The sequence below is a fragment of the Lactuca saligna genome, chromosome 9 (assembly GCF_052625555.1).
Source record: "Lactuca saligna cultivar CGN05327 chromosome 9, ASM5262555v1, whole genome shotgun sequence".
In the NCBI taxonomy this organism is placed as follows: Eukaryota; Viridiplantae; Streptophyta; class Magnoliopsida; order Asterales; family Asteraceae; genus Lactuca; species Lactuca saligna.
The window spans coordinates 32,429,144-32,495,408 of record NC_136425.1 but is presented as its reverse complement, the minus strand read 5'-3'; the positions used below and the strand labels follow the sequence as shown (position 1 = coordinate 32,495,408).

Here is a 66,265-nt window from a genome sequence, read left to right as displayed (position 1 = left end):
GTCCTCGATAAAGAGCTAAAGGAGATTAATGAAGAAACTGCTACTCCTGAGGAAATCGCCGAGTATAGGACACATGAGAAGGACACGACAAAGGTGTCATGTATCATACTTTCCACTAAGACTGCTGAACTCCAAAAGTCCTACGAGGACTACTATCCTTTTGAGATGCACCAAGACTTGATGGAAAGGTACCATCAAAGTGCTCGACAGGAAAGGTACGAGATCATTGCCTCCATGATAACAACAAAGATGAAGGATGGAGAGTCCATCACGGCCCACTTGCAAAAAGATGCAAAGGTTTGTGAACCGCTTGCTGAAGTTGAATGTCAACTTCGACGAAGAGTTGACTATTGAAATTATCCTACACTCTTTGCACCCTTGTTATGATCATTTCCAAATGACGTATCATATGAACAAGGAGGAAGTCACTCTAAGCAAGCTTCAAGGCCTACTAAGAACTGCTGAGAGTAGTTTAAAAGGAAAGTCTGTTGCACCCACTCCTACCGTTGTTGCCCCTATCTTGGAAATTGGACAAGGAAAGGAAAAAAGAGGAAGTCTCCTTCTAAGAGCCACAAGGGAAAGTCCCATGATGGATGTTATTCTAGTGGGACAAAAGGTGGTTCTGCTGCTCCTTCTTCAAATCCAAAGGATACAGAGTGCTTCCATTGTCACGATAAAGGGCATTGGAAATGAAGCTACCCTAAATACTTGTACGACATCAAGGATGGGAAGATAAATCCCGCCTGTGCAGGTATTTACAATATTCAATCTAACAACTCATCACATGCTATTTCTTGGGTTCTTGATACAGGATGTGGTTTTCACATTTGTTCTGATTTGCAGGGTCTAAGAAGAAGTATGGATGTGGAGCATGGAAAGATGAAATTAATCATGGGGAATAGGAAAATTTCGTCTGTCACCAATATTCGAGTTTATTCTTTATTGCTTAGTAGTGGGTTAGGGTTAGATTTGAATGATTTTTGCTACTCATCGGAAATGGCGAGAAACATTATTTCTTTTCATGGTTTGTACAAACAAGGTTTTAGATTTTCATTTAATAATGAAATTGTAACGACCCAAAATACGACCCAAATTTTTTTTTGTTTAATTAATACTAAGGTTATCAACGATTTATAATATATCATGAAATCGTGCGTCATGAATCCCAAAAAGTTATAATATATGTGTCATAACAAAAAAATTGTAACAACATAACATAGTATCTGAAATAAACTCCCAGGACAAAAGTTGAAGCTATGGTGTGTGCAATGTCATCATCCCGAGCTCTTCCGTTTGCTTGCGGAAGTACCTGAAACCAAAACTGAAAACTGTAACCACAAAGCTTAGTGAGCTCCCCCAGGCTACCACATACCATACAATAACATGTGACGTATATTGGGCCTCGCCCACTGCATCGGACTGAAGTCCGGAAACTGCATCGGACCGAAGTCCGGAACCAACCAGGGGCTTGCCCTGTACATCGGACCGAAGTCCAGGAGCTGCATCGGACCAAAGTTCGGGAGCTGCATCGGACCGAAGTCTAGGACTAACCAGGGCCTTGTCCTCTGCATCAGACCGAAGTTCGGAAACTACATCGGACCGAAGTCTGGAACTGACTGGGACCTTGTCCCCTGCATCGGACCGAAGTCCGGAACTAACTACATCGGACTCAAATTTGGAACTGACTGGGACTTGGTCCTCTGCATCATACCGAAGTCCGGAAACTGACTGAGCATAACATAACATAGCATAAACATATCAACCAGCATAAACACATATACTGCATACTGTATCGGACCAAAGTCCGGAACACATAACACAAAGGCATGCTTGAATCACAAAGACATCAAGCACACTAAACTACTACATCGGACCGAGGTCCGGAACTACTGCTAACTAAACGGGTCGGCATTGTGGCCGTAGACCCGTTCCTACTGGAAGGAAAACTCACCTCGTACTACTGGCTGCTGAGATGCTAACTCTAAGAGTGGCTGACTGCTACTCCGGAACTATACGGCTACAAATTCTAAAAAAACTAGATCAGTTACTTGGTAAATGCTCTCAGAGTAAAATGACTATTTTACCCCTAGTCAAAGTCAACTCCCTGGTTAAAGTCAACTTCCAGTTGACCGGACTCGCTGAGTTAGGGCGCAGACTCGTCGAGTCCCTTCATCACTAACTCTGACTTTAACTCACTGAGTCCTTTCCCCACTCACTGATTCACCCTGAACTCACAACTCAAAGAAAGACAGGGGACTCGCGACTTGACTCGTCGAGTCCGACGAACAACTCGCCAAGTCCTCACATGCAGATTTCATACAATCGATTTTAATCCATTCAAGAGCATCTAACTCGTAGATCTAAGCTCCTGGGACCATCTGAACACATAAAGTTGCTAACATTACGTGTAACTAAGAAGGAATGAAGCTATTTCACTCAAACACTACTTTCCTCGGGAAAACTCATCCAACTCACCGAGTTGTTCAAACAACTTGTCGAGTTTAAGTCAATCTTCATCGGACTCGCCGAGTTAACTTGTCGAGTCCATGGCTATCTTCATATGACTCGCCGAGTCAATCTTGCAACTCACCAAGTCCATTCAGTCCCTTTTCCATACAGACCTGATTTGAGCCATGCAGCGGCTCCAAATCACATATCCAAGCTTCTAGGGAATGCTTATCACATAAAGTTTCAAACTTTACGTGCATGCATGGCTTTAAAGGCTTCAAATGCCAAAACTAAGCTCTTAACGGGGGTTCTAAGCTCAAGAGGGACCTCAATGACGATTTTGACTGAAACTTTACACTTCTAGAAAACAATGAGTGTCCAGATATGAAGTTCCCATAAAAAGGGGAGTCCATATCTCAAGTTTGAATCGTAAGAGGCTGCAAAGAAGGCATAACAAGCATTTTAAATGGAGGAATGCACAAGGTCAAATCTTCATTACCTGAATGAGAAATAGATGGAAGCTAACTCCTCGACCTCCTTTCTCTTCTATGGACCTTCTTTCCTTCTTTCTCTTCCCAAGGCTTCGAAGCTAGTACAAACACACTCAAACTCAACAATAGGGCTAGGGTTTATAGGGGAAATGTTTTGAGAGTGATATAGGCAAGGTTGGGGCGTATAAGTGTGTTGAAATAGGGTGAAAACCCTTAAAATTAGGGCTTCATCAAGACAAGCGGACTCGCCGAGTCCCAACGTATGGACTCGTCGAGTAGCCAACTCAATTTGTGTGATCATCCTGTCTCTACTCGACGAGTCGGGCTACAAACTCGTCGAGTACCCCCTTAAGAATGAAATTACTTTATTTAAATCATATACCAGAAATGAGGCGTTACAGAAATTGGTTCTATAAACGCTTTCTATAATGGTACTTTCTATTTTGAGGCATTGCCTTGTAATGGAGTATATGAAACGGTGATGGTTGTAGATAATTTAAGAAATAATGTGTTGCATATCGATTCGTCCAATGGTTTGGGCAAAGCATGGTTGTGGCATTGTCGTCTTGGACATGTTAACAAGAAATGCATAGCTCAACTACAAAAGGATGGAGTGTTGGAGTCATTTGACGTTACGTCCGATGACACGTGCGAGACTTGTTTACTTGGGAAAGATGACTAAATTACCCTTCACTGGAACTTGTGAAAGGGGTGAGGGATTATTGGATCTCATACACACCAACGTGTGTGGGCCCTTTAGATCCACCATAAGGGATGCAAACTACTTCTATATGACTTTTACCAATGATTATAGCAGATATGGGTATATCTACTTAATCAAGCATAAGTCTAAAACTTTTGAAAAGTTCAAAGAGTTTAAGCAAGAAGTGGAGAATCTATTTGGTAGGAAGATAAAGATGCCCCGATTTGATCGAGGTGGTGAATATCTTAGTATCGAGTTCCATGACTATCTTAAGGAAATTGGAATTGTTTCACAATTGACACCACCTAGGATGCCACATCTTAATGGTGTGGCTGAGAGGCACAGTTGAACCTTGTTGGACATGGTTCATTCCATGATGAATCGAGCTTCATTACCTATCTCATTCTAGGGGTATGCCTTAGAGATTGCCGCCTATATCCTTGATATAGTCCCAACTAAGAAGGTTGCCAAAACACCTCACGAAATGTGGACAGGAAAGGTTCCCTCGTTAGCACATATCAAGGTTTGGGGTCATGAGGCTTTCGTAAGATGAGAGAATCATGACAAGCTCGAACCTCATAGTTAGCAACGTATTTTCATTGTCTACCCATACAAGTCCTTTGGATATCTCTTCTATAGACAGAGTGACAATGTTGTCTTCATTGAGAGGAGAGGAGTCTTTCGCGAGAGAGGGCTCATATGCCAAGAGAACAGTGGGAGGCAAATTAACCTTGAATAGCTTCAAGAGTTAAGCAATGAAGGAACCTCTAACACTAGCACCCAACCTGAGGGGGAAACTCATGTTGAACCAGTTGACGAGTCATTACCTCTTCGAAGTTCCTCTCGAGTTTGGATTGCACCGGAGTTGTATGGTTTTCATATTACTATGGAAGGTGATATGTTTATTAGTGATAGTACACTGGTAAATTTGGATGAGCCATCTAACTATAAGGAATCCATGGCGGACCCTAAGTCTGCTAAGTGTAAAGAGGCGATGGACAACGAGATTCAGTCCATGTCTGACACTCAAGTTTGGAACTTGGTTGAAAATGTACCATGTCATAAGACGGTCGGGTACAAATGGATCTTCAAGAAGAAGACCAACATGGATGGGAAAGTACACACATATAAGGCACGATTGGTTGTGAAGGGCTTTACTCAAACTCATGGAGTTGACTATGATGAGACCTTCTCACCAGTAGCGAAAATTAAGTCGATAAGGGTTATGCTATCCATAGCAGCATTTCATGATTATGAAATATGGCAGATGGATGTGAAAACTGTTTTCCTTAATGGAAAGTTGGATTAAGATGTTTACATGAGTCAACTATAGGGTTTTGTAGATACGAACTACCTTAATAGGGTGTGTAATCTTGAGAAATCCATTTATGGATTAAAGAAAGTATCTCGCAGATGGAATCTTTTTTTCGATGAGAAAGTCAAAGAGTTTGGTTTTCAAGAAGTGAGGATGAGTCCTGCATATATGTCAAAGTTACATGGAGTATAGTTAGCTTTCTCATATTGTATGTTGATGACATAGTGCTCATAGGAAATGACATTCCAACCTTGCAGGATGTTAAGTCCTAGCTTGGGAAGTGCTTCGCTATGAAGGACCTCGGAGAAGCTGCTTATATTCTAGGGATAAGGATAGTGAGAAATAGGAGTAAAAGACTAATAGGAATTAGTCAAAGTACCTACTTAGACAAGGTGTTGAAACGTTTCAACATAGAGAATTCCAAGAAATGAGAAGTGCCTATCCAGAGCAATACCAAACTGATTAAGACTTAGAGTCCGAGTATTGATGCCGAGATGACAGAGATGATTTGAGTACCATATGCTTCCACCGTTGGCTCGATCATATATGTTATGACATGTACTTGCCCTGATGTGGCTTTTGCTTTGAGCATGGTTAGTTGATATCAAAGGAATCTTGGTAGAGCACACCGGATTGAAGTAAAGAATGTTCTTAAGTAACTGCAAAGGACTAAGGATTAGGTCCTCACCTTCGGTGGGAGTGATGACTTGAGTGTGACAGGGTATAGTGACGCCAGTTTTCAGACCGATAGAGAAAATATCCACTCTCAGTCGGGCTGGGTATTTACCCTAAATGGAGGACCGGTAACATGGAAAAGTTCCAAATAGGATACTATAGATGATTCAACGTGCGAATCAGAGTACATGGAAGCAAGCGAAGTGTCAAAGGAGGCAATATAGCTAAAGAACTTCATCGGATACCTTGGAGTTGTACCATCCGTAAAGGAGCCAATGGAGATTTGTTGTGACAACGAGGATGTGGTCGCCTTAACCAAGGAACCAAGGGATCATGGTAGATACAGGCACATCGACAGAAAATATCACTTCATAAGACATCAAGTAGAAGAGGGACTCCTCATAGTGAAGGAACTGAGTAGGGTTAAGCATTTGCTACATGCTAAGAGCATTAGCCTAAGAGATGATATTAGTTTTAATGATTAGATAGGTTGATTCGAAACTTGTAATAGACAAAATGTAATTGACATTTTATGATTGAATAAAGGAGTTTTATTTATGAGTAAAGTTACTATCTTGTGTGAGTTGTTTACTATTGTTTCACTTTTGCATGTTTTGACTTCCAGAATAATATGATTATTCAAATTATCCACAGTCGATCATACTTTGGAAGTAAGCTATGAGGTTAGACTGTCATGAATGGGCTTGTAGATTGTCTAAAGTGTTTAGACATAGCAAAGGTTTACTACAACGTTCATGAGTGTTCCTGAAATAAGATTTGAGTATTCGATTAAACCCACGCTCACATGAATCACTTCACGGAATTTATCACGAGTGATTGTGAGACGATAATATCGTATAGTCTTCAAAACAAGATATATGAGTTGTTGATTACAAGTTGGTTGTGCATTGATAGCACCAAAACGCATCAGTAACTTAATGTTATAAAAGGTGTTGTTGTGTATAATTTAACAAGTAATTAGCACAAGCATATAAGTCGAATTTTATCTGTTCCTTTTATCCTAAGAGGATTAAAAGAGATATATTGGGACCCCTCGATGATTTTGTTATGACTTATGTGCCGGGCCCGGTCAAGACTCAATTTATGTGTTCAATTAAGTTCTATGTCAAACAAATCAGAAATCGAGAAACTAACTACTGCACAATAAGTATGACTATGTTCCATGTATTTGTCTGCATGATATCTTGAAGAACAGAGGATTATATGATCCCTTATATAAAGGACACGTTATTGATTTGATCAAAGTTTGACAGCGATTTTTGAGAGTTACGATTACTAATCGGATTTTGACGTCACATTGATAGTTATAGTTATTAGACTTATCCAAGTGGGAGACTTTTGAATTAGGTATCTAAGCCCATAACTATAATTGGTATGTACTTGACCCAATAGTAGCATGGTCCTTTTAGGTTGGCTTCACAGGAGCAATTTGATAGGATGGATATTTGAGAAAGAGGTTATTTATGATTTATTAATATATTATATGAGTAATATATTAATTGAGAAATCATATTATTTAATTGGTTTTGGAATTAATTTAGTGATCAAAAGTGACTGATTAAATTTATAGGGACTGATTAGGTAAATCAATAATACTTATAATTTGGGCTAAGGATCCATGTTGATTAGGGATGGGGTAAACCTATATGAAAGGCCATGAAGGTTTAGTCCAAAGGGCCTATGAAATTTGAAGAGCCACGGTGAATTAGGGTTTACATGTAAGAAACCCTAGGAATTCTACACTATAAAAGTAACCCCTAGCTTCCTAAAATCGACCACTCTATTCCATAGTGAAACCCTAGCTGATTTTGGTCTTCCTAACCTTACTCTCATAAGCCTCCTCTTGATTTTGGTGTTTGTAACTCATTTGAGGTATCACACTTGAGGTACTAAGCTCTTGAAAGGACAATGATTACAAGCTACAACAAAGAGGTATTCATCGAACTAGTTTGTATGTTCTATATCTCCTATTGCATGCTATATAGGGTATATGCTCTGGAAAAATGAAATTTCATGTATAAATTGAGAAACTTAGATCCAAAGCATCTAGGGTTGTATATGCACCATAGGATTGTTATAGTACTTAAAACCTATCACGTTGGACCATCGAACTGTGGCGCATTGGTTGCGATGGTCATCACTGGGTATGGTGAAGCGGTGGTGGTGATGTCTGGTTCTATCGACATCATGGATCTGATTGGGTTACCCGACGTTTTGTTGGCTTCACCGGTGCCTTCTGTCATCATCTTTAGAGTTGATGATGTATGGTTGCTGGTTGCTTTTGTCACATACTGGATGATGCCAATGATATGACCTAGTCCTCAGGTAACAGTCATGCGGCAGCTCTGATTGCAGCGAGACGGTGATGAATGCTCCAGGAAGACCTACAAGGTCACAATAGAAGGAAACCGTCAATCTTTCTCCAGGAGGAGCTCCCGGGAAAACGATTTGACGGCTAATTCATTGACTAAACTGAGAGTGTATGATGAGAGTTAGGGGGAACGACTTACCGTTTGAGGTAGCATAGGATTCCTTTTATACTGAGACATAATTGCCCGTCTGTACAGGGACAAGGTCGTTAGATCCTATAGGATCTAATGCCTTGATTGGCTAATCATGCCTTGATCTACTGCCAGAGCTAGCGCTTGGTTCAGGTAGTAACGCTCTGAGCACACTCCTTGTCACTGGGAACCATTCTATTTTTCGCGGAGTTGAAGGCACCCGTAGAGGGTCGAGCCTTTCACACGGTCACCCGACTCTATAGGGCGAGCGCGAGCGCGTGACTTCATCGAGGAGCCTGTACTAGGAGTATCTTGGCCCGGTGGCCTACCTTGGGGAATCTTTAGTGCGTATTGAGTGCAACTTGTAGCCCGGGCTAAGGGCACATTATCAGGTCTTGATGGATTAAGCCATCCATACGGGGTTTGGGTTACAAGACAATACGTTGAGTGTATTTGTATATACGTTGTGCGTACTGGGTTTGAACCTCGTCTTCTGACTGGTGCGCATATGTAGGGCGTACAAGTTAGTTACGATCAGTGAACTCCCAAATGTGGGCTAAATGGTTTTGGGGCCATTTTGGGCTTCAAGTACTTTCGGGCTTGGGCCATGTTTTTTGGGCCGATTAAAGAAAAGGGTAAAATGGCCCTTTTCCCTAAGAGTCGGGTTTTATGAATTAGCTACCCGGTTATGGTTTGTAACCTAATTGTTAATTAGGGTTTTATTATTTTTGATGTAGTGCAGGGATTCTTCGGTTGAAGAACACGATTCTTATTTGTCTATCAGCAGATCGAGGAGAGTCTCCTCACAGTGTTTGGCGGGTCAAAAGCACCAATGTCGGCCCACAGATTATTATTATTAGTATGCTAATTGTCTATGTAGCTCTTGCATGTGTTGTATGTATTTGTATGTATACTGGGCGGGACCTAATGAGTTGCCCATCACATGTTACTGACAGATTTGTACCAGGCTAGGCCCGATGGATGACAGGAAAGGCCTATTGTATGTATGCTACGAGGTATTTTGAGGAACTCACTAAGCTTTGTACTTACTGTTTTCAGATTATGTTTCAGGTACTTCCGGTTCGAAGGGGAAGGGCTCGAGATGATCACATCGCACACATTATGATTTTCCGCATTACTTGACTCAGATGTATTTCTGGATGATTGTTAACATACTTTGACTTCCTTTATGACTTTATAAACATGATGGTTGATGGTTTTATAAATACAAAAATGAAAATTTTGGTTGTAATTTTTGGGACGTTACATGTTTGGTCTAGGTTTTCTAACATATGATACATATTGGTATGGTAGGATTCACTGATTTTTAAACTTTATCCATCTATTTGGAGCTTGACCACCTTTTTAAACAACTGAAATCCATGTTCATCTATTTGGAGCTTGGCTACCTTTTTTAAACAAATGAAAATTGTAAATCTAAAAGGTACAATTTCTATCCATTTATTTGGAGCTTGACCACCTTTTTAAACAAGTGAAAATTGTAGATCCTAAATGGTATACTTTAATAAAATACACGACATAGTATTTAATTTCTAATAAGAAGAGACGTAGTGATATTAGACCATCCGTTATACCCATCATTAACCATTATAGTGGTGGGTGTCACTTCACCATCACTAACTATCACCAAACTATGAGATACACGTCACCATCACACAATTTTGCATCATTTTTTTAATTAAATTTAATTCAAAAATATATACAAAATCCAAATACAATAAAAACATATTTTTTAAATTAGTTTTTTATTCAAGTAAAAATCATTACATAATTTTAAAAAAAAAAAAAACAACTAAAATAAAATAGAAAAAATATTAAAATGCAAGTACAAAAACAACTTAAACTAGTTACTAAACCCCATTTTTCTTAATTATCCCACCTTGGGGTCTTTTTAAATTTTCCCCAAGCTTTGAGATGTTTAAATAGTCTATGATTTATTTCTTCATATTGATGCATGGACATAGCAACCAGATCGTCTTTGTGTGCGTTGTTTATAACATGATTATAAAATTCGTCGAACTCACGACATGTTATAATCTTAACGCGAAACTTAGAAAATGTTGCATCAAGATTACGACTCTGTCAACTCATTAAATCATGGAAAACGTTTCCAACTTTTTCCCAAAAATCTCTGGAAGTTCGACTATCTGGATCTTCCGAAACCGTCACTCATATCAGTACTAACTTCTCTTCATCCTCTTCTGACCAACTCTACATTTTAGGAACCATGGTTTTTGAAAGTGAATAAAGAGAATGGATTAAGTGTATACATTGTTAAATTGATGTGTTTATATATAGGTAATGTTTTTTGATTAAAAAAAATAAAATTAAATTTTTTATCATTGAACGGTCAAGAGAGGAAAACAAGATTTGATTGGGCGTTTGTGTTCATCGAGGACAACACGAGGGAACACAACAACACCCGGCCACAAATAGTCGGGATGGTGTGCACAAAATATTTTCGTAGCCACGTATAGACCACACACACTAGCCTATGTGCTAAGCATATCTAATGGTCTTATTAAAAATAGTTAATGTCATTGAAAAAACAACCAATAATAAGCGGTTTGTTTATTAGGTTATTTATATCGTAAATATATTTAATAAGTTATTAACTTATTAGTTTTTTTTAGATTCTAACTACATAATTAAAATAGACTATAGACTGTAACCGGGTAACTTAATATTATAAAATTTATTTATATAGGTTTAGTCGGTGTTAACAGTGCGTCCTGTGTGATATCTGACAAAATTATTTGTTTGAAATACATTAATGGTAGTCCAATCGTCACCATGTGGGGTTTAATTTATTAATTAGTAAAAGGTACCAAACATATTAATATCTATAACCTATGTTTATTTATCAGAAAACTTTTAGTTCTTTACTAACTGAATACTTTAAAATATGTGTCGTAATTTTAATGTATCAAGCAAACCAAAGGTTACAAATTGTATGATGCAAGATGGAAAGTTTTGTTAAGATACCAGGGAGAAACTCAAGAACATCACGTTGCTGACATTTAATTCATTTGTTTTGAAACTTGACTCAACGAATTACTACAACTTGAAAGAATTAACTTTTTGAGAAAATTAACCTTTTTTTTAATGGCGATTATATAGAAGTAAGATCTAAACTTCAAGAGATTTTTCTAAAGAAATTAGATATAGAAGTATACCTATATTTCAGTTTCGCTTATAATTGTACGGTGTCCATGTTGTCATGTCAGATTACCAAACAAACGTTATCTCTTTTCTCGATTCTTTGTTACCCACAAATTTTGTTAGGAACATGGCATATGTTTTTGTTGAAGTCTTGTGTACACGTTGTCATGACAAGAGAAACTGAACTATCAAATTAAACAGCTGAAAAGAGAGAATAGACACATTCTTCGAGTATTTAAAAAAAAAACATAATTTCATTTCTTTTGTTAATCACATTGTTAGCCTCACATAATACGAGTTAGACCATTAATTGTTGCTTAGTTTTATAAGCATGAGTAAGTTAAGATGTTAGTGTCTGATAACCTGTAATTATTTACTATTTGAATAATAAAGAGATGACATTTAAAGTTAAATAATTTCTTTCATTTAAATATTATCACTTCTTGATTAAAAGGACACGTAAGTACTTTATTTTCTTTAAAGCTTACATTATTCAAAACCTATTTTGTGTTGATTTATCGAGAACAAGAAAAAGAGAAAAAGTTAAAGGAGTAAACGATTGAATATTAATTTTGTAGTGAAGTCCAAGGTTTAATAAACGAGACACCGATCAATTGATTGTGAGAAATTAAAGGGGCCGGGGCCACGAGAGCGTGGTTATAGGGACGGGACTATTTTAGAGGCTAAAGCAATTCTACACGTAATTACTTGCATAACTCGATGAATATAATTATATTTTTATTCAATTGTTTATAAATAGAACAATAAGAAAAAGGCATATAGTATTCCATCATTATGGTAATTTTAATTATAAAACTAATACTAGTAACTAGTAAAAAAAAATTGTTGAATTCCTTATGAAGAGCTAGTTCTAGGCTTCTAGCTATATGTACGATAAGCAAGCTCGTTATAAATTATAACTAATAATGTCCATTTGCATATCAAAGCTCCTTTATGCAGCCCATAAGTCAACATCCCTTTTGATAGGTTTTGTAAACATTTAAGGTTTCTAAAAATATAAATGATGAAAGTTAAATGGTATATCATGGATTTATCTTCAAAAAGTTTCAAACATTTTATAGTTTATTCAAAATTTCACGTTTGGTCTCTAACTTTTTTTTTTTTTTTTTGTATTCGGATCGTCCTTATGGTTTGATTTCGTTGTGTCATCCTTATTGTGTGGTCAGAATTACACGTTTGGTCCCTAGTTTTATGTATGTAAGAGATGAAAAACGCAATAAAATCAAACAATATGGACGATCCGAGTGTAAAAGAAAAATTATGGATCAAACGTGAAATTTTGACCAAACTATAAGGGCGATTTCAATAATGTACTCTAAAATTTATATATTATTTTACAAATGAAAGGATTTATCTTCAAAAAGTTCAAAACATCTTTCGATAAAATTTATATATTATTTTACAAATGAAATGATACATAAATGTGAATAACTGAAGCAACAAAAGAGTCATGTAGCTTATGATAAATAGATAAATAAATAAATAAAGTGAATGATATGTGGGTGCATCCCATCCCATCCCATCCCATCCCATCGAGTCCCATTATTGTTGGATACGTGGAATTTGTTATTATGATATTATAGAAAAAAAAAAAAAAAAAAAAAAAAAAAAAAAAAACAATCTTTGAATATAAAAACAAACCCGATTCTGCAAATAAATGCAAATAAATGACAGAATCTTTGTGACAACTAGTTTACTTCTATAAACCTCATTCTAAATTTTAGTATTTTACAAATTATAAATATCACATCTTTTCCTATAATAAATAAAAGTTTTTTTGTCACATGTCTTCTTCTCATTCATTTGAACACATAACATTTTTTAGAATTTTTAAAATTTCTATTTTCCACTTGTCATTTTATTGTATTTTTTATTTTATTAAATTAAAATTCCACATTTAATGTGTAAGGTAATATATATGTAAAGTATTTATTAAAAAAAATTTATATATGTAATGTATTCAATACATTAAAGTCTCATTAATTTTAATAATTCAAATTTTTTTCATTTTTCTTATAAATTCAAACTTTTTAAATTGTTAAAATTTTATATTTGTTTTTTTTAATTAAATCCATGTAATACATGGATCTCACACCTAGTAAGTATAAAACTAAACTTTCTTAAACTTAAAGTATTCATTATAATATATACGTTTTGTTAAAATATATCAAATTAAAAAAATATACTTTGGTCTTAATTTTAAAAAAAAATAAATAAATAACTATGCATGTACATTGTTGATTTGTAATATATTATTAAAAGTTCATGTTTTTAATATTAAACCGTTTTAAATAATATAATTTACGATAAGTTTCATAAACGTGTAATATTGTATTTTGTGAAATTATAAAAGTAAATCATGGGTGTTGTTATCGTTTAAAAGAGGTTGCACGGTTGGCAATATGATAATAACCTTTGGTAAAATATTATATTCAAAAGTTGTGTAGTTTTAAGAATCTTTGTTGTATTTATATTTATTTAACCGTTAGCTAAGTTTGAGATTATAGAAATGAGAATTAAAATAGTAAAAAAAAATTACATTTTAGTCTTGAAATGTTGCCATGACAATTTAGAGTGCATGGCCAAAAGAATTGTCTGAAATGGAGTTTGTATGAGGAAGTTATAATTATTCAAATTTAAGAAGAAAATACATTGTTGAAATAGGAATATGGTGAGTGCGTAATGGCCCAAATCCTTAAGGACTCAACTTTACATTCTTAAGGTCCAAATCCTTTACGCAATCAACTTCTGACACACTATCCTAAAATAAGAAATGACGGGAAATAGGATGTTACAAGGCCCATGAAAATGTGGATGTCATATTAGATAAGTTGAACATGTACGATTTGGTCCTGGCAAAAGAGCTATCATCACCTAACGGTATGATTTTGAGTTTAAAAATCTTCATATTCCATAATCTTATAATGAAATTTATGGGGACAACTGTTATATGTGATATTTTCACAACCTTATTTTATCTAGAATCTTGAACTTGTACTAACATCTTTGAATCGCCTAAGATCTCGACTTGCCCACGATCTTGAACAATTGAATATATTGGGATTGCGATCGTGTTTTTTGTTGTATCATGTATACGACTTGAAGACTTGATCAAAAATAGATGGACCAGGTCAAAAGTCATGTAGTCAACAAGAATAAACACAGAGTCTCCCTGAAATACATGGTGAAGCTAGAATGCAGGAAGATCCTGAATTTTAAGGGGAGTTAGTTAGATATCAAATGTATAAATAAAGGAGATGAGATCATTTCACACACAATCACCACTGATTACACGTATATATTGGTCACTCTTACTTCTACTCGCTCTCTAGTAGCTCACAAACACAAAATTACTTCACACTTAATCAGATTGCACATGTAAATCTTATTTTTATCAATATAATTTATAAGGTAAGTGTTATTATCACACCCCGATGTTTTACGTCGGAGATTCAAAAGTATTAATGGCTTTCCTCGTATATCGTTGTGTTCTTGCATTCATTTTTACTTATTATTTATAGTTTGATCCATCTTTATACCTCCAAAACTTATTACAAACATTTATTCTGTAACATCGTAAAATTTTGAACAATTTTTTACTTTTGTCACCCATAAAATATCATTTGAAATCATAAACAAAACATTGTATCAACATTGTATCAATACAAAACCCAAGATCAATATATATATATATATATATATATATATATATATATATATATATATATATATATATATATATATAAACTTCGGTATGCATGTATACGAATCATGTCGGCGCCTTCCCGCGATCTTCACTGGTACCTGAAACACATAACACATAACACTGTAAGCATAAATGCTTAGTGAGTTCCCCAACGTACCACTCTAACACATAATAGCCACTCGAGGATGTAACTATGTTGACCCTCAGGTCTAGGTGTCTCAGTGGGGCCCTCCAGCCCCAACTCTCTATGGGCCCTCTGGCCTTAACTTTGTGGACCCGAAAGTCCTAACTTTGTGGACCCAAAGGCCCTAACTATGTAACTTTGAATCGTACATAGCACATATCACAATAAATCATATCACATAAATAACATGCAATTACACTGGCATATAACTCTAAAATACTCTATCACATAACTCTGTTACCACACTAGGTAAAGTATAGTGAGAAGACTCACCTCAGGCGTCTCGGTAAATCTCTGACTCGGTAGAAATATTGCCTAGTCTTCGCCTATTCACATAAGGTAAATACTCTTATAAATATAACTCTCGAGACTAGCTCAACCTGCCATTGGCACCCTCAGGAGGGAAAAAGGCTATTTTTCCCCCCTCTCGACACAAGTACTCCATTGACCAAACCCTAAAAGTCAACGGTCACACTTTGACCCTACTCGCCGAGTGCACCCTGGTGACTCAGCGAGTTCACACATGCTCTTTAACACTTTGTCCCGATTTGCACGCCGAGTCCCTCCCTATGCTTGACAAATCATACTAGGCATGAATCACGGGGCCACCACGACTCAACTCGCCGAGTCTCAAGAACAACTCGGCGAGTACCGCCTTGAACTCCAATCCTCTAACTCCCTTCTGACTCACTGAGTCATCCCCCAACTCAGCAAGTCCACACACTGAGCAATTTACGTGAAACCCTAACCCTACTCGCCGAGTCTCAGGAACAACTCGTCGAGTTCATGCCATGCACAAAACTCTATTGGCCTCCTGAGGTCAGATCTGTTTCCCTAAATCAAAGATTTGGCCTTCCCAAGCATAAATGTCACGTAAAGCTCGAAACTTGATGCTTGTATAACAACAACAAGGCATCAAAAGGAGATTTAGTCCCAAGAATGGCAACCTAAGTCCAATAACCCCAAACTGATCCAAAAAGCTCCAAGGGTTAAGGTCTCTGGACCTCTTTGAGTCCAGATCCAAGGCACAAACTCGAAGAGGGACCATTTGCTCCACATAATCACTCTCCAAAGGGGTTAGAAAACCCTAACTCTAATGATCAACACCTGTCACACCCCCAAACCAAGGATGGCGGAAACGTCCGGGGGTGGAGGACTTCATGTATAGCATCATAACCACAATTTTAATAGTAATTTAAGCAAACACAACCAACATATATATAATTGAAAAAGTTACATCACTTGTATGAATTACATGTTTCAAAATCAATTACAATATGTTGTCAAAATGTGAAAAGTTTGACGCCTTAACGTCCCATCCTCAAAAGCACTTGATAACCTGATTAGTGTTTTCCTGTGAATACAAGTTGTTTGAAAAGTGTCAACACAAAGGTTGGTGAGTTCATAAGCTTTTATTAATAAACTTAGTAGAAGTACTTCACATGTAAATGTCGCGTTTGTTTCAGAAAAATCCGATATTTCCCTTGAAATCCGAGAAATGTAGCCTTATAACCAAAGACTAGAGTGTATGAGAAATCATCGTTTCTTAGTAAAAATGTTGTGAGTTTAAAATGTTATGGAAAGTAAATTTCTTTTATCAACCTAAAACCTACTTCGGTTTTATGAAACCCCGTAAACTTCATGAATTGATATCCCCCTAAGTGAGTCGCTATAATCATACTGTGACTATGTGAACCTGCCACAACGTTTCTCAGGCGTCGCGAAAATGAAATGACATTTGTCACCCGTAGACCTGCAGGTCCCACTGTAGCTAGCAGCAAGGTGTGGGGTGTCAAACCCAATATAGATCTATATACAAGTATCACGTTCTCCCTCAAGGAGATTCTGATTATAACTACCAGGAATTATATCCCGCACTCGGACGTACGGGGAGAGAGAGAGTCTCACAACATAGGTTAACAAGTTTACGTGAAATGTGTGTGAATATAAATCTTTCTTGTATGGATGTACCCTTTTTGTACGAGTGCGTTGAGTGACGTATCATAAGCTATACCTATTATAGTTTATCTAAAATGTATGTAATATGTATGAATTCTTTTATGGATATGTATTAGTATTGTGAATGTATCAAACTATACTTTTTATAGTCTAATAATACGTGTTCCAAAATGAATGAATAATATTTAATATTTAATATGAGTGTCTTATTTTCATTTCGTAATGATAAACTAACAAGGAAACACATACAAATACTAAAACTTATGCTTATACACTTTGCTCAACATAATACAAAGTGTTATGATATTTACATGCTGTTGGCAAAATTTAGCAATTCTGCCTTGTTTTGGAAAAATCATAGAAAAATCATACGAAGTCGAAAACTAGATCCGTAAATTCTGAGAGTTCACAAAATGTGTCTAGTTTGCTCATAATTTTTATCAAAAATTAATATGACCTCTAACTTGGTGAAAAAGTCCATAATCACAGACTGGTCCGGATTGTTGTTTGAGATGATAGGCAGTTTTGTAAAAATCACCATAAATTGTAGAAAAATCGTATGGAGATGTGCAAGTAGCCATTTTAAAGCTAAAAACTTGAACTATTTGCACCTTGTACAGTTTTGAAAACAAAAATGTTTAAGATGCCCAAAACAGTCCGTGAATGGAGTTGAACTTTTCTGATGAAGGCTGTTAGAAAAATTTAGCTATGTTCCTAGTGTTTTAACTTGTATTCCCCCCATTGAAAACTTGAGAAAACATGAAAATGTAGGGATATGAACTCACATTGAGTGATTTCAGTAGATGATTGTTGAAGAATGGAAGTGTTTAATTCAAGAACACTTGGAGATGCCTTGAAGGTTTTCGAGAATCTAACATCATAGTTAGGGAGTTTGTGTAAGCAACCAAAGATTTGAGTAGAGTGAAGTGAAATAGTAATAGGGAGGATGAATTTTTACTTACTAAGTGTGGAAGAACACTTGAAATCAGCCTTGGATCTCGAAAATTTGAGTAGAAGAGTTTGAGAGAAAAAGTGGTGTTTGTTACTTAGTGGAATGAGAGAAATGAGAGAAAATGAGAAGTGTGGTTGTTTGTTCCAGCTCAAAAACGTGGGAGTGAGTGAAATTTGAGTGTAAGGGAACATTGAAGTGACATAGGTAAGGTGGGGAGGTATGGCTGGTCATAGAGTGGGTGTGGGGTGGTTGCTTGTGTCATAAGTTAAGGCAAAGTCAACACTCTACCTTAAATAAATCCCCCATTAGATCTTTATTATTTAATTAATGATTTTTATAAAAATATGTTTAAATTATGAATATTTAGGGTTTATTATGTTAAAATAAAATTTCTGGAGAAAATCCCGCTTTAAAATCACGAAAAACGGGCTTAAAATGTTAAAAATATCAAAAATGGGCTGAAAATGACAAAATTGCGAAATCTGGCCGAGGCTCGGCCCTCTTATGCTGAACCGAGAGAGAGAGGGAGGCGGAACCGAGAGGAGAGGAGAAGGAGGGAAGGAACCGAGAGTACGAAGAGGAGACAGAGAGGAGAGAGAGGAACAGAGCGCGCGAGAGACAGAGGGGAGAGAAGGGAACCGAGAGTGCGACGCGAACAGAGAAGGCGGAGTAGCGAACAGAGAGGCGGAATAGCGAACCGAGAGGTGGAATAGCGAACAGAGAGGCAGAATAGCGAACAGAGAGTGGGATAGCGAACAGAGAGTGGGGGCGGACCGAGAGGCACCGAGAGGGACCGATCGCTCGGTTGGTCTCGGTTCTCTTAGCCACCAGAGGCTCGGCCTCTGGTCTCTTAGCCACCAGAGGCTCGGTCTCTGGTCCTAAGAAGCCTCTCATTCCGGTTTCGGTTCCTAAAGCCTATTTTTCTCGTTTTCGCCCCGTTTTAAGCCGTTTTTGACCCGGTTAAGGGCCGGAATGACCCGAATGATTCCAAAAAGTTACGGGAAACTTTTGAGAGAGATTTGGGAGAGATTTCTCACACTTGGAGAGATTTGGGAGAGATTTCACATTCTTGAAGAGATTTCCCATACAAAGAGATATTTGAGAGAGATTTCACATACTTAGAGAGATTTAGGAGAGATTTGACATTCTTGGAGAGATTTCTCATACAGAGAGATATTTGAGAGAGATTTCACATACTTGGAGAGATTTAGGAGAGATTTCTCACACTTGGAGAGATTTGGGAGAGATTTCACATTCTTGAAGAGATTTCCCATACAAAGAGATATTTGAGAGAGATTTCACATACTTAGAGAGATTTAGGAGAGATTTGACATTCTTGAAGAGATTTCTCATACAGAGAGATATTTGAGAGAGGTTTCACATACTTAGAGAGATTTAGGAGAGATTTGACATTCTTGGAGAGATTTCTCATACAGAGAGACATTTGAGAGAGATTTCACATAGTTAGAGAGATTTAGGAGAGATTTGACATTCTTGGAGAGATTTCTCATACAGAGAGATAGTTGAGAGAGATTTCAAGTGTGGCATTTGTGAGTGTTTGGTTCCGTAATGCGAGTCTCTTGAGCCCGTTAAGTCATGATTAAGGATCCCACACACTCCTAATGAGTATGCAACATGGTTTTCATCAGTTTAATTCATTGATTAGTACTAAGGCTTAGGAAATTTTTAACACAAAACTTTTCTCCAGTGATGTTTTCCCATTAATATAGCAAGTTATATAGTACGAACATAACACAAACCCTAATACACAAGGTTTAATAGAGTTGACCGGCTTGACTTGATGACCTGACTTGACTCAAGATTGACGATTGTCACAACACCAAAACTGAAGGAGGTTCGAACTATTAGCTCAAAATGAAGTCTCTGAATCTCTGGAACTGCTAGAATCGCACCTCCCCTTTGCTCTTGTGCACCTCCTTCTTGCCAAACCAAAGATACAAGGATCAAAAGTGACTTCTTCTTCCTCACAATGATTTGGCTCACTTAGGGTTCTCTCAAGGGATTGGTAGCCGCAATGAGAGGCTATAAGTGCCCTTAAATAGGCTCCAAACCCGGGGATTTAGGGTTTCATTAAACAGCATGGACTCGCCGAGTCCACTCATGGACTCGCCGAGTCCAAAGTGAATCCGGATGAACAATCACGACCCTACCCGGCGAGTCTACCCATCAACTCGCCGAGTTCCTTCTCATAATTCCAAATAAATAAATAAAATAATATACCTGGAAACTCGGCTGTTACATATTCAACTATTATACTTTATTCATTCAATTGTAACCTCAAGATATTATGTGGTATCTTTATCATTTTTTAATATCTCAAGACTTATTACTTCATTCAACAAGTTTAAGACTTTAACACTATTGTTGTCCCAATTTCCAAGTATACACACACTTATATCTTGGGGTAAACTAATGTTTTTATTTTGTATTTCTTTACAAAAAGTATTAGCATTACTATCCTATTCCCAAGATCTTGGGCACGTCCAAGATCTTCGACATCTTCCAAAATCTTAATCATCTGATAAAACTTCTTCTTAAAATCTTTACCTAAAACATCACACCACACTTAGTAATTTGGTTACTAAACTGTTTATTCGATTTTTGACCAAAACAAGTAGAGTCACTGAAACCGAACAAAAAACCATAAATAGAAGCATGTATCATTGAGTAACTACAATTTCGATTTAGAAACATGACTTTTTATTTCTTGTTCTTGTGATTTCTGATTTCCCCCCTAAATTTCCATCTTCTTAATTTCTTTTTTATTTATTTCCATGCCTCCAGTAAGAAGTAATAAAATCATACAATTATTTGGACCTCCATATTTATGGGACTATGTTCTATAGTTCGGTCGATCATTATGAACTTGTCAAAGGTGGGTCATGATTTCAACCAGTGTGAGAAGGTGGGGTAGAAGACATATGCATGACAGAGGTTGATGGTTGACAATGATAAAAAAAATATGGAGAGTATGAGAAAGGATGAGTGAATAATAGAGAGAGAAGATCGGGTATAAGGACTTAAGGCTTGTATTTATTTATTTTTTCCGTTTACATATTGGGTCCTTATAATTTAGTAACTGATAAATAACGTTAAGATAAAACAAAAGGGTATTTTGATCATTTTAGTCAGACTTAACATATGAGTTTAATAAAAATAGTCAAAAGGACCAAACATACAAAATTTTAAAACCATAAAGACCATTGGTTTTATGTTGTACATTGTTATCCTTATGGTTTACACCTATTAGTCCAACTTTTGAACTTTTAAGATGGATCATCTTTGTGGTTTCCAAATCTTGTATCGTTGGCCTGTGAGGTTTTCACCATGAATGGGTGTCCGTTAACTGGGAATAAATGACCAGATTTTCCTCATACCATATTAAAAGCTATAAACTAAGTGGGCTAAATTTGTTAATTTCTTATAACTTAAGGGACCATTTTTGTCACCAAAAAGTAAAAAACCCTAAAAGGAGTTGGGCCCATCATGGGCCATACTTCTATGCTCTCACACTCTTTAAATCTCCGTTGTTAACATCTCTACCAAGATCAACGATCTCGTCGGACATCTGACTACAAAATGAGGCCACTATTCTCTTTGGCGCATCTTCCCCCCTTTCTGACTCTATTTTCAGGGCTTCTCACCTTCAATGCTGACATCTCCATGAATACTGACGATCTTCTCAGATACATGACTACACAACAAGGTCACCGTTGTCTCTGAATGCCACTTTACCTCCTTTATGTCACATCTGCCTCCCTTCTTCTACCCCATTTCTTTATTGCATACGAGTTTCCAAAGTTGATATACATCAACATGTCATAAAAGTTAAAGCAAATGAAATTAATTTCCTTGATGATGTTTTTGTGTTTTTTTATAACAATGGGAAATGAGGGAAGGGTGTAGTCTTTAAAATTCATTGTTGGAGTTATAGTGGTTAGAGATAAGTTGTAGTTGCACTCGTCGAAGACTATAGATAGGCTAAAGATATCTATAGATTCCAATAGGAAAAGATAAAGATACTGATAGTGGTGATTAGTGGTGGGGTTGGTGGTGATCAATAATCGTGATCGTGATCGGTGATAATTGTGGTAATAGTGGTGTCGTTAGTGATAATTGGTGTTAGTGATGTGATATAGTGTTGTTGGTATTGGTGATAGAGCTGGATGATTTTTTGGAAATGGTAGATAGTGGTGGTGGGGGTGATGTGATGATGTTAGTAATAGTGATGGTTACGGTCTGTAGTGGTGATTGGTGGTGTGATGGTCGTTCTTTCAATTAATTATTAAGATCAAAGTAAGAAAAATATAAAAATAAAAAAATAAAAAATAAAAGGGTAATGTAATCATTTCATAATTAGTTAATAGTGGATCTTAGACGAATGGTCTTAGGACCACCAATACAACTTTTTGGAAACCATAGGGAACAAGTCATATAAAAATTCAAAAATTAGACTAAAAATAAAGATTTATGTAAACCAAAGGGACAAAAACTGTAATTTACTCATGTTTTTATGTTAATTATTTAACATTTCTATACTAATAAAAGAATAGTTATTAATATCACTTGTCATTTTCTCATAATTTATGTTTTCTTTTCAAATACTTTTTAAAACTGTCACTTGTCATTCTCTCATCATTCTTTAATTCTTAAAAAGTATTGATGTTAAAAATAGGTTACCCAACTATTTATTTGATCCCTGATTTTTAGATGACATTTAAATTCGTCTTGAATAAGTTTCGGTTATGATTGTCAACAATTAATTGTATTTCTATATTAAAAATCCCACAAAATAATGTTTAATTAATAATTTATTGAAAATGTAACACCCAAATTTTCAAAACAATTTTTACATTTTACAAAAACATACTTTCATTCATAAATATTATAAAAATATCATTGTATCATATAACAACCATAGAAACACAACCCAAGATCATAACACATAAAAACTCCTCGTGTGTGTATTGATCATGCCGGCGTCTTCCCGCGATACTCACTGGTACCTAAAACACATAACACAACACTGTAAGCATAAATTCTTAGTGAGTTCCCCAAAATACCACATATAACACATATTAGCCACTCGAGGCTATAACTCTGTGAACCCTCTGGTCCTAACTCTGTGGACCCTCTGGTCCTAACTATGTGAACCTTCCGGTTCTAACTCTATAAACTCTAGAACATACACAACATAAATCACATAGAAATAATGCAATGCATAACAATCACATAAACAACATACAAGATACTTTATCATATAACTCTAATTACCACTCTAGGTAAAGTATAGTGAGAAGACTCACCTCGGGTAACTTGGTAATCTCGAACTCTGTAAAATCTGATCTAGCCTCCGCCTAATCATATGAAATAAACACTCTAAATCAATACATCTCTCACAGCTAGACTACTCCCCCTCTTAGTACTCTCAGAAGGGTAAAAGACCATTTTACCCCTCTCATGGCTCCAGGACCCTAAAGTTGACCAAACCCTAAAAGTCAACTCTCCTGGTTACACTGTGCATACCAAACATGTACACTGGGCGTACCCGGTGTCTTCACAGAAACGGGGTGTGTGACCCCTTACGTCGCACGTACTGAGATTACGCCCCGCCTAACTCCCAGTTTTAGACTCTAAGCTTTTGGGGTCTTAAACAGTTAAGACCCACATCCAACTTCTAGATATGACCACTTCTAAGCCTCTTAATCCATAAAGTTGATCACTTTAAGCCTTTGCATGGCTGGACAAGTCACTATCACCCACAATATTCCATTTCCCAACTCAAGAGAGCTCATAACTCAAGCATGACCTCATATTAACGACCAAGATGGAAGCTTTATGGATCTATAACACGAATACAACTGGAATGGGACAGATCTAGGTCCATGGAGCACATTATATTTATAAAGTCTCCACCTTTGGGACTTTTAACCCTAAAAATGGACCATGCAACATCAATCCAAATAAGAAGGAAAGTTATTAACTTTATACCTCTAGATGAAGCTCCTTTCTCTGAATATCTCAGATCCAACCTTGCACTTCAAGCTCTGGCCTCCACAAGCTCTTCTCCTTCTTCTTCACTAACACACCAAAACACTTTTAGCTCCAAAATACATACACTCAAGCTATGTACGATGGAAGGCTCTCTCTTAGGGTTTCACTCTCTCATATGGAGGCTGAGAAACGAGCCTTAGCATCCTTTAAATAGTGCACAAGCCAAACATTTAGGGTTTGCATCTGGACCCATTACGCCCAGCGTAACCCTGGGTACGCCTAACGTACCCAAGCGAGTCCGTGTCCAAATTAAGTGCATGAGTACGCGCAACGTACTCCCCAGTACGCCCAGCGTACTCATTTGCTACAAGAATTCTTTCAAGGGACCACTCTTGACAACTTAACAAAATAGAAGGGTTTAATAGCTTTACTTGGATTTCAGGATGTTACAATTCTCCCCCACTAGAATCAGACTTCGCCCTCGAAGTTTCATGTCGAAAACAACTCCGGATGCTACTCTCGCATCTCTGACTTCGTCTCCCAAGTCAGCTCAAACCCCTTCCGGTGCTGCCACTGGACCTGAACCAGATGCACCTCCTTGTTCCTCAGAACCTTGACCTTCCAGTCCAAGATCGCGATCGGCCGCTCAGCATAATTCAGCCCTGAGTCCACCTGGATATCCTCTAACGGCACTACTGCCAACTCGTCGGCTATACACTTCCTCAGCTGAGACACGTGGAAGGTATCATGAATCTGGCTCAACTCCGCAGGTAGCTCCAATCGATATGCTACCCTGCCCACCCTCGCAATCACCCTGAACGATCCAATGTACCGAGGCCCCAACTTGCCCTTTTTCCGGAATCGGACCACTCCTTTCCAAGGAGACACTTTTAGAAGTACAAAATCTCCAACCTGAAACTCGAGCTCGGATCGTCGCCTATCCGCGTAACTCTTCTGACGACTCTGAGCTGTCAACAATCTCTGTCTGACCTACTGTATCTGCTCTGTCGTCTGAAGTACTAACTCAGTGCTACTCAACACTCGTTGCCCGACCTCTCCCCAGCAGATGGGAGTCCGACACCTCTGCCCATACAATAACTCAAAGGGAGGCATACCGATACTCGAATGGTGGCTATTGTTATAAGAAAACTCAGCCAAAGGCAGATACGTGTCCCAACTCCCTCCGATGTCCAACACGTATGCCTGAAGCATGTCCTCGAGCATCTGAATCATCCGCTCACTCTGTCCGTCAGTCTGTGGGTGGTAAGCGGTACTGAAATGTAGCCTAGTACCCAACTCCTCATGGAACTTCTTCTAGAACCTGGAAGTGAAATGCACATCTTGGTCTGACACAATCGAGATCGGTACACCATGTCGCGATACCACCTCCCTCACATACACCTCTGCCAGCCTCTCTGCGGAAGAGCTCTCACTGATAGCAAGAAAGTGGGCGCTCTTTGTCACCCGGTCGATGATCACCCAAATTGCATCGACGCATCTCGCAGTCCTCAACAATTTGGTGATAAAATCCATGGAAATATGTTCCCACTTCCACTGGGGAACCTCAAGTGGCTGCAACTTGCCATGTGGACACTGGTGATCGACCTTAACCCTGAGACAGGTCAAGCACCTCTCTACAAACCACGCCACGTCCCTCTTCATACAGGGCCACCAATAGTCTCTTTTCAGGTCCAAATACATCTTACTGGCCCCGAGATGGATCGAAAACCTCGACCTGTGCGCCTCCTCCATCAAAATGGCAGTGCCCCGCCCTCAAATGGCACCCAAATCCGGCCCTGGAAAGTCATAAGCCCTCGACTATCAGTAATGAACTCATATATCTGTCCGATCACTCGCTCTCGCTTGTGGTTTTTCGGTCTCATCGCCTCTACTTGGGCCTCTCGAATGGTGTCCAACATTGGGGTCATCATTGTTAATCTCAAACAAACATCTCGCAATAGGGCACCCTCTGTCCTACGACTTAAGGCATCGGCTACCACGTTAGCCTTGCATGGGTGGTACAGGATCTCACACTCATAATCCCTTACCACGACCAACCATCTCCTCTGGTGCATATTCAGATTGGGCTGATCTATCAATTACTTCAAGCTCTTATGGTCTGTGTATATACTACACCGAACCTCATACAAATAGTGACGCCAGATCTTGAGGGTGAACACTACTGCCCCCAACTCCAAATCGTGGGTGGGATACCTCGACTCATGAGGCTTTAGCTGCCTCAAATCGTATGCTATCACATGCCCTCTCTGCATCAACACTGCATTCAATCCCGATATCGATGCGTCACAATATACCACAAATTCCTCCATTCCCTCCGAAAGGGCCAACACTGGGGCTTCGCACAATTTCTGGCGAAGTGCCTCAAAGAGGTCTGCTGCTCAGGACCCCAATTGAATGCTACACCCTTCCGGGTCAACTTGGTGAGAAGAATCGCAATCCTGAAGAAATATTTGATAAATCTCCGATAATAGCCGGCCAGCCCTAGAAAACTCTTGATCTCCTAGGGGGATCTCGGCACCTCCCAACTCATCACTGCCTCGATCCTGGCCGAATCGATCAATATCCCGTTCTAGGTGACGAGGTGTCCTAGAAACTGAACCTCTCGTAACCAGAAATTGCACTTGGAGAATTTGGCGTAAAGCCTCTCCGATCTCAGAACTCCATGGATCTCCCTCAAATGCTCCTCATGCTGCTCTCTAGATCTCGAATACACCAATATATAATCAATGAACACGATTACCGAACGATCCAACATCGGCCTGCACACCCTGTTCATGAGGTCCATGAATGTCATCGGTGCATTGGTGAGCCCAAAAGGTATCACCACGAACTCGTAATGCCCATAACAAGTCTTGAATGTTGTCTTCTGGATATCCTCATCACGCACCCTCATCTGATGATATCCATACCTCAAATCAATCTTGGAGAACCAAGACGCTCCCTGCAACTGATCGAACAAATCATCGATCCTCGGTAAGGGGTAACGGTTCTTGACCGTCATCTTATTCAACTCCCGGTAATCAATGCACATCCGGTGTGAACCATCCTTTTTCTTGACAAAAAGGATCGGCGCTCCCCGCGGCGAGCTACTCGGTCGTATAAACCCTTTTCCCAGCAGCTTCTGAAGCTGCAAGGATAACTCCTGCATCTCTGGAGGTGCAAGGTGATAGGGCGCCTTGGCGATAGGCGTTGCCCCCGGAACCAAATCGATACGGAACTCTACCAGCCTCTTGGGAGGCACACCCGACAACTTCTTAGGGAAAACATCCGGGAACTCACGCATTATCGGGACCTCATCAACCGACCTTGGTCTCTCTGCACCTACTCTCGTATCCACCACATAAGCCATAAACCCACTACAGCTCTGTTGTAGACCCTGCCTCGCTCTTGCGGCTGAACAAAATGTTGACCCAGGACGGGTACCCTCGCCATAAACCGTAAGAACTCCCCCACTAGGGTCTTGTATGGTCACCAGCTGTCGCTCGCAGTCGATAATAGCTCCAAATCTACTCAACCAAACCATGCCCACAATGACACAGACATCTTCCATAGCAATCGGGACCAAATCAATCGGAAACTCAATGCCGAAGATCTTGAGTACACATCCTCGAATCACATCCGTGATATACACTGCTCTCTCGTCGGAAACTTGCAAAGGTTAACTCAACGCCTCTCAACGGATACTGATGTGCTGACTAAAGGCTAGCGATACAAAAGACCGACTCGCACCCGAGTCAAATAACACCAAAATAGGCACAGAACACATAAGGAAAGTTGTAACGACCCGTTCCCGGTACGTTAATTCATTGGTAATTGTTGTAAGTTTTCAAGAGGGACTCGGCGAGTTCTAGCCTGAATCGCCGAGTAGGGTCGCGTCTTCGAGCACACGTGAGCCGGGGACTCGGCGAGTCCATATCCCTGACTCGGCGAGTCCATCCGTCTGGGTGAAACCCTAAATTCCCGGGGTTGCCCACTATTTAAGCCACCTTATAGCCCCCATTCTCGCCTCCCTCACCCTGAGAACACTGTGAGAAAGAACCCTAATCCTCCCTTGTGTGAGCTAAGTGTTTTGTGCCATTTTGTGAAGGTTTGAAGAAGGAGAAGAAGAAAGGAGCAAGGAGAAGAGGTGTAGTGCAAAGATCCAAGGGCAAATCTGAGTTATTTGAGGTATTTTCGGATTTCCCCTCTTGTTATATGCTTTAAACCTCCATTAAAGCTCTTCTAAGATCTAGTTGATGCTTGTTCCAAGCCCTATGTTTGCATGATTACCTTAATAGGTCGAGATATCTTTAGATCTGAATGATTGGGTGTTGTAGAGCCTAGATCTACTGCCTTTTTGGAGTTACTTTGCATATTAACCATAGATCTACCCATTTTATGCATCTTTTAGCCTTATTTCCCTTATTCATGAGGTTGTACACGTAAAGTTGGAAACTTTACGTGGTAAATCAGCTTATTGGACCCAGATCTATCAATTGTATGTGTTGGATTCAAATAAAATCGAGTAAAAATTAGTTGCATGGCGGCAACTCGGCGAGTCGGGAAGAACGACTCGGCGAGTCGGGAAGAACGACTCGGCGAGTTGGGTCGCGAGTTCCCGATTCCTTCATTTTTACCAGTGTCGAGTGAACCCAGTGAGCTAGAGAGTGGACTCAGCGAGTTGAGGGTAAACTCAGTGATGGAGGGACTCGGCGAGTTGTTCATCAACTCGGCGAGTCCAAGGCAATCTTCTTAAGATCAAGAACAACTCGTCGAGTTTGTTCATCCGGCTCGGCGAGTCGGATGAAGATTGTCTGAGTTCTTGGATCAAGAGGGTACTCGTCGAGTCGATGCCAGACTCGACGAGTAGCAGCGAGTAAGAGTGAAAAGTGAGAGTAGGACTCGGCGAGTTGGGTGGCCCAACTTGGCGAGTCAGTCCAAATGAGAGTAACTTTGACCAGGGGTAAAAGATTCATTTTACCCCAAGTGTAGTGTTTAGTATTTGATTGAGTGTGTTTATGGACTTGTAGCCGAGGAGATTCAGGAGCAGCAGCCGTTAGCTTCCCGAGCCACACACTCAGCAGCCAGCTTACGAGGTGAGTTTCCTTCCAGTAGGAACGGGTCTAAGGCCACAATGCCGGCCCGTTCAGTTAGCAGTGGTTTCCGGATTTAGGTCCGATGCAGTATCTAGTATGTTCGATGCCTTCGTGGCTCGAACAGGATTTGTGTGCTATGTTTTATGCGTTAAGTATTATGTGTTCCGGGCTACGGCCCGATGTAGTATGCCGTATATGTGTTTATGCTAGTTGATGTGTTATGCTATGCCATGTTCAGACAGTCAGTTCCGGACTTCGATCCGATGCAGTTAGTTCCGGACATTGGTCCGATGCAGTCGGTTCCGGACTTCGGTCCGATGCAGTTAGTTCCGGACATTGGTCCGATGCAGTTAGTTCCGGACTTCGGTCCGATGCAGTTAGTTCAGAACTTCGGTCCGATGCAGGGGACAAGGTCCCGGTCAGTTCCGGACTTCGGTCCGATGCAGTTTCCGGGCTTCGGCCCGATGCAGTGGGAAAGGCCCAATATGTGTTTATATGTTATTGTATGGTATGTGGTAGTTTGGGGGAGCTCACTAAGCTTCGTGCTTACAGTTTCAGTTTTGGTTTCAGGTACTTCCGCAAGCAAAGGGAAGAGCTCGGGGTGACGGCATCGCACACACCACAACTTTAGCTTTTAGCCTGGGATTGATTTAGTTTGTTTTGATTTGCCGTAGTATGATGCAGTTTCCGCACAGTGTTTTCTATTATGTTGGAATACATCACGTATGGTTTTATTATATGACACACTGATTATGGTTTTGATTATATCGAAAAACGAAATTTTTGGGTCGTATTTTTGGGTTGTTTCAAAAGTACCTATGAATAACATAATACAAACACCAAATATTAAACATCATATTAAACACATGAAAGAATACATACCACCCACAACATCGGGCGTCGCGCGGACCTTCTCCGCGGTCAACTGAAAAGCTCTCCCTCGTGCCTTCGGTGCCTCGGCCTTCACCGGCCAGCTCTCTGTAGCTCGAACAGCAGCAGGGGCAGATCCCTGCAGCTGCGGACACTCGGCCTTCTGGTGTCCGGTCTGGTTGCAGTGAAAATAGACTGCAAATCCCTTGGGGCAATCCTTAGCCATATGCCCCTCCTTGCCACACTTGTAGCAAGACCCTGCTCTACACACTCCCTCATTACCCTAGCCATACTTGCCACAAGTACAGCCCTTCTTGTTCCCTGATCTCGAATCAGCGGGCTTGGCTGACAGCTGAGACTGATCCGGTTGCCGATCCCTCCCCTGAGACTCCGCCTCCTCCCTCACATGAGTCTCCAGTTCTATCTCCCTTTTCCGAGCATTTGCTTGAAGCTCGGCAAATGTCCGGTATGATGAGTTTACCACGAACTCTCGTATGTCCCTCCTCAGAATACTCAAATACCGACTCATTCGTGTCTGCTTTGAAGACACGTGCTCAGGGCAGAACATCGCCCTCTCATGGAACATCTTGGTGATCACAGTAACAGACTCAATACCCTGCTTGAGGGTCAGAAACTCCTGGGCCAAACGCTCCCTCTCCACCGGGGGAACGTACTCATCACGAAACATAGTGGTGAACCTGTCCCAGGTCACTACTGCAAGCTCAGTAGACGAAAAGTGCACCGTCACAAACTTCCACCAGTCCTTCGCTCCTAATCGAAGCTGGTTCAGCGCGAACCGGAACCTCAAATGCTCTGGACATGAACACGTATAGAAGCATCCCTCAATATCAGAAACCCATCTCATCGCAGAAATCGGATCCTGCGTCCCATCAAACTCTGGTGGCTTCGTACTGCTGAACTCCCGGAACAGCAACGAATCGCCACCCTGAGGTATGGCTGTAGCAACAGTTGCAGTAGCTGCAGCGGTTGCAGCCTCAGTAACCGCTGCGGATCTCTCATCGAAAGTCTCCATCAGAGTGGTCTTGATAGACCCAAACAGCTCTGGAATCTTTGCACAGATGGTCGCAGCCACCTCCTCATGAATCATCTGGTGGAGCTCCTCATAGCTCACCCCATTGGTCCCTGGTCTGTGGCGTGTCCCAGCCATGATGTTTCTGAAATACAACATAAAACATATCAGAGACTCGCTCGAACATACACGCACTCGATAACTTGACCCGACTCGTTCCCTGGTACCCCAAGGATTCATACTTGGACTGTGCATTGCTCCAGTGTCTTCAGTAGTACGGGTCCAATACTACCGTCTACACCGCTATCAGATTATGAAGTGTTGGAATGTCGTCGTTTAATGTTTTCTTAATGATCAGAAACGACTAACCCATGATCAATTTAGCAGAACTCTGAAACGTGGAATCCGTCAAGCATGGCATCGAGTTTTTTGAGTGTTGGAAGATTTATGTATAAATCGGACCTGGGTCGAGTCACCATAACCTCAAAGGTACCTTCATCTGGGAATTGTTGGAATGATGGAGTAAACCCCACGGGGCAATCACTTACTGATAGAAGCCACCATCTCTTTTCTCCACATTGACTTCATTTGTGGACCCAAGGGTTCCAATTTCCATAGATCTCCAAATACAATAGTTGAAATGAAGAAGAACATCATCAGTCATCACCATTATCAAACAAATAAGTTTTGTGAACCCAAATTAATTTTTGAGCTTAAAATTTAACAAACCAAAGAGATGTGTAATGACAGTGAAGATAGCAAGAGCAATACAAACTCAGTTTCCTCTTCCAGACATATCTTCCTCGAGCAACAGTTTAGAAAACCGACATTTCATCAATTGAACCTCTGTAGATTACATCATAATTCATGAATTAGAAACGAAAAAATGTGCAATTCCAAATTTCAAGAGTAATTCGACTTTTCCATCTTTGAATTATCAATAAACTAACAGAATCTTTATAGCAATTAGTACCACCTCCGATTTAGAAAGTCAAATCATAAGTGTTAACTTTAAATTTTGCTCAATTGGAAGAGAATGGCTCAATAAACTAACTCTTGATTCAATGTTGAATCCATTGTTTGTGGTGATTTTCGTGGAATGGGCGAACAAAAGAAAAGGAGCAAACCCTAGTATTTTCAATTTGGGGAAATAATGAAGGAGAAGGCCACGTATCATCCCATATCCGATAAAATGGTATTTTTACGCTAAAAAAGGAATAGCGATTTTTTTTTTTTTTTTTACATTTTTAAAACGTTGTTACTTTAAGTTATATTTCCATTTTTATAAATATGCTTCTTATGAACGTAAAGTAGAAGGACACGTGCTTGAAGAAGACGGCGTCTCCATTCCCCAGCCTGCAGAGTCCGTACGATTAGGACTATAAGGAAAAGCTTTATGCCACCTCTTGTATTTTGTTAAATTTTCACTTCTGCTCCCTATACTATATACTAAATGCCAAATATTTACCTTCCCCTCCAATAATCACGACAACAATTAAAATAAACACCATAAAGAATATTCTCTTACCACGAATCTGACTTTTATATATTTGTATTATTAAAAATTATAAACGTAGTTTATAACAATAATTCAAACATAATAAAATGCAATTATTGATACATTATTAATATACTTTTAATATGTTTGTTTATTTTAATCACCACTCTACTTCAATGCATATTCGATTGCTTATTTGCTTACGAATGATTCAACAAACTACTTTTAAAATATGATAAAACGTTAGCGAATGTTTAAAAAAATTAGATTTACTTCAAATTTGAAATTAGGATAAATATTAAACATTTTACCATGGATAAATATAAGTCATGATTATAGTTATCAAAACCATAATATTAAGGATTTAGTTTATAAACATATTTTCGTATATATTCATTGAATTTGGACACTAAATAAAGTAATAAACTATTAATTAATCCAAAATAACCTTTGAGTCACAAGGGGATATTTTGTAGATATCCAAAAGTTAAAGGATGATAAAGGAAAATTGGTTAGGCTAGTAAATCTCCTCGTGTACACGAAACAGTTTTGCAGAGAAGAAAAGCAAGGCGATTAGGAGCTTGCAATCAGTCCTTATCATGGTCTGATTCTAAAGCAGAAAGTTCGGTCGATTTACGAAAACCTAGAAGCGATTATCGTACCAAATTAGGATTTTTATAGTGTTTTACAGCAACTATAACTCTCTTTTGTCGGGCATATATAAGATATTAGATAAGAGCATCGATTCAATTCAAGCCCTCTAGTTTTGAAGTTTTATATTCGCAGGTGGTGGCACTGTTTACGATAATTTCAACCATTATCAAAAGCATTGCATTGATCTCTTGGTATAGATCTCCTCCACCTCTTTCATCTCTTTTATTGATATTCGATTCGATGCGGAATTAAACCCATTATAAATCGCTTAGGTGCTAGTTGTTTAAATTACATGAGTGAATGTTAATTAATGTTGATCATGATGTACGCCATCGAATTCTATCTTGGTTTGATTCTGTTTCCTTGATTGTCGGTTTTGAATCTCTTTTCAGTGTGTTGCGTTTTAATTACTCGATTTTATCTCCTTTTTACGTTGTATAGCTTAGTGGAGTAACTTTTATGTCGTTTATGGGTATTGACTTTTTAGTGTTTCGTCGACTGAATCAAATATCTCATCTCATAGACTCACAACCATGATAGATTTGGGTTTTTTTCTGAATTTGCCATGTACGTTCTGTTGAATTTTAGCTTAGAGTGAAAGATTTGGGAGAATTCTGAAGGCTGGCTTCCGACAAGCTTTCCTACTTGAGCAAGTTGGATAGAAATCGCCACCAACCTTCTCGGATTCCTGTTCAATTGGATAATTAGGTATCGGAACAGAATGCATCGATTATTGTCAGAGATTTTAATGGATACCCAAGGGGGAGGAGAATCGCTGTTAGGATCCATCAAGATCGCGGTTCTACCCATAGCCAAAGTTTTCACGATGTGCTTCTTGGGGTTTCTTATGGCTTCCAAGTATGTTAACATTTTGCCTGCAAGCGGAAGGAAGCTCTTGAATGGGGTAAAAACTATGAACTCCTTTTCTTTCTCTTGCAATTTGATCGATCTTCATTCTTCAATCAGAATTCAGAAGTAGCTTTCGATCTAATCTTTACAAGATATTTTCCCAAGTCAATCTGTTGTTTTGGTTACTGTTCAATCTTTATCTCATCAAATCCAACCCCAAATAAAAGTGTTGTCATGTTGTGTGTGTGTGTTTCTATCTAAAGATTAAAGTGATAATTTGTGTTTGATGCAGTTGGTGTTCTCACTTCTGCTACCATGTTTGATATTCTCTCAACTCGGACAAGCCATCACCTTTGAAAAAATGATCGAATGGTAAAATTCTCATTTATAATTTGTTTACTTCATATGACAAATAAAGTTATGTATGTGTATAAACCATGTGTTTATTGTTTTACAGGTGGTTTATTCCTTTTAATGTGATTTTGGCTACAATATCTGGTTCACTTATCGGATTACTTGTAGCATGCATTGTTCGTCCACCATACCCATACTTCAAATTTACCATTATTCACATTGGCATAGGTAAGTAAAAGTTAAAAACTTTCTCTCTTTCTCATTAATTTCTAATTACACCAATAATCAAACATTATCATAATATTATTATTGGAATACATCACAGGAAATATTGGGAATGTGCCACTTGTTCTAATTGCAGCTTTATGTCGCGATAAATCAAACCCTTTTGGAGATTCTGCTACATGCACTCGTGATGGAAATGCCTACATCTCCTTTGGACAATGGGTATGTTATATAATTATTACTTATTATAATTAAAATCACATATTTATATTTTAATATAATTGAGTTATTACTTGTTATCTAGGTGGGTGCAATTGTTCTATACACATATGTATTTCAAATGCTTGCACCACCTCCTGGGGGTTCTTTTGAGATTGAAGATACTAAAACTCTTCCTATTAAAAATCCTCCAAAAACTAACACCAACACCAATAATCCCCCTGAAGAAGTTCCTCTTCTCACTCATGAGCCTGAATCCATAGATCAAGATACTCCTAAAGATGGAAAGGTCAGAATTTTAACAAATTATCTTCTTTTTTCTTTAACTCACATGATGATTTTAATTAGCGACATGAGTGGGTTTTTTTTTTTTTTTTTTATAACAGATAAAACAATTCATGAAGTTTCTGTATTACAAGTTGAAGCTGAAGCAAATACTCCAACCTCCTATCATTGCATCTGTATGTGATAATAATATCATTTTATAACATGACTTTCTGTTATTTAAACCATTTTTTTTTTATATAATTGCAGATACTGGCTATATTCATTGGTTGTATACCATTTTTAAAAGGGATGATCTTCACACCTGATGCACCACTTTACTTCTTCACTGACAGCTGCTTGATTCTTGGGTATGTTTCTTTTTTATTATAATTATTTTACAATCTTTATATGATGACTACATGATAAAAAGTAAAAACATAATTCTTTTTTGTAATCAGGGATGCGATGATTCCTTGCATTTTGTTAGCATTAGGTGGCAATCTGACAGATGGTAAGTTTACTACTGGTAGTTTTTTAAAGGGGATGTTGGATATTACTTACTAGTTTCCTGAGATTTGTAAATAATTAAATTGGAAAATGAAATTGAAATTCAGGACCTGGGAGTTCAAAATTAGGGTTAAAAACAACAGCTGCGATTATATTTGGGAGATTAGTTTTAGTTCCACCAGCTGGATTGGGGATTGTGACATTGGCTGATAAACTTGGATTGCTTCCACCTGATGACAAAATGTTCAGATTCATCCTTCTTTTACAGCATTCCATGCCCACATCTGTTTTATCAGGTAAAAAAAAAATCATTTCTTGATTGTTGACTTTAAAAAAAAAAAGTCAAACTTTGTTCTTATGTATGTGTGTATGCAGGTGCTGTTGCGAGTTTAAGAGGGTGTGGGAGGGAAGCTGCAGCTATTTTGTTTTGGGTTCATATATTTGCCATTATTTCAATGGCAGGTTGGATTGTTTTGTATCTCAACATCCTTTTCTAGAACACTCTATTTTCTGAAACTTGAAGAAGAAGAAAACAGAGGATTAGAAGAAGCATGCGAATGTGAGTACCACTGATTATATTCATATCAAATGGGATGATTCGTGTGTTTGTATCTATCAAATACAAATCCAGAGAAAGAGAGAGAGATGAAGGATTTCATTCTTTGTTCATAAGCTGGCTATGGATGTTAGAATGATTATATATATTTTTTAGACTATTCGATTTCTACGATTGTGTGATGGGATAATATTTATCATATTCAATTAGAATCACGTGTTCCATATATTTTACTTTTTCTAACATGTTTTTTCTTCAAGAAGTCACCATTTCACATTTGAATGCTTGAAAAAGGGAAAACTTTTTTTTTTCAAAAAGTATTGGTAAGTATATTGGATCACCACATAATATTGAATATAATCAAAAGCATTACATGATTAAACCTTCACAATCCAAAACATGGAAAACATGGATGAATGAGTCAACACATTCCAAATCATTAAAGAAAATTCTGTACAAATGCTAGCCTCAATCCTCGATCATTCATTAACTATTACATCAAATAACAACAACAAACACCCCAAAACCAAATTTTACCAATTCCAATTCCAATTCCACCAAAGTCATTATTAGTCGCTCACAAATCTCATATAACCTAAAACAAAGACCACCATCTCCTATTCCTATTCCCCCTTTGACCAGAACCAGAATCCCGAATAGCTCCCGGATTCCCTAACCACAATGCAAGACCAATTCCCACCAAACTCGCAACAAAAAACCATCTCCCTCTTCTTTCACTTTCACTTCCACTCCCATCATTCACCAATTCCAAACCTTCAAAAGACGATTCCGCCCTTCCCCCCTCCTCTTCTTCCTCCTCCTCCTCCTCCTCCTCCTCCTCCCGTTGAATTTCCAAAACCCTTTCTTTCCTGTTCTCATACTCCATGTCATCAGTCGGAAGCTCAAACCGACACAAAGGACAAGAATTCCGTGAACTTAACCATGGTTTAATACAACCACCATGGTAAACATGAAAACAAGGAAGCCGATTCACCACACCACCCACACAAAAACTCTCCTTACAAACCGCACACGCCACCCCATCATACTCCCCTTTCTCCACCACCACCACCTTTTCAAGATTCTCCACGAAAGAAACCGCAGCAGGAGGCGCCCCTCTTCTTGAATTATCCGCCTCAGCTAGCCTCTCCACCAGCTCCTCAAAACTTCTAGCATCAAGATAATCCCCAAAATGCCCTTCTTGTTCCACAATGTTAACTTGTCTTTGTCTCCTTTCACTTATTCTTACATGAACTGCATTCTCATTATCCGATTCCAATGATCTTTGGAGATGAACCCTAGCTATTAAAGATCCGAGTGTATTGTTATTGTTATTGTTGTTGTTGTTGTTGTTGTTGTCATCTTCAATCTCCTCCCATTCATCATCTGAGCTCCATTGATTCAAACCAGCATGCATAGGGTCAATATCAGTATCACTATCACCAAGAAAGCTATGAACATCTACAGAAACATCCGAATCACCTCCATAAACACCATATGAGATTGCATCGCTTTCTCCATAAACAGAATCAAAACCATCACTTTCTGTATCGGAAACAACTCTCCTCCATCTTCTTGATCCACGGGAGCTTGTATGAACACTGTCTATAGATTGATTATCTAGGTCAGAAAGAGGAACAAGAGGGGGGATGTGTGAGTGTCTTGTATTTGCTTGATTGATCATGTTTGAAAACTGGTGAGAGAAGATGTTTTCGATTGATTCTGAACTGTTGTTGTATCTTGTTCTTCTTACTCTAGGAGTTCTGCGTTGAATGTGTTGAGGTGGGGTGTCGCCATCTTCTAGAAATAGAAATTTACAGTCCCCACATATACTGATGGATTCAAGGTCAATGGCGTCATTCTCTAATGGAAGTATTCTATGGCATAGACCGCATATCCCTGGTGGCTCAAAAGGTTGAACAGGTGATGTGCCATTGCCATCCATGTCTGCAGATTAAAACCAAAATCGTTCATAATTTTCTTCAAAACAAACGTAAAACCCAAAATATATCTCTTGTTTTAAGAATAGAGTTGTCATCATTCTAATACGTATTCTATTCTACATGAGACCTTAAACCTGCTCAAGTTTCTGATCTATTACCACCAAAGGAAAAAGCTGATGATTTTTTTATGAAGAACGTTTTCTCGCCATTATTGATTCATACAAAAGGTGAAGATATTGCAGCATTCGATAAATAATCAAGGAAACCAACCAATTGAACATATCAGCCATACAAACTTCCCTGTCCAAAACCTAAGGGAGGAACAGGAAAATGGGATCGAAATTTTATTGGATAATTAACTTTTATCGTCAATTCCGCAAAATCCAATCGTCAATATTCTCCCGTGATTTCAAAAGGATACACTGATCATCACTAAACATATATACAGAAATGAAATGTTGAAGAACCCTAAAATCGAAAGAGGTGTACCTTGGAACAAAAAACAGATGGTTCTGGAGCCGAAAAAGCACCAATATTTGGGATTTACGCCCACGAAGAACGAAAAGAAAAAAGATTATTGCACTATATTTATAGAATTAAGAAGAGGGATGGAATCTTGAGTGTGTGTGCGACGATTGCATCATATCCTGGAGTTGGGTAGACCACAAAATTGATGTTATTTGTGTTGTGCCCTAGAGATCAATCCGTCGGTTCTTGAAACCTCAGATTGTCTGTAGGTTGGAGAGAGAGAGAGAGAGAGAGAGAGAGAGAGAGAGAGAGAGTTGGTGTAGAGATAAAAGAACTTTTAGGTTGGAGTCTGTATGCCCTTCGTTTACGCTATCATAAACACCGTTAGTTACCTTTCATTTCAGGTCAAAATTCCTCAAAACCCAATCAACACGTGCAACCCAATTGGTTGACTTGGTGGCACATAGTTTACTTCTAGTTTTTTTTTTTCTTTTTTTCTTTTTTTCTCTTTAAGAAAATGCCAATATAATTGAGACCCGACCAAGCAATAGCAACTAACTAGATGAGGGCCGAACCTGGGAACAAAACAAATAGTTCAAAAAAAGGAGAAAGGAGAAGAATTGCATTCTATCTACCACTTTAACATTTACATTTAAGCCATAGATAAACTAGTGCCTTAATGATATAGCACCTCTTAAAGGTGTAATAAATAACCCTTGGAATAATCTATCATCCCTAGAAATCCAAAGGATCCACAATAAACTATAACATATAACAATGAGCCTAAGGTGTCATTTGTTTTTTCGAAGCGAAAATGACTGAAGTCTGCGAACCACCTCTGTAACCCTCTGTAGCAGAAGAGGGGATCAAACGGCTGCAGCATTTAGTAAAAAGTTTGTTTGTTTTTTAACCTCTATAGACTGCTGCAATAAGTTAAAGTAAGACGTGAAGATGCTTAAAGCAATGGGTCAAGCGTTGCGTCACGCAACACACGCGCAACAGTTTTTAAGTCAGAAGTCTTCTAAAAAACAAACAATTGCGAAAAGCCAAATGTTGCGGGTGTTCTGCGCGGCGCAACAATAAGTGGTCAGAATCTTTCTTTGAGGCAACTCCCCCATGATTATGCGAAGTGGAGTAGCTCCCCGACATTATTTACCATAATTTGATCCAAACCACACCATTTAAAAGTCTTTGCACGAACATAACAAGCAAAAGGGGAACCGAGGAGGATGTGATCGGTACATTCAAGACCACCAATACACGATCTGCGTGAGATTATGCTCAAGTGTACACTTGTGTGATGCAGTTGTACTGCAGATATGATATGTCCTTAAGCAACCCTCCAAACGAAGTATAGTATCTTGATTGCAAGTCAAATTAATTTGTGGTTGTAAGGAAGTGATATGTGGGTTATGGTATATTTTACCCCTGAGTGAAAAAACCATGAACCTACCATCAGAAGAAAGCATGCAAGTCAAATGGTCCAATCCAGGTTCAATTCATATAGATGTAATGACTATACATAGTACTCTAAAAAAGTGGATAAACCAACAACATCTAGACAAGACTTCATGTAACATCCCAAGACAGGTATATCTCATAAACCCTTGTTTTATTATAGATGTCAAGGTTAGCCCTTTAATTGAGAAAGGTGGTAGTTGACTATGCAGGGTGTACGCGTGTGTACGCTCAGCGTACTCATGTGCGTGATTTGGACGTGGAGGTCACCTAGTATGGTGGGCGTACCAGAGAGTACGCTAGGTGTACTAGGCTCAGAGTGAAAACCCTAATTGTACGGTGTGTCCCTATTTAAGGAACATGATGGCCTCATTTTTTGCCACCATTTCCAGCCTTCAACCCTCTAAAAACCCTAATTTTCGTTCCTTTAGCTTGAGTGACCATTTGTGAGCTTATAAGTGTTCTTGTGGATTCTTTGAGAGAAGAAGGAGCATTGAAGGGAACAGAGTTAGAGTACAGGCTTTGGATCTAAGCTTCTCTATGGTTGGAGCATCATTTGAAGGTATAAAGCTCAAAGCTTTCTCATCCTTTTTGATTTGTGCATATTATGGTTCATTTTAGGGTTTTTGACCCAAAAGCTTGAAGCTTTATGAGTTGTTGAACTCCAGAGCCTAATATTTGTCCCTTTGAGTGTTTCTACTGGAGTGGACTCATAAAAATGGGATCTTAGATGTCAAAACCACCCAATGCATGAGATACGAGCATTTTTGGGAGTAAAGAGTGAGAGTTTTTGGGTTTGGGACTTTCTCAGCCATGTAAATGCTTAAAGTCATGAACTTTATAGAGTATGAGCCTTTAGGGTGTCCAGATCTGATAGTATAGCTATGGTCTGAACGAATTAAGACAAAGAGAGTAAGAAAAGCAAGTATGGGACGTACGATGAGTGTCGCGCAGCGTAGCGTCAAGGATCCCTGATGCATGCATGATGAGGTAGTACGCCCAACGTAAAGGAGCTGTACGCCCAACGTACATGTTGCAGTTGACTTTTGTTAATTTTTAGGGTTTGGTCAAGTTATGGACTATGGAGACCAGGGAAGGGTAATGTAACATACACGTTTTGAAATTGTGTATTGTTATTATTAAAAGTGAATAAAATTGAGTGTTGAGTTCTAACAGCTAGTTTTTACTAGAAATGAAGTAAAACTATGTTTAGAATCACTCATAAAATATTGGAAGTCTTATGAGATTCCAATTAATAGCCAAATAGTGAAATTTAACGAAAATATAAAATTTGAAATAAGTAAATTTTTATTATTTGATGTTGTAAATTATCTCATTAGAAACTTGTAGGCGAAAACCTCATCGAAATCCGAGTTATAACGAAGAAGTTATGACAAACTGAAGATCCGCGACAAAACCGGCACGGTGCCGAATGACGTAAAAAGTGAGTTTTTGATAAACTACTTTTTAGCCTTAGAAATCTAAATGAAAGTCGTAGTATTTTTTAAACCGAGAAATTCGATAAAAAGAACGTTAAAATCTGACTTCGTATGAGGAAGTTATGATTTTCGAAGTTTCAGCTTAGCAGTAGACAGCTAAAAACTCGAATTTTAGATCGAGCGATATTTTACCGATACATCCTAAACGAGAATCGAAGGTCTCGTCATTTGTAGTACAACGGTAAAAAATCTGACGAAAACGGATGTCGGATGAAGAAATTATGAATTTTTAACGGATTTTCCTGTCCCGATCTGTTAAAAATAATAATATTAAAAATAAATTCAAAATTAGCCAACGAAGTCTAAATGAAAGTTGTAGAGTGTAATTTTAGCTACGCGTGCATATAAAGAACGTCAAAAACGGAGCTCGTATGCGAAAGTTATGAATTTTAGAAGTTCGGGGCTCGAAAATCGAGAAATCTCGCATGAATAGTAACTGGCCACGTCACCTCGCACGAAGCAGGCGCGTCACCGGAGACGTGGCCTCGCCTCGCAATGCCGCCTGTCGCACAGGTGTCCGATCTCGCTGAGTCATCCGAATCGTGGCAAGTCCGAAGTCTGACACGTGTTTGGTCCGGATTCCGAAGCGCCAGCTACCCCCTTCGTGTGTCCGAGCTTCGCTTAAGCCGCGTGTCTTCCTCCCTTGCTGCTGCTGCTGAAGCGCCCTTTTGATCCGGCCTCGCATCTCGGCCCTATAAAAGGGAGGGCTGCGAGATCTCCCGGGTAATTTTTAAAAATTTCCATTTTTGGCCCCCTTTTCCATATCTTCTTTATTTTGACTTTTCCCGAAACCCCGGTATCAATTTTAGCACCCGAAACACGTCCCGAGACCCCCGAGAAACCCGAAAATTTTATCTTTTCGTTTTTTAAGCCCTACCTTCGTAGAGCCCGATTTTCAATTAAGCTCCCGATTTTCAACATAGAAAGTCATATTTAAAGCCGAAATGTTGTCCAAATTACTATTTTAACCCTCGGTTAACCTAAGGTGAGTTCAATATATAGGAACAACTGTATGTTATGTGTTATATGTGCTATGTGCTTCTCAGTGTTGTTATTCTGAGTTATTATCCCTTGTTATTTTATTCGCTATGTTTATAGCAAATATAATACCTTTGACCATGTGATCAGTGAAAGGACTTAGATTCACATACGTACTGGTACGTAGCATCTGGCCATGTAGAGCATGTCTCCATAAGAGAATGACTTCTATTCTATGGCATTGGCATAAGGTTTTATAGGAATGATATGTAGCCCCTGACCATGTAGAGCATGACTCCGTAAGAGAATGAACTCTATTCTATGGTATTGGCAAATGGTTAGATAGGGCTATAAGCCTGAAATCTACCAAAATGTTAATCAGAAATTATATGTATTCTGTGCCATTTGGGCCAAAGCTTTATTGATGCATATCAAGTATTGAAATCATTATGTCTCATTGAAAAATATATCTTTGAATAAAGTCTTTGATTGATATGAACGCTTGCCATATGATTTCACATATGTCTTCTTGTTCTCTTCTACTTCTGTCATATTGGTATATGTAAGGCATAAGATTATATTGTATCTATTTATTGAATTCACTAAGCGTTATCGCTTATTCCTCTAAATGTTTAACAATTGCAGGTGATGAGTATTCCAATATAGCTTTATACTACTGAAAGAATTAGAATAGTTAATAGTATTTCTCTGTATTTTTAATGTTCATGTATGTATATGAATAGTAGAATTCCTGGGTAGATATGAAATGTAATAAAACTAGTCGGTTTGTATCCAATCCTTTGTAATCACTTATTCAATATAAAATATTGTTTTATAAATATGCATGTAGCATGTTTTGAGGAAGTAACTTAAGAAATCTTTGAAATAGTATGAAAGTTTGGGTCTTTCATAAATACGAAAGTTGGGGTCTTTAAGGTAAGATGGTCTTTTATCCTTCTGTAAATTTGTAGTGGGTTTAGCCTAGCTTCTTTGAGGGTCGTTTATTAATCAAAGATAATTATGGTATGTGTTAGGCGGAGGCTAGACCGGTTATTCAAGTACGAGGTTTATTTGCTTGCTTACGAGGTGAGTCTTCTCACTATAATTACCATGAGTGGTAACCTTTTTTTGACCAGAGGGTTTTGTATGTTTATATTGAGTATTGTGATATCCTGCATTATGTCTTTATGATTTATGTTGTGTATTATTCTGAGCTTTACTAGGTTAGGACCGGAGGGTTCCACTGAGACACATTAATCGGAGGGTCTTATTTGAGATATACATAAAGTTAGGGGCCAAACGTGCAATTTTGACCAAATCATAGGGACGGAAAACGCAACAAAATAAAACCACATGGACGATCCGAGTGCAAAAAAGAGTTAGGGACCAAAATGCAATTTTAACCAAATCATATGGACGATTTCAATAATTTACTCTAACTACAATTGATGTTATCTCTCAGAAACCCTTCAAATTCTATTTGGAATCAAAATTGGAATTAGTACTTGGCTTTTGCTTGTTTTGTATTTGATTCTAATTATATGAAATTTGTTTGTAGAAGAATAAAGATCTAGAGACATGAAATATTTGACGTTTTCATGAAATATTTAAGATTTGTTGTTTCTTTCGGCAGACGATTTTTCATGGTCTCAAGAAAGGTTTGTAATCTCTCTCTCTCTCTCTCTCTATATATATATATATATATATATATATTATATATATTCCATTGTTGTACAAATAAGAACATGATTTTGATTAATTTTGTATGAAACTATGAATCTTATATACTATTTTGAAAAAAAACAAATGATTTTATAAACAAGATAAGAACATGTTTGCAAGAATATTCCAAAAAGATAGAAATCGGCATTAGCAATTTGGACATTGAAGATAAAGTTTTCATGAATAACGAGTAGGCAACAAGGATTATCGATTAGGAACAGTTGTTTCGGCTGGTGGGTGTGGCCGTGTGGGCAACATGTTAAGACATGTTATCATACCCAAAAATTGTCAACTCATATGTTATGTCATCTTTAACACCATTTGATTTATGTAGGAAATGGTGTGCAAGTGTTATAACATGTTATAACATGTTAAGAGATACAAAGAGAGTTAGATAGAAAGAGAGTTAGATAGAAAGAGAGTGAGATAATGACTTTTGATTGGTTGATTCTCACGTTACTTCCCGTGACCATGGTAACATTTCTTAACATAACACCAAATAACATGAGAGAGAGGCGGTGTTCCGGTGTTACGGCGCCGTTATGGGAGTTGCCAAATCAGCATAACGCCTTATGACGTTGCCCATACCGAGCAGACTTCGTCATGAGTTGTGCACCGTTTGGAGTTTCCGAACCTGGGATTTTCTATCTTTTAATATACATAAATTAAAATTAAGGGCAAAATTATCGATACATTTTTTTTTTTCTGTGGATAATTAAAAATATTTATGGGGTGTTTGGCTTAGTTTTTGTGGGGTAAAAGTCCTTTTTGTAAAATGACTTTTTGGAAAATGACTTTTTACAAAAGTTATTTTTTAAAATGTGTTTGGATTAGCTTTTGAAGGGAAAGTCAAAAGTTAAAGTGTTTGGTTTAACTTTTACATGTAAAATGACAAAAAGGACATGTTTACATATTTACATTGATTTACTACTTTGCATATATTATTTTATACTTAATTTTTTTTAAACACATATTATAATTTTATAAACATTTTATTAGAAAATATAAAATATAAATTTCTTTTAAAATATTTCTAATTCTTTAGATTATACAATGACAATATTAAAATTAGTACGTTCACACCAATTGTAAATAATATATAAGATAACTTTTTGTATTAGACAATAACAATATTAGAATTACGTTCATACAAATGTAAAGTACAAATTACGTTCATACAAATTAAAATATTTCTAAGTTTTTGGATTAGACCATGACAATATTAAAATTACGTTCATACAAATTGTAAATAATTCATAAAAAATATCATAGATAATATTACATTCATCTACGTAATGTGATTATATCTTGTGCAATAATATCCCGTATCGCTGCCATATATAAATCATCATCGCTCGTGCGACGTGTACTTGGACCTTCTTCGTAAACATCACTACCGGTATCACCTCGTACGGGATTGTAGGATTTTTGTTGTGCCATATTAAACGCTTCATCAAACCTACCAACCTTTCTAATGTAGTTATGGATCGCCATCGATGCTATCACAATTTTCACTTGGTTCTTGTACTTGTAATTAACATGCATGTCTCTTAATAACGCCCACCTAGCTTTCCACACTCCAAAAGTTCGTTCAATGATATTTCGCAATAATGAATGGAGATAGTTAAATTTCTCTTTCGGTCCACGAGGTTCACGAATAGCAGCCGTGTGTCCACGTCGAAAATCTGGTAAATGATAACGAATATTTGTGCCTTTGTATGGAGCAAGACCCTCTCGTATTTGGATATCCAGCATCAACAACGTAATATTTATCTGTAAATAAAACAAACATTTATTATTTGTTTCAAACAAGTAGTAAAAACATAAAACTTGTGTTCCTAAAAAAAAGAAAAAATAATACTAACCACCCGTTGGATATGGAAAATTAAGATCTGGTCTCTGTAAGGCTTCATTGAAAATTCTTGTATCGTGTGCAGTCCATTCCCAACCGGCCCAAACAAATGTAAATCATATGTTAAAATCACAAACAACCATTATATTTTGTGTTGCATATCCCTTTCGACCAATATACTTCACTTCATTTTTTTGTGGAACCGATGCCCTAACGTGTGTCCCATCTATAGCACCAATGCAATCCTTCAAACTCAAAAATATATCATAAATAAATTATTTGTTAAAGTTTGACTACCAAGAAAATAAACATTGGATAATACTTTGAACATTGGATAATACCGAGAGTTATATAATATATATTCGGGAACATCATCGTTATAGTTTGCGTCTGGCTTGATGATGTCGGCACTCAGTTTTAGCGCGGCTTCCAAACTGTATGGAAATGCCTGTGAATCGTTTCCCCTGAATGATTAAAAAATTCTTGCACAAATCTATTGCTACACCCATGCGCCAAAGTCATCAAGAATATTCCTACAGACTCCTCTATAGATACTTTTCGTGTTTGTTGTAACCCGTAATTTGTAGCAAGATCTAAGCGTAACTGTCTAAAAACAGGTACGTTAAGTCTAAACATCTCATAACAACGTCTAGGATGGCCATTTAGTACTTCTGTAATAAACATGTGCCCTGTGCGATCTGAAGTGTGACATGGTGTACGTAAGTTACGAGCGAGTATTATCCCCTTCAAAGCTAATCCACATAACATTTCAAATTCTTTATCCTCTTCCATTACACATTCTTCATTATCATTCGATGAATTAGAATCATCACTATCCATCATACATAATACAAATAAAATGATGTCAACCATTAACACATAACATAAAGACAAACAATAACACATAATATAAAATGTCAAATACATAACGACAAAGGACAACACATAATGTCAAAGCATATCACATATTGTCAAAGGATAACACATAAATGTCAAGGCATAACACATATGGCTAAATCATTATTTCATAAGTAACTTAAGAAACTTCATCCTTGCTTCGTCGGTCGTTGGAAACATAAAAGTTTCACGATTTTGCTTTTTGGTGAAGACAAACAAGGCCTGTGAAAAATTGTTGGACCCTTCACGAAGATCAGGGAACTTGATGACAATGGCCATGCAATCTGCTATTGTTGGGGACATATTATTTTGTGGATAAGTTTGTGTGCTTTTTGATGATATAACATCCAATAAAGGATTAACTTTTTCTTCATAAATTGAATTTTTACTCTTGGTTGGACGGTTGTTGGAAACAGACTTAGACCTCTTCCTTTTACTTGAACTACTTTCATGGAGAACAGTAAAAATAGGCTTATCATCATCTAAATTGATTTCATCACTATCTCCTTTGCCCTCCATATTTTCTTCGTTTGGATTGCTATTGTTTTGAAATTGTAATGGAGTCATAGTCTGATCTCCAACGGCAACAAAATCCCGAAACAAAATAGCATATTTCTCATCAAATATGCTCAAATCTGTGTTCCTAAATTTGGCATAATCTTTATTCTGCTGCAAGACAAAAAGATATTGTAAATCAACTATGTTCAATCTATATGCAATCATAACTTAAAATAATTGTAAAAAAAATAGTAATCATACCTTTATTTTCTCCTCCCACCACTCAGGGGACGCATCTACTAGGCTTCTCGTCCCACCGAGTCCGGTTTCAAGCCTCATTAAGTGGTCATAAGGCTTCCACTCTTTTTTCATGTTCTCCAATTTGTTTGTTAGTTGTTTTTTTCAAGGCTATAACATGTTTTCTCCTTAATGCGTTTTTGTATATTTTCCCACCCAATTTTATCAAAGGAGGAAGTGGGTTTATGGCCTTTTTTTTTTAATCAAGCACGAATCAACAAACACCATGAAGCTACGATTATCCCACCCAAATTTTGGTTTTTTCATTTTTAAAGATGTTTCACAATCAACAATTGTAGTGTTGTTTTCATCCATTATCTGTGAATTACACATAGTATTAACATTTAAACAATAAATCAATTTCATTAACCTTTCTAAATGATTTCATTAGTTTATTAAAATTCTAATCGAAACAGAAAAAATAGATTATCACAACATATCAATTTTACAAAACAATCATCTGTTAACACAAATATAATCCATGAACAAAAAATTTCATTAGCTTCATATTTCATCAATTTCACTAATTGTTAATTCATTTTTCATCAAGTTCACAAAATAATAACTATTTCACAGCATATTTTAGAAATCAGGAAGAACAATTACACTAATTGTTAATTCATTTTTCTTGCGTGCCATCATCGTTCCTTAAAAACCCTGTTCTTCCCCAAATTGAAAACCATAGATCTCAACTCAGATTTTCATAGCAAATAGTTAATTCAGATCGTTAACTTTCATCAAAGTTTTGATCAATTTAAGAATTACCAAGATGATATAAGTTCACATAGAAGTTGTGAAACTTTGGAAACTTACAGTGTGAGATCGTTCGATGGTTGTGAGAAGAACAATTAATGGAAAATTAGAAATCGGGTGGAGCACATTTCACAACACATTATTTTCACAACAAATCAATTACATATAATATCAATTTCAGAAATCGGAAATAAATTGGAAATCGGAAATCAAATGTAACATCAGAAATCGGAAATCAAATGTAACATCATAGATCGGAAATCAAATGGAAATCGGAAATAGACAGGAAGAGATTGCAACATTTGAGATCGGAAATCACATCTGAGATCGGAAATCAAATTGAAAAGAAACAAACCTGATCGCGGGGTTGCAGGTCGCCGGCGTCGCCGGTGTTTGTTGGAGGTCCAGATGTGATTTGCGACCTGAAATTGTGCGTGAGCGGAGAGAACGAGGAGAGAGATATGTGAACTGTGAATGAAGTTAATTAAGGTAGATAAGAGTATATTGGTAATTTCTAATTTTTAGCTGGTGAAAAGTTAAGAAAAATCATGTATACGTTACTTTTCAAAAAGACTTAAATCATTTATAAAAATCATTTCTACCTTACCAATCATCTTTTTAAACTTTTTCTAAAACATAAAGTTAAAAATCATTTTAAAAAGCACCCCACACCATCCTCGTTAAAAAGAAAAGGGTTTTGCTTGTTTTTGTGTAATTTATTTATCCAAATCGTTTGATGTTCAAAAGCTTCTGAAGCCTTCACCGAGCAGACACACAGACACACAAAACCGACTAACATCTCCATAAGATCTCTCGCTCTCGCTCTAGATCCATCAATGGCGCTCAATCTTCGTCAAAGACAGACAGGTGATTGATTTCTCTCCCCCCCTGTGTCTATTCCCCGATTCAGTTTCATGTATCTCAAGCTCCGATCGGATATGAAATTAAGCCTGAATGTCTAGCACGATTAACATATACATAATTTGGATCCTGAATAAATATATATGTATGCTGTGGGTTTATGATCTAATTATCGAAACACCGTCTATTTTAAATCCGAATCTGAAAACCAATGTTTATTGAGGTATTACATCGCATTTCATGGGCCCCGATAGCGAATCATATGAAATAAAATTGATACGCGTTCTCATAAGAAATCGAACGGAATTCTATCTTGTGTTCCTTAATTTGAAGCTTTACCACCATCTCATCCGATTTCATGCTTTTGTATGAGACATTCTAGGTTTTTTCTATAATCAGTGAGTTTTGATCGGTATAATGAAGTATATGTATGTGTATGAGTAACTTGGATGCTTACACTTGAGTAGAAATAGAAATGTTTTCGGATTGCATAACCTGAATAATATTATATTGAATCTGAGCCTAAAAACATGATGTAAATTTGTATGTACTTTCAGAGTGCATAGCTCGGATGCTAAATCTGAATCAACCTATAAACGCAAGTGGAACAGCAAACGAAGAAGTTTACAAGATACTGATTTATGACAAGTTCTGTCAAGACATTCTCTCCCCTCTAATCCATGTGAAAGATCTGCGCAAACATGGTGTGACCCTCTACTTCCTTATCGATAAAAACCGCAAACCTGTCTCTGATGTTCCTGCTGTTTACTTTGTAAGACCTTCCCAACAAAACATCGAAAGAATCATCTCAGATGCTTCCAATTCCGTCTACGATTACTTCCACCTAAACTTCTCTTCATCAATCCCCCGCCCCCTTCTTGAAGACCTTGCTTCCGGAACCCTGAATTCCGATTCCATCCAACGGATCTCCAAAGTTCATGACCAGTATCTGGAGTTTGTAACCCTGGATGACAATCTCTTCTCCTTAGCTGATAAATCTTGTTACGTCCGGTTAAACGATCCGAAAGCCACCGATCGCGAGATTGAAGAAATAATCGAAAAGCTCGTGAGCGGGTTGTTCTGTGTCCTGGCTACACTTGGCGTTGTCCCGATCATCCGGTGTCCACGTGGCGGTCCCGCTGAGATGGTTGCGTCCTTGCTGGACCAGCGGTTACGCGATCATTTACTCGTTAAAAACAATTTATTTTCCGAAAACGGTAACTTCACAAGCTCCTTTCAGAGACCCGTTTTATGTTTGTTTGACCGGAACCTCGAGTTATCAGTTGCCATCCAACATGACTTTCGTTACCGACCTCTCGTTCACGATGTGCTCGGGTTGAGGCTTAACCGGTTAACCATACAGGGCGGTGGTGCTGGTGGTGGTGGGATGAAGTCATATGAATTGGACCGGGTCGACCCGTTTTGGGCGGCGAACGGGAATCTGGAGTTCCCTGAGGTAGCGGTTGAAATCGAGACACAGTTGAATAAATACAAGAAAGACGTGGAAGAAGTGAACCGGCGAACGGGGGGTGGAAACGATGGAGCGGAATTCGACGGGACGGATCTGATCGGGAACACGAAGCATTTGATGAACGCGGTGAACTCGCTGCCCGAACTGACCGAACGGAAACAGACAATCGATAAACACACAAACATCGCGACGGTTTTGCTCGGGGAGATCAAAGAGCGGTCTCTGGATTCGTACGCGAAAAAGGAATACGAAATGATGGTGAGAGGCGGAATCGACCGGGGGGAGCTTTTATCTGTTCTTAAAGGGAAAGGTAGTAAAACGGATAAGCTTCGGTTTGCTATCATGTTCCTTATTTCGTCGGAAACCATCCCTCAGATAGAAGTGGAAATGGTTGAATCCGCGTTGAGAGAAGCGGAGGTGGACACGTGTGCGTTTCAATACGTGAAAAAGATGAAATCGTTAAATGTTTCGTTAGCATCTTCTGCGAATGCTGCTAGCAGAAGCAACATTGTGGATTGGGCTGAGAAGCTTTATGGGCAGTCGATCAGTGCTGTGACTGCAGGTGTTAAGAATCTGTTATCGGGTGATCATCAGTTGGCAATGGCGACAACAGTTGAAGCTTTGATGGAAGGGAAACCGAATAATCCGGAGATCGAGTCTTACCTGGTGTTGGACCCACGTGCACCCAAATCGACTTCTGGTCAGATGAAAGGGCCTTTTAAAGAAGCGATTGTGTTCATGATTGGTGGTGGGAATTATGTTGAATATGGAAGCTTGCAGGAGCTTGCACGGAGGCAGCAGCAGCCACCTTCTTCTGCTAAACATATCATATACGGGACAACTGAGATTCTTACTGGTGCTGAGTTTATTGATCAGCTTGCTGTCTTGGGACAAAAGATGGGTTTGGGTACCACTTCTTCTGCTTCTGCTCCTGTCTAATCATGTGACTACATTTCTGCTATATTCTGTTTTTTTTTGGTTTGGTTTGGTTTGGTTGTAGCTATCTCATTGTGGATTTTTCCCGTTTAAAGAAAAAACAATGATAACAAGAAATGAATGAATCACTTATATTATAGATAGATTTGTTTCTATCTCTATGATAATAATCTGTTTGATATCGACTGTTGAGTCTCATATTGCTGATGTTACTCTGTCTCGATGATTTTGAAACCCAATTAAACTACAAAACAACTACATCTTCAAGACCACTATTGTCAACATAATAACCAAGATAAAAGCAAGCAAGCAATCCTACAATAACTTCTAGCAATGCCTTTTCATCATCTACTACTCCATATGGCAGGTTTGAGTGAGATGTCATGCTTGATTCTCCTTCATATTCTTCGTCATACCATTTAAAAAAACCCACAGTTCCCTCCCACCTATAACATCAGGGCAAAATCAACATTCATAAAAACCATACCTTGTAATTAGGGCAAAATCAGAGCAAAATTTCGTTAGGTACTTTTTTTCCCTTGTTCTGGTTTTCTTTGCGTGCAACACCTATACTACACACATCTCCACAACCACATGTTACTACTTTCTTCCTTCTCGCTTTGTCAGCAGCTTGGAAGTTGACATTTTCAGAGATGAAGGTGAGGTTCGAGTGAAGTGAAAGTGGGGGTAACCGGTGTGTGTTAATAGGTGAAAGGACGAGATGTGTGCAAAGCTTCAAACATAAGGGACCTAATATACCCAAAAAAAGAAAACGTAAATGACCAAATGGGACCAAACTTAAAACGTTAATATCATGTGTTTCAATTATTATTTTTGGGGCCATATATTGGAATCAAAGGTAGTCTATTTTATCTTTCGCATACTTGTCTAATTACGCTATCAATGCGGTAGGTTGGCGCTATTGCAACTTTTGTGAAGAAAAACGGTGTAAATAATGGTTATAATTTATTTAGTTATTATTTAAAGAGAAAAATAGGGTATAAAAGCAATTATGTTGGACATAGCAGCCGCTTTTTTGTAAGTCTATGTAAATTGGTTTTTTTGCTCATCTGTTTATTACAAACGAGTATAATAAATATCCTCTAATTTTTTAAGCCCATCGCTAAATGCAAAATAGCATTCGGTTTTTCATCGCTATCGCATATAGGTAACATGTCGCAAATGGAAAAGCTCCTGTTATGAATGTATTATTTTTCATTTATTTCACTACACTACTTTTACTTGTTTCGCTACTCTTATCTTTAGACCATATTGTTGTCTCTTTATAGATCTTGAAAGCAATCATGACAAAAAGATGTGTTGAATTAAATTGTGCTGTTCCAACAAAAATATATATATATATATATATATATATATATATATATATATATATATATATATATATATATATATATATATATATATATATATATTTAATAATGTTGGATCCGCCATTGCCAACAAGATAATGGTTAATGAAGATATAGATAACCTATATTAAGGACGAAACTTATCGCCCAGCCCACCTATTGAGTCAAATGGTTAACGAAGCTTCGTCTTTCCTTCATTTTAGATTATTTTTAAAACCAATTTATACTCAACTTATAACAAACTCTTTGTTTAACAACCAAAAAAAATACCATATTTCAAAAACATTTTTTTAAAAGAGACATTTATTAATTCAATCCTCTCTGGATGTCAACTCATGTATAACAAACCATAAACAAAAGCTTCCCGAAATAGACAACACTTTCAAGCACACTCTACCCCTTCAAAGTGTTGTCTATTTCGGGAAGTCATGACGTCCAGAATACAAGATCTAAGCTAAACTACAAGAACTAAGCAACCAAACAGCCAAGGTTGTAGTGGCGGTGACTATAAGCATGAACAACTCTGAACACTTTATTAATGATGGTCCTGCATAAGTTGTTGAGAGAAAAACCTAAAAAATCAATAATAAGTACTAAATATGTACAAAAACAAGGAATTCTTATTTTGCAACCAAAAAATATTAATAACTAAATGTGCAAAAAAATATATTAATAACTAAATGTGTACAAAGTAACAAAATACTGCTTTTTTAAGTCATTTTTTTCAGTTTACCTGGAGTAGCCGATCATAAGAACTAAATATATACAGTTAAACAAGTTGAATGGGTAAATGCGGACGGAAAAAAATCTCAGTGACCAAATGTGTATAAATCGAAAATATATTACCCTTTTAAGTCATTATCCCTAGATTGCAAGTGCATAAACAAGTTCTGAACATTTATTAATATCGAAATAAATATAACGGACAATGATCTATTGAAAATGACAAATAGACCCTCGAGCGGGTTATGAGTTGTAATGAGGTACAACTCAACTAATTATGGTTAGATGTTAACCATTTTAATCAACCCAACCAACAATAATTTCGCAAATGACAAAACTATCATCCAATTTCTAGTTGTACTCTTTTTATAGTTGAAAATTAGATTCATCCCACTGAAGAACAGCATCCAAATTTTGCTCTCTTTTGAGTTTGTCCTTTAGAAACCAATCACACACTTTCCCTGCGTTCAGTTCCTCAATACTACACCCTTCTTGCTCTCCTATCACCCTCAAAAGATTTAGCGACGATATCTGTATAACATAAAACCATCACAAAAACTTGTCAATCATAGCAAACTAAAATTTCCATTTTATCCATTATTTTGTAATAACGCTTCCTTAATAAAAAATCATCATTTTTATTTTTTAAAAATAACCTCTATAATTTAATGCTCGTTTAACTAATAACCTTAACAAGTTATACATTCGTCTATAGACTAATGATTCGTTACATATATAAGGTACCATTTTATTTAGAAAAACACAAATTTCATTCCATATATACGTCAGAACAAATTACATAAAAATCATTATGCTTAGAGATTTTTAGAATAAAATCAAGTTGATAATTTTTTTTCACTACCACCACTTCCATTATATTACTGGTTGTTTGTCATATTAACCAATATATTTGGGCATTTTTCTGGACTAACCACCATATGTTTGTTGTTCTTTTCGGGCCTTCTTATCAAAGAAAACAATTGTATCGGATGTCGAAGATAAAAGTGAACTGACTAAAAAAGTATTAAAGTTTGATTTTATAATAGAATTTTAAAAAACAATGGTTAACTCGAAAAATATGTCTACAATATAGTGATTTTTATACAATCAGCGAAATAAATTAATTGTGTCGTTTATTAAAGAAAATATAAACTTTTCATGATCATGGTCATGTGTTACTAGTTTTATAACACAATTTATATACCAAAAATTGAATAAAAACAGATAAGTTACAATTTGAATAAAAGAAACATTAACATACCGTCAATCGACATAAAAACCCTTCATGACTGCTTAAACCCGACATTTCAACAAGACCAGCTTCTTCTAGGGTGAGAAAGCTTCGTTTCTCCGAACTCTTTTTCTCTTCTTGTTCATCAACACTAGCTCTCAGTGTCAATCTTTTTCTTTTACGAGGGTGAATACTGGTATTTAGATTCTTGATATAAATATTTGTCAAGTCACAAGAGAATGAAGATGAATGAAAACATACACTTTTAATAAGTTTGAGGGCATTCATGGTGGTGGGTTTTGGTCCAAAAACACCCTTCAAAAGATGAGGAAGATGACACAACCAAAGACTTAGTTGTAATGCTGGAAAGTTTTCTTTTCAATTGTTTGATTGATTGTGTGTATGTGGTGCATATTGAGATATGGATATGTGGATAACCCTACATATGCTCTCTTTTTCCAAATAAAAGACTTGGCACGTGGTATAAAATGTGATTTACCTATATTGCCCTTCTTTGTTTCAACTACCACTCACCCCTGTAATCCGGCGGCGCTTCCATCTATTCCCATTGATCTAAAATCAAGGAGTAAGGTTTTGAAATTCACAATCCGTATCTTCAGGATATTGTTAGTCTTCATAGAACTTGAGAGAGATTCAAGCTTTCGGTTTCTGATCATATGATAAAAACAAACTTATAGGTATGATTAGGATTTTTCAAGTAAAAGAGTGGGATCCAAAGAGTAATGTTAGTTTGTTAGAGCTTTGGAGTTTTGCTTCTTGATTGTAATAATTGGGTAGTAAAAGCCTACAATACAACCATTGCCTTTTTCTTTTTCAATTTGGTTTTTAATTCCTACAAGTAACAAAACTTCTAGGAGCAAACTTATAGATATCGTTTTGTGGTTATTGTACAATTTATCGAGATTACAAGACTTTCATTTTAAATTTAAAATCTATAATGAAATATACATATTGTCAAAAAATCTATGATGACTTTTAGTAAATTGAATTCGACTTAAATAATTTTCAGTATTTAAAATACATGATTTTTAATTTTTTGTAATATGTTGGTATGTAAATTTATTTTACTAACTAATATTTTATTGTTTGTTGGATAGTATAAGAATAGAAATACATTTGCTTATGTTCAAACAATTTATTCAAGCTAAAAAAAAAAAAAGAAACAAAGTTTATGTATGCAAGATTTAGGGTTTTTTTTTTCCAGATTAAAACGACTCAACGAGTAATGATTTATTCTCGGATGAAATCCTACATATACATATATATAAACACGTTTCTTTCAATTTTATGTAATCAAAAATGAAAAACAACCATCTTTTTTAATATAAATATAATTTTTTTTCCGTTTTGGTTCATTGATATTTTTTTCTTTCAATTTCGAGGTATTAGAAATTCAGAATGATAAACCAACAATCTTTTTGAATAAAAAAGTATTTATTTATTTTCATTTTAAGGTATCATAATGAAATATCAACTGTTTTTTTGGCATAAAAATATAATTTTTTTTTATCTGTGGTATAAAAATATAAATTTTTTACCTGCTTGATAACTGTTATATCAAGTGCATAATTACCAAAACTCAAGGAAGTTGTTTGAGACGTTGAATAACTTGAAAGTACATTGTTGTTACTTATTATCATTTTTAATTATCAATATTTTTTTATCATGTGGTTTCCAAAGGCTATAGTCTAGTACTTATGTCTACATGGCATCTCCTCAGTCAAAACAAATTCAAAGCGAAATACCTACTATACCACCAGCATTGTTCATCCTATGCTTTTCTTTCCGGCTCATTTTGGGTCACCAATATCATGTATCACAAGAAATCAGCAAACAAAATTTATCCATTTCGAGAAATCAGCCATTAATCACCGCGATTTTTTGACGTCTGAATTGTTGATTAGCAAGACCAAAACCAATTTATTGGCAATTCGCTCATTCCACATCCTTTTTTTTAGACAAAATTGCAAAAATGATCCCTGTGATATGCATTTTTTTTGGAGTTTTGGTCCAAACCACGAGTTTTTTGGTTTTGTGGTTCTTTTGGATTGGTTTGTTTGTGAGAATGGTCCCTATACCTAACATCCGTTAAAAAGAATCCGTTAACCCTCTCATGTGCCTTGCACGTGAGGGTATTTCTGTCTTTTTACTTATAGGGACCATTTTTGCATACGCAAAAATGGTCCCTAAAAGTAAAAAGACATAAATACCCTCACGTGTAAGGCACATGAGGGGGTTAACAGATTCTTTTTAACGAATATTAAGTACAAGGATCATTCTCACAAACAAACCAGTCCAAAAGGACTACAAAACCAAAAAACTCGTGGTTTGGACCAAAACCCTAAAAAATTGCATACCACAGGGACCATTTTTTCAATTATGTCTTTTTTATAAGAAATCAGACGCTTCATTCAAAAGGGTCTCTCTGTAGTCTGTACTTCTCTCTCGACAAGATTTTAGGATTTTGGATGGTATTCATCGTTGTTACTAGCGAAATAAATCGACCAAGAAAACCTTTTCATCTTCGTGGTGCTTCGGGTTCATCTTCCTTAGGATCCACTTAATGGTGTTTTGACTTTCGAGTGTATTTTGTACTGATTAAGAAACAATGTAATCATATATATATATATATATATATATATATATATATATATATATATATATATATATATATATTCATTTTCAAGGTCAAAATGATAATAATTGAGATGTGAGTCTTATCAACTCAGCAATGGTTCAATCGATTTGTAGGATTCCGACATGTCTAACAGTTATTTTGGTGATGAAGGTAGTTGGATTTCGGCCTATTGACAAACATGAAGCAATTATGAAACGGATTTAGGTTCGTCTTGATGTCCATGGAGCACTCTGATAAGAGATGTGAACACAAATGTACCCCAAGTTCTATTCGAATCAATATTCTTTTTATCTTTGAAATACACACATCTTAATTGAAAGGTTTTCTAATTGGGTATGATTCCCCGTTGTCCATCCTCCATTAGAAGCTCATGATTTTTGTTCTCCATGTATCTTCCATATGTAGGTTTTTATTTGTTCTGATTTATTGTTTGTAGTAATGGATTTTGTGATTATAATTTATAAGATTGGGTATCATTTTACTAATTCAATTAGTATTTGTTTGATGGAAAACGAGGTGAACGATCGTTTTAATAGAGAATGGGTTTTTCATAAACCCTAAACTGTATAGACTTTGATGTAGTTGTTCGTTCATACCTCCATTGCTGCAAAATCACCCATCACAACTATATCCAGATCAACTACGTTTTCTTACTGATATCCATTCTATATAATTTCATATAATGTTGAAATTTTATTTCATAGTATATAATTAGGTTCTCTATGAAGCTTTCAACCTTTTCATTTGTGGTTCTCATTCTTGGATCGGCTATGATGAGAATCACGATTATGAAGTACACCGACCATACATTTGGAGGAGCGGAAGAGCGTGTGAAAAAGAAATATCTTCAACATGAGGTGGTGTGAATCGACTTTGATCCCTATGGCTGAAAATGAAATTATTATAGTTGGAATTTGCCTTTTGATTTCTATAACAAGGTTTAAAAAAGGAGCAATTTTGGTATAACAATGTTGAGTGGTCAAGATTGCAAGCAAAAAAGAGACATTATTTTTCCAATAAACATAGGAGTTATGATCATAATAGAAAAATAGCTGTCGTAGTGTGAGGTGTGGTTCAAGTAAATTGGAGCAAGATGATGATTTTTTACGACACTTTTATTTGTGCCTTAGATCAAAGATGCACAAACCAGTTTTTTTCTTGAACCGGACCGATTCAAAAAACCGGTTCTGGTCAACGAAGTCAAAACCGGTTCACCCCTAAACCGGTTCAGTTTCAAACCGATTCACCACCAAAATAATTTGAACCCATACAAACCGGTTCGGTTCAGTACAAACCGGTTCACCTCAAACCGGTTCGGTGAACCATTTCAAAAAAAATCGAACCAAATTACTTCTATTTTACAATGTTTGCTTTGTTTTGTTAGGATATCATGGCTAATATATGCATGGTTAATTTGTAAGACCGGTTCAAAATCACTTCAAAACCGATCTTCTAGACCGGTTCAGCATAAACCGGTTCAAAACCGATTCGAATGGCTAGAAGTCCTAATTACTACAAACCGGAGGTTCGGTTCGACAGTGGACCGGTTCAAGGGTGAACCGGTTTTCGGTTCGGCTACCGGTTCAGATCGTAAATCGGTTTTTTTGTGCAAGCCTAGCTTAGATCATGTAAAAAATACATCTTGTGAAATGGGTTGAATTGTTTAAGGGTGGGCCAAATGACTTGGCACCTCTCAAGTTTTAGAGTTCTAAAGTATCTAAATTCCCGTTCTTCGATTTGAGAGTTATGCTCCATGATGAAATTTGATAAGTACTAAACTAATAAGTAGTAATTATCAACTTGTTAGGTTGGTGTATTGAAATGGATTTGGGTCAAAAATACCATCTATAATGTTGTAAAAGAACATGTTATAATAGTTTGGAAAAATATTAGACTTTTCCATGTTGCATCAACGTAAAGATTAGATATTTGTCATGTTAAGTGATGTTGGAAACTTATTAAAGGAGCCATTCATTATTATTTTATTTTTAGGGGAAAGATCTTTAATCTAAAATTAATAATACATAAACTTTAGATTTGGTAAGTCTAAAATTAGCTAAAAGATACCAACGAACCTCAGATATTAATTCCTATATGAATAACACTAGGTGTAAAACCCGTATAATATACGAGTTGATTAAAAAAAATATTAAATATCAAAATGTAAGCAATAAGTATCTTTTAAAATAAAATTTTGAAATATGAAATGAAGAAACGTATTAATTGCAATTTACTGTTACATTTATTATATTTAATACTTTACATATATAAGTATATAAATATTTTGTGATTTTTTTAATTTTAAAAATAAAAAAACCTAAAAATTGACATGTAGATATTATATAGGGATATATACAGTAAAGTCCTAATATTTTCATCGATTTGACAAGAAAGTCCTAAACTTTATTTTTTTTTACAGTAAAGTCCAAATTACCGGCAGTTTTTGACACTTTTACCCTTTTTCCCCGGTTAGCCGGTAAATAGGACTTTTTTGTCAACAAAATAAAGTTTAGGACTTTCTTGTCAAATCGTCAATTAGGACATTACTGTCAAAAAAATAAAGTTTAAGACTTTTTTGTCAAATCGTTGAAAATATTAGGGCTTTAGTATATATTTAAATTTTTTTTTGTTAGAAATTTAATGGTATGATACTCTTTAAGCATAAGAGTTATTGAAACCTTCTCTAATCAGCTAGATCCTATTAAACTTATTTACGTTTGCTTCTTGTTAAATCGTTTTTTTAATCTCAACAAACCGACATTAAAAAAAATGAGATAATCAAGAAAGAAAGAAAGAACCAGGGTTGTGTTGGCTTTTTACAGTCTCAAAAATGGAGAAAAAAACCGAAAAAATTGAAATAGCACAACCCTGGTTCTTTCTTTATTTCTTGATTATCTCAAATTTTTTTCAATGTCGGTTTGTTGAAAAAAAAAAAACGATTTAACAAGAAGCAAACGTAAAGGATTTGAATATGATCTAGCTTATTAGAGAAGGTTTCAATAACTCTTATGTTTAAAGAGTATCATACCATTAAACTTCTAACAAAAAAAATTATATATACACTAAAGTCTCAATATTTTCAACGATTTGACAAAAAAGTCCTAAACTTTATTTTTTTGACAGTAAAGTCCTAATTGATGATTTGACAAGAAAGTCCTAAACTTTATTTTGTTGACAAAAAAGTCATAATTACCGGCTAACTGGGGAAAAATGGTAAAAGTGTCAAAAAAACTACCGGTAATTTGGATTTTACTGTCAAAAAAATAAAGTTTAGGACTTTCTTGTTAAATCGATGAAAATATTGGGACTTTACTGTATATATCCCTATTATATATTTCAAAAATACGATAAAATGACAAGGGTCAAAACTCATGAGAGATTGACAAATGACAAAATTATTTTCATTTATTAGAGAGGATTGTACTTTCAAAAATACAATTTAAAAAAAAAAAAAAAAAATAGAACACAAAGTAAGATCACAGGATTCTCTCGTTCAAAATCTCCATAATGTCCTCCTTGACCGTACCAAAGATCACAGGAGTCTGGTCTAAAATACTGCGCGTAATCTCAGCTGAAATAAACTCTCTCATCTGCTCATCGAGCTGCTCGACTCTAGAGCCCGAGTCTGATCCCTCACTAACACCTGAACTGCCCATTGGTCTACCCCATAGTGTCACCATACTGCAATATAACACAAAAACCATCAGAATACACATCACTATCGAGGGATCACACACGTACTACAAGTTTCCTGATTTTATCTCAGCCCTCCTTCACTCGAGTACGGATCCTCTGCTTTCAGTAGTACGGGCCCATACTACCTTCCACATATATTCGTACTTTCCTCAAGGATTGTCTCGACTCCACTAATTCCCTTACTTCTATTATTGCTCCCAGCACTACTCTCATCCTAGGCTTGCCCTAGGGTAATCACCATCCCACTCTCCGCCATCAGCTGCATAAGAAGTCCTTGTTATCTCCCTCAAACTAGCTCGCGAATACCATTACATATCACTAAGACTAGATAATTCTTCGAATGAGAGGTCCTACCCTACATCGGTTGGACTCAAACAAGATTTGCGAAATAGAGCTAGACCTAACCTTCTGAGAGGTCGTATCCTACATCGGTAGGAAGCTTTGTTCAGGTTTATTGCCTGAGACATTAGCCGACCATCAGTGGAGGTGAAGCTTCTTAGGGGAGCTATTAGTAGAGACGCGAGTTATATTAGCGGGTTAGCCATGAAGAGGGATGCCAAGGCTGTTGATTTGATGCGCTTTCTACTATAATTACATGATCCCCAAAGTGAGCTCCTTTTGCTTCAATCTTACATGGGCATCGCCAAACTTTTCTTTGGTCTGAGAACGTGCCAACCCGCTCCCATAGAAGATGCTGCTTTGTGTTTTGATAAAGGGTTACATGAGTCCGTTGAAGATATTGTATTTTGTGGGAGTCCGTTCTTTGGGGACCTTAAATGGCGATTGGCTTCGTTACCAATTAAGTTTGGTGGTTTGGGGTTGTACTCAGCAGTAGAGGCTTTCTCATATGCTTTTGTTGCCTCACGGGCCCAATCGTGGGTGTTACAAGACCACATGTTATGAAATACCAACATATGTGGTATGGATTCATATTGTGTTTGTGCTTTGGCCTGTCTTTATGATACGATTCCGGGCTTTGACTTCAACGATTCACTAATAAGGACACCGTCCCTCCAAAAGCCCAACATTCATTAGCGAGTGTCCTTTTTAGTAAAATTGTCCAAGACATGGAAGTTCACTTCGACATGACGAGTAGGCAGAAAACTATTTTTGAGTGTTTAAGGGCCCCACATGCTCATGATTTTCTGATTACTATTCCTATTGACAGTCTTGGCCAGCATATGTCGCCAGTGGAGTATCGTTCCATCCTCAAGTATCGCCTTATGATTCCTTTATTTCCGGCTGACAAGACTTTCCCTGTTTGTCGTAAAGCGTGTTTGGACTCGTTTGGGGAGCATGCAGTTCATTGTAAAAAAGCTCCCGGGTTTCAAGTACTGACACGATCTGGTTAGGATGTTCTTTTTGACATATTTAGACGCGTTGGGGTTTCTGCCAAGAAAGAGGCACCTGTGAACTTTCTGACTGGCCCATTGGAAGGAAGATCAACACTTAGACCAGCTGATGTTTTAGTATTTGGATGGGATGGAGGAAGATATGCATGCGTGGATCTAACAGGGGTTTCCCCTCTTGTGGGCTTGGGGAGTAGAGTTTTCACGGTGGGGCATACTGCTTTACAAGCTGCATCAAACAAAGTGGTAAAACATGAGAAAGCGTGTATGAAAAATCAACACACGTTTATACCCTTTGCATTTGATACTTTCGGTTTCTTTGTGCTGATTGCTGTGAAGCTACTCAATAGAGTCCAACAAGTCATGCATTGTAATGTTATGACTCCAAGATCTATAAATGATGTTTTTAAAGAATTAGTTTTGTCATCCAAAAAGGGATTGCGGCACAGCTTGTTACTCGTTTGCTAGCTATGTCTATGTAAATATTTCTAAATCATTTAAATACTTGTTCCAAGTTAAAAAAAAAAAAAATTAAATACAAAAGTATCCGTTGAAGGGTGGTTGGAGGGGATATGTGAGGAGAAAGATGTGGCCATTTACTACCATGCTCCGCCAAACCATACCCAAAACCGAAGGGGGGGGGGGGGGGGGGGGTATACGTTCCCACCAAGTGAGGGTGACAAACCGTGGGTGCTACGACACCCACACCCTAAAACCTTAGTGTGGCAAGTAGCGTGACTTCCTCTACCCTTATGAATTGTGAGTGTTTAAAAAACAAAATGTCAATAACAGGATGATCGAATGTTCCTTAAAATAATACCATATTTTGACTCATAAACTCAACTCCTGGAAGCATGGGAAAAGATTTGGTTGTCATATACAGCAAGTCATTAATTTAATTTCTTTTCAAAGTTAATACTATGGGAGCAAGTATGGCTAATAAACAAATAGAGAATCATATATAACCAAATTTGCTTCATTTGCTAATCGTGTCTACTTAATTGCAACAAGGTGGAATCGTTTATTTAACCTTGTTCATTCCTCTTACTGCATCATAATCCCATTTTGTGTTATACTAATATACCATTCAAATTTGTCACCAACTGTTTCAATGAATGCCCAAGTGAGTGTTACATTGGTTTTGAAATGGGAATGATCGAAATATGCACCATGCATCCAACATTACTTCTTCTGACTCCTTATACTTAATTAACTAACTAAGAGTACTCACATCTTCAGTGTTCATGGTGATCACAGTGCAGGAAATTGTTAAGAGATGGAGAAAGCTACAAGAAGACGAGGAATAGACCTGGAAAATCTGGTGAAGACGTAAGGGGGATCAGGAAGGCTCAACAGCAACAAAGCCGGTTTCGTGCATTAAGAGAAGAAGAGTTGCAAGGCCCACCATCACGCACTAGGGCTAGCCTCAAGAGAAGACTCCATGAATCTTCTTCATCAACAAAACTCCAGGTTATACATTATAACTTATGTAACATCGATCACTGTGTTTGTGTGTTAAGTTTCTTGGGTACTTATAACTTCTCATATACCCTTAATTTAGAAATCCCATTTTGATATTCAGGTAGAAAAGAAACTAAATCAAGAAGATGGGTCAAGAAATGTTGGTAAGTTGATTATATATGGACGTTTTTCTTTACATTCCTAACATGATGACATGACATTTGAAAATAAAATTGATTCATCTTGTTTCTTGTTTATGTTTTGATATATATAAGATAAAACACACATCGAAGAGCCTGAAGAGAATGCCCGTGCATCCAACAATGGTGAGCTTCGTTTTTATTTTCTGCATGGAGTTTGGGAATTAGAAATTATTTAAAATTTGGTTTTGTTGAAATCTAATTAGATGAGCCAATGGGTGCACCATCCATCAATCAATCGTTGCCTGATAAACACACATTAGAGCACATTATCGACATATTGCAAAGGTTCGTTAATTAGTTATTCCTTTTAATTCTACCATCATTTTTATAATTTCAAGTTCTTAATCTTGGATGATTTTGATGTCAGGAAGGATATATATGAAATATTTGCTGAACCAGTTGACCCTGAAGAGGTTTGTGCTTTTTTAGTCATGGGTTAATTTGTTTAAACCTTATATAATAATATAATATATATACCCCTTGATTTTGAAATCATTTGAACCTTTAAGGTTGATGACTACTATGAAATCATCGAGGAACCAATGGACTTTGGAACCATGAGAGCTAAACTTCATGAAGGAATGTATACTTCCGTCCAGCAATTTGAGGTAATTTTTAATTTCTTACTTAATATATACCTTGTTTATACATTTGTTAATTAATCTCTACTAATTTCTTGTCTGGAAATTAACGATCATACAGCATGATGTATTTCTGATATCAGGAAATGCGATGCATTTTAATTCTTCTGGTACCATTTTCTTTAGACAGGTATACATATATATATTTACATGTATAGATGCATACGATGATGACAATAACATCCAAAAACTCTCATTTTATATATTAATACAGGCTCATGCAATACATAAACTAGCGAAGAGGGTTTTCCATGTCCTGAGAACCAATCCAGAAAACTTTGAGTCGGAATTCTCAGGGACAAGGCGAAGATCTTGCAGGAGATCCCAGGATGAGTTCAACGGCAAATCATCCTCAAAAACTTCGGAAAATACTAGTATACATATAATCATATTCCCACGTAATTAATCCTAGAATTAATTATTGTTAGTCGAAATAACTTACAGCATTTCTATATTACATGCACAGGAGGCAGTCGAGATGGTAAGAGATGTGATTCCATTGAAGCAGATCGACGATCCACTTACAAACCCCACCTGGACTCGATCAACGAAGACAAGTTTCCAAAATCCTTAGTCTATGTAAGTTGATCACACAAGTTCCTGTTGATGATCGTTATATTATTATAAGCTGAAGTGATCATATATGTAGACTTTTTGCAGTCAAACCACCACCAGGCGGAGCATAGCTACCGGAAAAGCCTAATGCAGTTTGTGAAAGACTTAGGTCCGACTGCCCAAATGGTGGCCAAACGAAAGCTCCAGAGCTTGTTTGGAGATATTGATGCCTCCGTCTCTCATGATCATCAAGCAACAAGACAAGATCCTCAAATCCCATTTGGTCAAACAAAGAATTGGATCTTGTTTGGTTCTTGTCATTCTGTCTTGAATGATGGAAAACAAGATTCCTCGATGAAAACAGACACTCAGAATCGAATCATGAGTAGAGATCAAGATTCCTCTTTCTTGAGTACTTCTCATGTTCTAAGGACGACAAATAATA

General features: G+C 37.2%; 7 protein-coding genes across 8 annotated transcripts in view; 3 read left to right on the top strand and 4 right to left on the bottom strand.

Annotated features, from left to right (window-relative positions):
• Positions 1-23,088: 23,088 nt before the first annotated feature.
• On the bottom strand, positions 23,089-32,335 carry LOC145018025 (uncharacterized). Its single transcript, XM_078975968.1, has 3 exons — positions 31,540-32,335; positions 30,153-31,315; positions 23,089-23,186 (listed from the first exon to the last, which is right to left on the bottom strand). The coding sequence occupies exon 2, from the start codon at positions 31,306-31,308 to the stop codon at positions 30,424-30,426; it is 885 nt and encodes a 294-aa protein (XP_078832094.1). The 5' UTR covers positions 31,309-31,315; positions 31,540-32,335; the 3' UTR covers positions 23,089-23,186; positions 30,153-30,423.
• A 900-nt stretch (positions 32,336-33,235) lies between these two features.
• On the top strand, positions 33,236-36,468 carry LOC145018780 (Auxin efflux carrier family protein). Of its 2 annotated transcripts, XM_078976625.1 has the most exons (11): positions 33,236-33,513; positions 33,911-34,226; positions 34,464-34,543; positions 34,629-34,753; positions 34,851-34,972; positions 35,055-35,258; positions 35,356-35,430; positions 35,504-35,604; positions 35,695-35,747; positions 35,851-36,039; positions 36,119-36,468. In XM_078976625.1, exons 2-11 carry the CDS (start codon positions 34,044-34,046, stop codon positions 36,238-36,240), a joined length of 1,254 nt encoding a protein of 417 aa, XP_078832751.1. In that variant the 5' UTR covers positions 33,236-33,513; positions 33,911-34,043; the 3' UTR covers positions 36,241-36,468. The 2 variants fall into 2 exon arrangements, with proteins under 2 accessions (XP_078832751.1, XP_078832752.1); XM_078976626.1 differs by lacking the exon at positions 33,236-33,513 and having other exon boundaries at positions 33,896-34,226.
• A 240-nt stretch (positions 36,469-36,708) lies between these two features.
• Positions 36,709-38,869, bottom strand: LOC145018779 (RING/U-box superfamily protein). Its single transcript, XM_078976624.1, has 2 exons — positions 38,732-38,869; positions 36,709-38,246 (listed from the first exon to the last, which is right to left on the bottom strand). Exon 2 carries the CDS (start codon positions 38,242-38,244, stop codon positions 36,895-36,897), a length of 1,350 nt encoding a protein of 449 aa, XP_078832750.1. The 5' UTR covers positions 38,245-38,246; positions 38,732-38,869; the 3' UTR covers positions 36,709-36,894.
• A 6,782-nt stretch (positions 38,870-45,651) lies between these two features.
• Positions 45,652-47,059, bottom strand: LOC145016186 (uncharacterized). Its single transcript, XM_078974580.1, has 4 exons — positions 46,775-47,059; positions 46,542-46,667; positions 46,360-46,464; positions 45,652-46,140 (listed from the first exon to the last, which is right to left on the bottom strand). Exons 1-4 carry the CDS (start codon positions 47,057-47,059, stop codon positions 45,652-45,654), a joined length of 1,005 nt encoding a protein of 334 aa, XP_078830706.1.
• Positions 47,060-49,370: 2,311 nt separating this feature from the next.
• On the top strand, positions 49,371-52,113 carry LOC145014940 (SEC1 family transport protein SLY1-like). Its single transcript, XM_078973388.1, has 2 exons — positions 49,371-49,531; positions 50,083-52,113. The coding sequence occupies exons 1-2, from the start codon at positions 49,501-49,503 to the stop codon at positions 51,933-51,935; spliced, it is 1,884 nt and encodes a 627-aa protein (XP_078829514.1). The 5' UTR covers positions 49,371-49,500; the 3' UTR covers positions 51,936-52,113.
• Positions 52,114-54,178: 2,065 nt separating this feature from the next.
• On the bottom strand, positions 54,179-55,657 carry LOC145018296 (receptor-interacting protein). The gene is made up of 2 exons (XM_078976199.1): positions 55,287-55,657; positions 54,179-54,556 (listed from the first exon to the last, which is right to left on the bottom strand). Exons 1-2 carry the CDS (start codon positions 55,542-55,544, stop codon positions 54,392-54,394), a joined length of 423 nt encoding a protein of 140 aa, XP_078832325.1. The 5' UTR covers positions 55,545-55,657; the 3' UTR covers positions 54,179-54,391.
• Positions 55,658-65,315: 9,658 nt separating this feature from the next.
• Positions 65,316-66,265, top strand: part of LOC145017538 (uncharacterized) — a 1,198-nt gene continuing 248 nt past the window's right edge. The window contains exons 1-4 of the mRNA XM_078975556.1: positions 65,316-65,395; positions 65,480-65,639; positions 65,732-65,844; positions 65,926-66,265. The exon at positions 65,926-66,265 is cut by the window's right edge and continues 248 nt beyond it. Coding sequence (XP_078831682.1) covers positions 65,357-65,395; positions 65,480-65,639; positions 65,732-65,844; positions 65,926-66,265 — 652 coding nt within the window. The 5' untranslated portion in view covers positions 65,316-65,356. The remainder of the gene's footprint in view (positions 65,396-65,479; positions 65,640-65,731; positions 65,845-65,925) is intronic.

Coding starts and splice junctions, on each gene's coding strand:
- LOC145018025 (XM_078975968.1), bottom strand. CDS start 31,308: ATGGCTGGGACACGCCACAGACCAGGGACCAATGGGGTGAGCTATGAG.
- LOC145018780 (XM_078976625.1), top strand. CDS start 34,044: ATGCATCGATTATTGTCAGAGATTTTAATGGATACCCAAGGGGGAGGA. Junction 35,748..35,850: donor AGGTGGCAATCTGACAGATG/GTAAGTTTACTA, acceptor ATTGAAATTCAG/GACCTGGGAGTTCAAAATTA. Junction 36,040..36,118: donor GCCCACATCTGTTTTATCAG/GTAAAAAAAAAA, acceptor GTGTGTATGCAG/GTGCTGTTGCGAGTTTAAGA.
- LOC145018779 (XM_078976624.1), bottom strand. CDS start 38,244: ATGGATGGCAATGGCACATCACCTGTTCAACCTTTTGAGCCACCAGGG.
- LOC145016186 (XM_078974580.1), bottom strand. CDS start 47,059: ATGGATAGTGATGATTCTAATTCATCGAATGATAATGAAGAATGTGTA. Junction 46,668..46,774: donor GGTTACAACAAACACGAAAA/GTATCTATAGAG, acceptor AACGATTCACAG/GCATTTCCATACAGTTTGGA. Junction 46,465..46,541: donor GGTATTATCCAATGTTCAAA/GTATTATCCAAT, acceptor TTGAGTTTGAAG/GATTGCATTGGTGCTATAGA.
- LOC145014940 (XM_078973388.1), top strand. CDS start 49,501: ATGGCGCTCAATCTTCGTCAAAGACAGACAG. Junction 49,532..50,082: donor TCTTCGTCAAAGACAGACAG/GTGATTGATTTC, acceptor ATGTACTTTCAG/AGTGCATAGCTCGGATGCTA.
- LOC145018296 (XM_078976199.1), bottom strand. CDS start 55,544: ATGAATGCCCTCAAACTTATTAAAAGTGTATGTTTTCATTCATCTTCA. Junction 54,557..55,286: donor GGTTTTTATGTCGATTGACG/GTATGTTAATGT, acceptor TATGTTATACAG/ATATCGTCGCTAAATCTTTT.